Below are 71,127 nucleotides of genomic sequence, written 5' to 3' on the forward strand. Positions count from 1 at the left end.
ATTTAAGAAAGTAAAAAAATATTTTTAAATATTGATTTAATTAGGATAAAATAAACACGTCCTTACTTTTTCTTTTTTTTTGGGTATAGGAAAAGTTTTTTTTTTTCTCGCTCTCTCTTTTCTGCTGATCAGGTAAAGGAAAAGTTAGTGCTACAAGTTTGTATGTCCGCTACCTATGTTACTACGTTCATATGAGCTCATTAGCAACTTTTATTTAGTACGACCGAGCTGAGGGTAAATTCAATAATATCAGAGATTCCAAATAGTTAGTCAGGTTTTGCAAGTATCGCTTTGGTGTAGTTCTTACCCAGCTCTCAGAACCATACCAAACCGTGCCCACCCCACAATGAGCAACATAAAGACCGAACATGGTTAGCTTCTTTACCTTTAGATTTTTATTAGGCATGGTTTGATTCCACTTTGGACCAAATAGAACTGTTTAGGTTTTTTGGACCCGAGCCGCTAACCGAACCACTGACATTAACAAGTCATAGTGAAAAAAGCAAGACGAGACAAAAGGAAGACACAACATGAAAACATGAGAGCCACTCGCCCAATAGATATCCCGTGGACTAATGGGACATCTGATGAATAGAATCCACAGCCAAAAATTCTCATCTGATTCTTCTCTTTTCCCTGTCTGAACTGATCAGAAAAAATCCATTGGCAAAACAACAAAGGCCTGCACATACTGATAAAGGCAGATGGGGACTGGGCGATCTCGGGTTAAATTAGTGTTCCGGGAACAAAGCTCCTCCATAGTTTATCTGCGGTGCAGTTGGCCGTCTCATGGTCAAAACCGTAAAGTGAGAATGTCATTGAAGGGGAGCACAAGCCGACGGAAATGAATGAAGCCAATGGAATGAGGTGCGAAGCTAAACCGGAATCTGATAGCTTCTTGTTCTACTAACAAAGAGGAATATTGCACATGCTCAAGAATACACAAAAGAATGGGAGCGAGATTCAAAACCAAATATCCTCAAGGAAGATTTCATCATATGTAAACCAATCACCTATATTCTGCATTCAAGTCGAACATATAGTACAGGGTACAGGCCAAAAACGAGGTTGCACAATCTCTATTTTGTTCGAGAGAAACTGAACATGCATTTTCCATGAGGAAGACGAGCCTGGAATGATGAATCTATTGCTAGCCTGAAATTGAAAGAAAGGGTAAAGAATTCAGACACAACAGAGGAAAGGGAACAGCGTTTACCCACAACTCCCTTTCCTTTTCACCACCACAAAGAAATGCACAAAGAAATTGCTGAACGAGGCAAATTCAGTGGCTCCTTTTGCATCCTCCCACGACACAGAACGCAACAGCATCAGATCAGAATCGAAATGGCATATACTCCAATGATTTTTCTATCCTATATTGATCATTCATGCAACTACCTCACAAGCAAATGACAGCAAATCAAGTAAACTAGCAATGTGGTTCACTTCACGGCAGAGAATGCTATATCAAGAATATATCTTCCCAATTTACATCACCTACTACAGAGGCGTTCACATGTCTGACTAATATCAGAATTCCTGCATTGCACCAGAATGATTCACTTACTTCAATAGCATATCATCAAGCAGTAACAACAAATCTCAACAGCACTGCTACAAATTGGACCTGTTTTCTTGGGTAACCTACAGATTTAACCCAACAAACCAAAAGGAAACGACCTGTCTCCCTCTCCCTCAGTGTTGCTACCTACTACACCCTCCATCTACCATGTCCTCCTCTTACCATATAATGCAATGAACAGTCTGCAGCTTACGAGATCAGCAGTGCCAACTCCGAATCAAGAAGGCAATAGTCATCATAAACTAGAACTGGATGTTCAACCAAAAACGTAGATACGGGACCAAGTTCTTTGATCTAACCTTAGGGAATAACTAAACAAAATTTAAAAAAAAAAACAAAGAGAGGAAAAAGAAAGCCTTATACTTTCCAAGCATTAACATTGACATCCAAAATACACAGAATGCTAAGGAATTCATTCATCCACAGAACAAAACGAAACACCTTCGATTTTGTTCTGATCATCTACTGCTTCCTCTATTTACCATGTCCTTATACCTCGTGATGGAATCGATCCTCTGCAGCTTCAGCTGCTGCTTGAACCTGTTGATGAAGTCATCCGCCTTTGCATCAACTTCCCCTTCCCCCTCTTCCTCATCATCATCACTGACTTTAGCCTTCCCTTCCCTCGCGCTAAAAGGTCTGACTCTCTCTACAATGTCGTCCTCCTCAAAGTGTGCGAACGCAGATTTTGCGCTTGCAGACTTCTTCATCTTCTTGGCTAGCTTTGTGGGAATCTCCCCTGATGCTGGCTTCATATCGGATTCGGTCCTCAAAACCTGCAACCAGAAAGAGTATCGAGATTATGTTTCAGAAAGAGATGAGTGTTCATTTCTGGGTCCAAAAGTTTCTCAATTTTTCCAGAAATAAAAGGGTGGGTTAGAGAGTTGTGGGGGGGGGGGGGGGAGGAGATCGGGAGATTTAGATCTCCATTTCTTAGTAAAATTGGGAGAAATCTCCAACTTTTTTAGCAGTGACGAAGTCATTGTCCTCATTATTTTTGCAGGGGAAATGCAGACAACAGAACAGAGGAAAATTGGAGACCTGATTGCCCTTCAACTGGCCGTAAATCTCATCGAAAGAGCTACGCTCTTCAAACTGGTCGTGCCCTTCAAGCTCTTCTCCTTCCTCTGGCTCTTCTTCCGCCTCCTTGCCGGCTCCAGCTCTGAACCCTTGCTCCCGAGCTTCTTCTTCCTCGCGGGCATCCTCGAAGCTCAAGTGGGTTCTCCTAGCGAGGGGCTTCTCGAGGCTGCGGTTGCGGTTGCGGTCACTGGTCGGAGGGGAAGGAGCGGCGGGCTCCGGAGACGAGTTGCCGGAGTAAAGGCTGAAGGACCTGAGCCGCTGCAGCACAATGGAAGGAGATCTGGCAAAGAAGGGCTTGGGCTTCTCCTCACCGTTCTCGTGCACCGTTTCTTGCAGGGGAGCAGAGCCGTAGCTGTCGTCGGCGTAATGGGTCTCCGTCGGCGGGGATCTGGGGGAGTAAAAGTTGATAGACTTGAGCCTCTGCAAGACAGATGGAGATCTCTGGAGATTCAGAGGGATTTCTTGCTCCTGCTGGGGGTTCTCTTCCTCAGGGTGATTGGGCTTGTTGAGGCTCGAGGTTAGGGCAATGGTGGCGATCATGAGGTTGAGGAAGACGAAGAGGACGGTGGGGGTGAACCAACTGTTCATGGTCGCCCATACTGAAGGGACTAAGCTCACCGACTCTTCAAGCATGGCTTCTAGATATCTCTGTCTTCTTCCTGAGTGAGCTGGAGAAAAGAGAGGCAGAGTAGCAGAGCAGTGTTGGAAGGGAAGAGGAAACAGTGGAAGTGTTTGGTCGGTAAATAATATAATATTTAATTTTAGAGTTAATTGTCATTTTAATTCCTCTAATTTTTTTGCCATATTCCATCTTACCTACCTCGATCTATCACCTTCCGCCAAATCCATTGATGGAACCGTAATGCCCTCCGATGTGGAATCCGACATTGTTAATGATGGAGTTTTTAACGCCAAAAAAAGAAAAAGAAAAAGGGGCCAAAGTCTCACATGTCATTAAAATGGGAATTTTTCATCCTCAGTCCCTTAAAGAGCATCTCTCTTCCTCTTATATTCCTGTCGTTTAAGAGGTACAAAGGCAAAACATAGTTATTTTGTTAACTTCTCCAAATGATATGTTTTGTTTTTCGCATAAAAAACTCCATTCGTTCAGTCATGTAGGATTCTACGTTGGACGAGCGTCATTGTTCCATCAATAGATTTGATGATCAGATCGTTTTGATTGAATTGATGGCAACAAAATTAGAGGTACTAAAATGAGGGCTCGACGATTTTATGAGGACCAAAATGACAGTTAACTCGTAATTTTACCAAATCGATTAAAAATACTTACTACATTCGCACGAAACTTTTCAACCAAAATACTAAAAAAGTCACCACAAATAACTTTGTTTGATAATGGAGTGGAACTTCACTCCGTTCCAACTATAAATAATAATATTTATTTAGTATTATAATGATTGTGTTGTTGAATTATAAGAAAAAATGAAAAAAAAATAATGAATAGTAGAGAGAAAGTAATGATTGTATTTTGAATTATGAAAAAAATAATGAATACTTGAAAAGATCTAGTATTAAAAATTAAATTAAATTGTTAAAAAATTGAAGAAAACAGAAAAAGTAATAATTATATTGTTAAATTGAAAATAAATGAAGTTAAGTGGAGTAGAGTTAAAAAAAACTCTAAAACCAAATATAAGGTATTGGGATCAGACTAATTATAGTTTCAATATTTTAAATTGCGAAAGTTAGTATTTACAAGTACCTATAAAATGCTAAACATTTCAGTCATATTACTAAATATTTGGAAATTTTAGTACTTGGATTACTGATTTGGTGTTAAAATTGGACCGATATCAGTACTTTTAATTTTCAATATTAGTATCTTTTTCATATTTTCAAAACCCTATATTTGAATTGGAATACTCTAAATATTTGAAACTTGAGTACTTCGAGGGCTAATGTAGTGTTAATATTGAATACATTTAAGTGCTTTTAGTTGTTCAACTGGTATCTTCTTATCCTTTCAAAATACTAGAACTTTAAACTAAATTTTTTGAAAATTGCACTACTTTGAATACTATTTGTACTGGTATTAGGTCGAATTTATTTTTTAGTTATTAAGGTTAGTATTTACGTGTACTTACAGAATACTAAATGTGGAACTTGAAAGATGCAGTACTTCAAGTACTAATAAGTACGTATTTACAAAACGTTTGAACCAACATGTAAGTATTTGGAAATTGCAATGCATCAAATAATAATTAAGCATTAACATTAAACAGATTTTAGGATTTTTAGTTGTTAAAGTTAGTATATACTTATAAAATGCAAAAACGTTTGAATTAAAATACTAAACATTTAGAATTTGCAATATTTTAAATACTAAAAAGTACTAAACAATTAAACTAATATATCTGTGTAGTTAAAAGAAAATTGAAACATGCGCTTTGTCTGATATTTTGAGGTTAAAGAGTTACTGTAAGGAGGGGATTAATGTATGCTTACAGAACAGTTTTTTTTTTACATATTTTGATGAAATAAGATTCATTGGTCCTCAAAAATATATGTATATATATCTAAGTAGTTATACACTGGCTAAAGCTAATGTTAATTGTTAATATATGGCCGAGCCACTCTAACTAGAAGAAGGTTTAGAAATATAATTTTCTCTAGAATGGAGAACAACAAATAATTCTTATATGGCAAAAACTATGATTCTATGTACTTTTATTAGCTTGTGCAAGATCACGTACATGCTCCAACTAATGTTCTATTGTGTCGGCGCTCTTTTATCATCTTTTTCTTTTCTTTTTTAAAGGCAACAAATATATTCCTTTGTTAAAGGCATCGTGTCTCCTAATTTTTTGATTAAGTGTCATTTAGATTATTTTTTTTAAATTGAATTAAAAACTCTCGGTTCAATAGGGGCCGAGAGGGTTTAATTGTTTTTCCCCCCTTATCGGTAGAGGGTTTAATTGTTAATTGGCTGAAAATTGTTTAATTTCATTGACTTGGGCTTGGGTCTTTAGGGATTAAACTCAAGAATTGATTAATTGGTTCATGTGGCCTAAATGAAATTTAAATCTGAAGTGCTCTAGATCTCGGGCACATAGGAATTAGAAGTCAAATTGGTTTAATAAAATTAAATGAAATTTAAAGAATTGAATGGTCGAGTCTGTCATGTTGAATTGCGTTTTGGCCGAAATGATTTTTGTTGTTTAAGTGTCAAACCATGTGTTTGCTTGATCAATTAAAGTCCAATTCGGTTAATATCGTACACTCAGCTCTTAAATCATGGGAATCGGCCCAATCAGCAATTAATCATCTACTTACAAGAAAATCTTAGGCTTAATTGAGGAAAGGTCCAATTGATCCTGTGAGATTAGGGCTCATAGAGTTGGGGGTTAATATTGATTAAATCTTCACTTGGTTAAAATTGAAATCAATTGGTTTAAATTGTCCAATTTAAATGAAAATTGGTTAATCGAGACTAAAATAGGTTAATTAATTCAATTTGACATTTAATTCGATTGTAATCGATTGTAATCTTGCAAGTAAATGTGGACCGAGGCTTTCACATGCCCAATCTTATGAATGTACAAGACTCAATTTAACAATACAATTATTATCTTTTTATCTTTTTCTTTAATTTAATTGTAAATCCTCTTGCATACTTTTTTTAATCAATTTTTATAATCAACTTTTAATAATAAATCATCTATCTACTTTCATATTTATACATACATATTAATTTTTTAATTTTCATCCACTTTTATATTTATATATACAAACATATATATTCTTACACATTAATATATTTGTCAATATTTGCAATCATTACATAAAATTAAATTGAGTTGGATCATTATCCAACTCGAAAACCAAATGCAAACATTACAACACTACATAGGTAAATCGACAAGTTGGGATCAATTTAAACAGTTTTTGTTCCCCTTAAATAAGAAAATTCATGCTAGACTAATGTTAGTTGTATGCCTTAGAGCCGATGCATGTAATTGGATAATTGCTATTTAATGGCAAAATATTTATTTTGTTATTCATAAATTATTTATGTTAATAGAGTAAGTCCATAAGATACTTGGCAGATACTTCATTCACAAAGAGTTGAGAATACGAGCGACGGAGTATTCTGGTACATGTTTTTTTAAACCGTTCGCATCGTAGAAATGTTAGCTGGGCACTATCATTCCGGATAGACCGTCACATTTGTCTGTATCAATGATTAATATGAAGATATTGATGAAAATTGAATAACGAGTCTCATGCTATTCGATATTTAATATCTAGACAGACATACGGACGCCCTAGAGTGACGAGTTGAGTTCCACGCATCAAGCTACAACAGTCTTAACAGCTAATTCTAAGTCCGAAGGGGTAGAAGGGAGCATGTCCTTGAAACTTTTCATTCCAATCGAGCAACAGGAAAGCTTGCTCTAGGCTGCCCAGTGCCCGGGAAAGTTTTCGGTGCTTGTAACCGGCCTTGGCTACATGACAGTCTCCCTCCCCCTGACATGTGTCTTCCACTAAGAAGAATGGGGTCCATTTAAATTAATTTATCACATTATGTCCTAGGGTTATCACAAAATTCTAATTTTGTAATAAACTCCATTGAAACAAAGTGATAACAACTTAAAATGAATGAATTATCACATATAGTGTTGTAGTTATCTCGTGAAAAAAGTTTAGAGATAAGCCCAATTTCACAAGAGATAGTAAGATCAATTTGTACTACGTTATCACATATTATTCTATAGTTATTATCATGTTATGATTATGTAATAAGTCTAGTTCAAGAAGTGATAACACCCTATTTGAATTTTATTACCACACATTGTACTGTAGTTATCGTGATAAACATATTTTGCTATAATCGCATAGTAAAAGGTGATAACTAGTCTTCAGTCTCTCTCTTCCATTTTTAGTGAAAGAGACGTGTCGCCCAGGGAAAAAAAAAGTCATGTAACCAGCTTTGGTTACATGACAAGGAGGCAAAAGTTTCTCCAAGCGCCCAGCTTTTTCCAACGCTCAGTGGCATGAAGCTCTGGATGGGCATTGCCATACTTGGGCTAATTGGGTCACAGGCAAACTGTCTAGGTTCTGTCATTTAAGTTGAAACATATTAGCGTATGAGGGAAACAAGCTGCTTGAATAGTTCCGAGGGAACACAATGTTGGACAGGCAGACAGAATTTTACAAACACTTAGGGCATGTTTGGTTCACAAGTTTAAATAGGGAACGAAATAACTATTCCGTACGTAATAAGTTTTCCGTCATTTGGTTCAACGGAATACGGAATAACTATTCCGACTCGGAAGACTTACCCGGTTTATATGCGGAATACGGGTGCCCCCAGCACGGTCCGGATTGGGATTTCTAGATCCAGAAATGGACGCGATAGGACAAAAATACCCTTATCTTCTTTCACTAATTACAATCGCATGCCATCCCATTAAATACTTGCAGAGTGCTCGACATTTCCCTTTCGGAAGAACATCTGAAACCCTAGCAGAGCTCCAGCTGCATTTTGTCATCTATTCCTCTCGTTTTTTCTGTCGATTCGTCCGTCTCGTAGAGGAAAAGGGTTGCGGTGTTGATCTCCGCCACTCCACTGCCGGTAGGATTAAGTCGGAGGAGAGACGGAAGCTCGCGGACCTCCTTGAGCCGAAGAAGCAGCAGGGCCTTTGCAACAACGTCAGCCGCCCGCCACGTACCTCCAAAGAACTGTTCCTTTCCTCTGTGAGATTCTTCTTCATCGTTGTCTTCGTCTAGTAAAAATCCCATTTTCCTTTACAAATTCTTAATCTTTTGATTGACTGAATCGTTTTTTTTTTCCTCCATTAGCATCAATCATCCTTTGCTAAGCTTATCTCTCTCTCTCTCTCTCTCGAATTGAAACCACCCCCCTTCCTTTATCTTGTTCGTTTTCTGCAAGCAACAGCGAGCCACCCTTACTGTTCTTCTTATGCTTTTAATAATTGAAATAATTTTATTAAATGTCTATTCATTGTTAATTATTTAATTAGTAAATAAATTATAATGTACGATAATTTTTAATTGTAATAGAATATGTTTTTATTAAGATAATTTTTTATTAATTCTTTAGATAATTATGGTTATTAAATTATTAAAATAATTAATTTTATTAAAAAGCACAATTTTCATTAATTTAATTTAAAATTTTATTTTAAAAATATTTACTTTTAAATTATTTAAAATGTTTATTTTTTATTAATTATAAAAATTGACATTAAAGTTATCTATTTATCGTATAAAACCCATTAGATTTAGCATGAAAGACATTTATGTCTTTTTACCCCATTTCTGTTCTTTTCATTTCTTATTCAAGCCAATCAAACATCAGAATTATAATTCTTAGTTTTGATATTCTCTCCAACCAAACAAAAAAATTTCATCAGAATTTCTATTTTATTCCCTATCTATTTAATTCCAGCGACCCAAAAGTAGCCTTAGTAGACAAGTTGACAATGGGTTTTCTATAGGGAAAATTACAGTAGTGGTCCTATATGTTTATCATTTTATGATGTTGAGTCCTACAAGTTTAACTTTGAGAAATCCAGTCCTAAAACTTTTGTAAATGGGCAGTGTTGGTCCTCTCTGTCACGGCCCGTCACTTAGTTGTCGACATGGAGCAAATGCCATGAGATCCAGGACATCCATGGGTATGGGGAGCTTTGGGTTTTTTAGTTATGGGTTTCGGAGCTTCGGGTTTTCCGTTGGACTAGGGTTTTCGGATAAAATAAGGCCACATATACAATAAACGGCCACCTGGAATGAATTTCACGGCGTTTGCTCCATGTCGGCGACTCAGTGACGGGCTGTGATAGAAAGGACCAACGTTGCCTCATTTGTAACTTTTTAGGACTTAATTTTTCAAAGTTAAACTTTTAGGACTCAATGTGAAAAAATGACAAACATATATGACTACTACTGTAATTTTCCCGTTTTCTATATGTTAACAATTGAAATCAAAGAGTCTGTTCTATCTTTGGCCTTCCAGTGGAATATATGTAAGGATTTGATCAATATAGGTATGAGTATCGTTGATTGATAAGGTAAAAGGGTCTCTCTGTAGAACCTTGTAAGAACAACTATCCCTTTTAACATTTACATGGGAAACTTATAGGACTTATTTGATTGCAGAGGATTCGTCAAGGAAAAATTGGAAGCTTTCCAACTTGGTCTGGAGGCAGCCTTTGTTATACTACAACTTCCGTCTTCTTTCGATTTCCTAAAGAAACAGAGGGAATATTTCATCCTTCATTGGAAAATACAGATTCTAAAGCATAATTTCCCACTTATTTCCTGCCTTTTTGGTATATACATCTAGACTTGGAAGATATTTAGAAAGTATCATTTGTAAAAAATTCTGAGACCACATACTTTTGAAATACAGTGGTACAGATGTTATTGGTTATATATTATGCAAAAGATGAAAATAGATAACGGAATGAAATTTGTATTAGAGTGTTTTTCATATGAATTAATATACTTGTTTAGATATGTTTGATTTCCACTTCCAAATTTACTATTACTAGTAAGCAATCACGTGCGTTGCACGTGAAATACGACTATGGAAGATGCATCACAATGATGAAAGATATTTTCAAGAATTGGCTAAGTTTAGACTTCAGAGAGGTCCAAAACCTTTACTCAGGGAATTTAAGGAGGGAAATATATAAGAACAGGACTAAGAAAATGAAACAGAGCTAAGAGAAGCCTCGATAGATTACCTGGAGCAAAACTTGAACAAATCTAAGAAACAAGTATTGATGGACATTACAACAACAAGCAGAAATAAGTTAACCAATAAAATACAAGATAATTCTCAATCCTTAGAGTAAAAGACAATGGCCCCCAGTATGAAATATGAAAACCCGCGTCTTATACATCCAAACTAAATTAAAAGAAAAATAGAGCCAAGTTAGACTGATCAACAATATCAACAGTCAGCATAGATCCCCCCCCCCCCCCCCCCCCCCCCCCCCCCCCCCCCCCCCAACAAAAAAAAACAAGTTATGACTTCAACAAAAAAAGTCAAAGTTAGTTTTCACCTTGATCTTGCTTCTCAATTATGCGACCAAGTTCCTATTTTGTTGGTGAAGGTCATGAATGATTCACCAAGGGATAACTACAACCAATCTCTGATCATTAGACATCACAATGTAGATTTTGCCTGCAAGAAAGTTCAGTTAGCCTTTTTTTTTTTTTGTTGATATATGATAAGAATTCATTTATGAGTGAAGAAAGTACACTGGGTAAACAAAGCATCTCATCGTAAATTATTGAAAGAAAAAAGAGAATAAAAAACATAAAAGCAAAAGGGATCTAATTAAGGACACAAATCGAATAAAGAATGGAAAACTCTGTGCATGGCAAAAGCCAAAGATCTAGATAAAATAAAGTTTTGAAACATAGAAGAGACCAAATTCTCAAAAACCTCAAAAGTCCTTTGATCCTTATCTGACCAGATTGGCCTAATGATGAAGAAAGAAATGGAACTCCACAACTTCTTGAGGCTACGCCTCGAAGTCAAAATCCTTCCTCAACATCCCAACCAGCCCAAATAAGCATTCCTTAAAGGTATTATGTTCCTCCAGGTAATTTTCACAGGAAAAAAAGAGGTCCTCTAATAAACCAGATTGTCATAAAAGGATTTAACAGAAAATTCACCGCTTTTTGCCAACTCCCACGGCATATGTACAGTTCCATCGGCTTTTTCATTTTTTTTTTCCGATAAGTTGTTCACTGATACCAAAACAATATGTACAACGTGAAAAATACACTAAGCATGTTCGTAAAAGTACTATCAGTGGAAAAAAATAGACTAATTTTTCATATGTTCGGATTCATAATAATAATATATTCATGTAAGTATGCCTATATAAAATAAATTAGGATCTGTTGTCTTCAAGGATAAACACAATATCTTCATTAATTTGCTAGTTATATAAAGCGTGACGATATTGCTCAGTGAAGTCCATATATGATTGAGAAGTAACCATAAGATAAACGGGTACAAAAGAATAATAATACCATAAAAGAAAAAACACACACAGTACCTTTACTTATTGTCTCCCCCAATTATACTAAGAAACATAATAAATTTAATTAACAGCCAAGAAATGGGTTTAGTTAAGTAAAATCATATCGCTCGACATCAGATAATATCATAAGTGATCCCTTTGAAAACCACTTACTTTCAAGTTCAGAATATGCCCAGCCATGCATCAGCAATCTCGAGGATGGACTTGCATTCGCCAGCATCTTACAATGGAATGAAATCTTCCATCCGCATCACCGTCAGCTCAACTTGCATCCTGCTGCACATTTAATCAACTTCATAATTACAAGCTTCTTCACTATGAAATAGTAAAAAAAAAAAGGGAAATTTAAGTAAAAGAACAAATTTGATATGAAGGAAAATTTTAAGAATAGGCTATCTTCAACGAAGTTACAATGTAAACCATTTGTTAATTGATTTGTTTGGGCATGCAAAGGCCAATATATTAAACGCAAGAAGATCATGATGTGACATATAAGCACTGGAAGAAAAGACCAGTTGGAAAGCTGATTAACAGAAAAAAATATAAAAAAGAGGCACATTCAACTTTTTTAATCATGCAACAATGATTATCTTTGAGGCTTTCATCACTTCTTTTTTTGTTATACATTTTCCTATCACATTCCCGAGTTGGCACTGTTATGTATCAAACAGCCCAGAACCCCATATGAAATCGGGAAAACACATGTCGTTATAGTTATGATCCTTGATTTTGTGGACCTTACTTTGTTGTCTGTCTTGAAATTCAAGCCTCCAATCTGTTAGAGAAACCTTTATAAAAAAAAAAAAAACAGTTCCAGAAACCAAATGTCAATTATAAATATATAAACAGATTTCATGGATTGAAAACTCATTTTAAATATAAAAAAAAAGACGAAAATTATAAGTTTCCTTTTATCTATTTCTACAGTTAAGGACTTACTCAAACAATAAATAGGATCACTCATCGGAAAAATTAATCAGGATCGAACATGAAAATGAAAAACAAGGATGTCGTAAAGAGGACATTTCTTATCCCAAAGATATCTCGTGTCAATGGCCTTAGTTGATGACATGTTCGATTGATGTAATCATGATTCACCTAGAAGTGCTTCGATGATTATTATATATATAATGGTGTATCCTTTCAATTAGAAAATTCGAGTCTAATAATTCAGTTTTAACACGCACATTTTATGGAGCATCTGGTACGTACAGTGATAAGGAATGGCCATCCCGCGAGTGAAACACAAACTCATGGGCTGGAATGGAGGGAAAAAAGCTTTAGTAAAAGTAGTGTGAAAACCGGTGTAAGCAAAGACAACAAAAAGAACTTACGTGAACAGAAATAGATCCAATGACAGAATAATGAAAGGCGAATTTCATCCAACGACTAACGTAAAGTCGAACTCTGTCCACCCAGGGAGCCAATGAACGCACTGTCATTAATAGCAAATGGAGCCAATGAACGCACTGTCATTAATAGCGAAGGCTGCCCATGCGCTAACATGCAAGGCAAAGGCAGGGCGGGACGAGGAAAAGTGCCGACGAAGGGAAGCATGCTTGGAGTAGCCAAAAACAGGGAAAAAGAAGAAGAAAAAGGCAGGGTTTAATTGAACATGGGAAGAACTGTAACGCCGTTCTACGAAAGAAATGGTATCATACCGGTAAGCAAGATACCTTATGAGCAGTGACCGGACGAAAGTGAGAAAGGACAGCAGGGAAAGGTGGAGCACAGTCAGAGACAGATTCAGAGTGGATCAAGTTTCGGAGGAAAAGAAAAGAAACATAACGGAGTGGGACATGCAGCAGAGAAGGGGAAAGGGTAAGGGTGGGAGAAGGGAGAACTGAGTGGGGTTGCGAGGGACTGTGCAGTTTTTTTTGGGCATTGAGGGGCCTGCCGTTGAGGTCAAAGAATGGTGAAATATATATATATATATATCTAATTGAAACCGAAAAGGCACGAATTGGATCTCCACATGTGAAAACAGGCAACTCAAAACACGCTATTGAGGTTCACATTTTTTATATAAAGGGATAGATAACTTGTAGAAGTAGTTAGTAATAATATCAGTTTTCATATATTTCAACCGTATGATAACCACGTTCGAAGACTCTGCCTCTTGTATTTGGAAATTACTATGCAGGTACGACTTCATGGAGAAAGATCTCAGGTCTCTAAAGTGTGTTCCCAAATTCTTATCGCTTCTTAACGAGTGAAAAGCAATGGATGCAGATCATCCATGTACATCATGGTCGTCCGAAAAAAAAATTATTATTTTATGTAACAGCGTGGTAAATGCATATTGAATTATTCTAAAGCTGCTTGATAATAAGTCAATGACATATATGAATAAATTCAACTTGAAAATATGTGATGTTTTAATCGAAAAATAAATGCAACCAATGCACGTGCTATTACACTAGTATTATAAAAGTTAGAAAACTGAAAAATTGCAAATCTATTTGGGAAAACTCAAAAAATCGAAAATTTTTCCTTGAGTGGTCTGTACATTTTCAAATACTATCCTGAGCCCACCTCAGTTATCCTTAAAACTAATAACAACACTTATACGCAAATTTTTTAATAGATAATTAATGTGTATAAACTGTTCTAAAAAATTTTATCTGAAGTGAATAACTTAAAGCTTGCACGCAAATGCCCGTTTGTGTAGTTATAATAAGTAAAAAGATAAAGTACAAAAATGAACTCACGTCTCCTGTACATAGAATATTTGGTACATTAAAGATGAAAAAAAATCACATAAATCAAGGAATTTTTTCAATTATTAAAAGAACTTATAGTTTTTCTAAAAACTTTAATGATATATTAATATGTGCATATAGTATGACATAAGTATCTAAAGTCCATTGGATATAACCCAGAACAAAATACATCTAATTAAAATTGAAAGGTCAATACCGAGGGATAAGGGTCAAAAAATTTAGCTCATGTGATCGATCACATCATTGTTCCTCAGCTTTTATATATTATAATTAGGTCTAGTCCTAGGTATAATTTATAAATAGATAGATTTTTGTTATATACATATACATATGGAGAAATTATTTAATTTCTCGAGATTGAGTTATATTAAAAATAAAGTTTCAATATTAATTTTTAAAACAATAATATTTATGTAAGATCCGTTTATTATTAATTTGCTACTTTAATATAAAACTAATAGTTATGATTGTATTAAAATTGAAATATTTAAATATATGAATTTCTTTTTTAAAAAGTTAATTATCTAAGCAATGGAGAAGACACTAAACCACAATCTGAGAGTTATCAATCAGAGCTCCCACAAGTTGCACCATACTCAACCACGAGTTGAGAGTGAGCAAATGGATCTCTCAAGTCTCGCGCTTCACCTTTTATATATTATAGATAGATTCGGGATTTCTATTATTTGATTATAAAATGCAACATCGGTTCAAATTAATTAAAGTTGTATACATTTTTTAGTATGAAATATATGCACCAGCATGTTGTTTTCCAATTGAAAGTATTGGATGCTTTTCATAAGTTAATTTTATATAACCTTAAATTATGCCTACAATTTTAATTTTTTTACAAATTTACCGGAATACAAGTTCATCAAAAAATAATGCTTGGTTATAATATTTTTTTTTAAAATATTTTAAAAAATAAATAGATTGACTATATCACAAACCCATGCATCGCATGGATAGTAGGTTAATTTGGAAGTATTCTATTTTTTTTTCCGGGATACCAGTCGTGTTACATTAATCAGTGTCTTGTCCATTTTATTATGAAGATTCTACCTAATTCAGCAAAAAAAAAATGAAAATAGGATTTTATTATTATTATTATTTTAATGTCCCATTGATGGGCTTAGATATGTTCAGCATCGCCTCTAAGGCCGTGGAGGATTGGGAAAGGGAGGTCTTCTATATGCTATGTAATGGAAAGGGAAATCTTTTGGATACAAGAATGAAGAAATTTGCCTGGACTTCATATCTTTAATACATCTGGAGGGAGAAAAACTCGAGTTTTCAGAGCAAAGAGACGACTCAGAAGCTAGAATAGTAGGTCAGATTGTTGTAAGTGTTTGTGCGAGGATTTCTCTCTTGCCAAACTTTTCTTTGAAGGCTGTTAATTGTCCTTTTTTGTTTCTTTTAGATTGAGAGATCTCTTGTAAATATTGAGAGGAGTTTATTTCGTTGTTATTCGAATTCTGTACATGGTTTTTTGGGTTGAATAAAAAAAAGCAGCCCTTATAAAAAAATTATCAAAAAAAAAGAGAAGATGTTTAACCATAAGCTGAGAGTTATCAATTAGGGCTCTCACGACTCGCACCATACTCAATCATAAATTGAGAATTAGCAAATAGAACTCTTACGCTTCGCGTTTCAGCTTTTATAATATTATATATAGATTCAGTATTTCTATTTTTTAGTATGAAATGCACCATCCATTCGAATTAATTAATGTTGTATACAACTTGAGTGGGAAATATACCATGTTGAGTGTGAAGTATACCGTTTTGAGTATCAAACCATGATGGGTACGCCTCGGTAGTATATACCATCTTTTTTTTCTTTTTCTTTTTTTTTTTCCTTTTGTTAAGTTATTAAGCAATACTTAAGCTTTAAGTTTTTCGTAATAAAATCCAAGGTACTTAATTTAGGACGGTGATTTTGTAATTGGACTTGAACTAAAGGGAGAAAGTCTTGTATGTAATGGCCTTACCACTAGTGCCAATGTCACAATCAAATAAGGATTTGCCATTTTGATTTTTTAATATATAAAACAAAAATAAAAAAAACCCATTGTTGATAATAATAATTCAAATTTGACAAAAATAATATTTTTTTATCTGACTTGTGATATAATTGTACGTAACATATCTGTTATACACTAGACCTTCTCAATAAACAGACTACGCTCTGGCCTAGAGTTGCACTGTGAAAATAAAGTAATAAACCATAAAATCTAAAGGGAAAAGTCTACTGTAGGCCCATTTAGTGCTGGGCCTAAATCAGTTCAGGCCCAACTTCTTCTTTCGCCAACTTGCCAATTTCATCTCAAGAGCATCTCATCTCAACGGCACAATATTCAAATTAAGAAGTAAAGTTGTTAGTGGAAATTATGATATCAGTAAATCAACCAAATTTGGAAGGAAACTATTTTTTCAATTAGATTAGATTAGAATAAGAAATATATATATATATATATATATATGTATGTATGTATAATCAAGGAACCCAAAGAAACTTAATGAACTAGATTAGTTTAGGTTCAATTGAGTTTTCAGATAGCAGAGTTCACATCGAAAAAAGAAACCGAAACGAACTCAGATAGTCTTGATCATCATCATCATCATCATCATCATGCTTACCATTTTCTTTTTCTCACTTCATTCACTTTTCATTCTTGTCACTCTGCTTGCTTTAATGAAGGAAGTGACGGCTGTGATTTGGCACCTGATGAAGCTAGAGCATACAGTTGAGAGTCCTTTCTCACCCCCACACGATCAGTTCCACCTGCCCGAAATCTTAGGGGCATCCACACTCCATTACTGACGTTGAGTAATGAGGACCACCAGCCCATTCGTAGGTTTCTCCAGTTGCCCGCCTCATTGTCGGGCATACTAGCAGACATCCTTGCTGCTTTTCAAGTCCTGCCCTGGTACGGTCTCACGTTTGCCGACTGGATCATCACTTCCGCCCGCCACATGGCCAACCTTCGTGGAGCCATCAATTGAGGGGCGTCCCAGTATGCAATCTCACGGCTCCTTGAATGTGTGAAAGAAGGCCGTCAAAACCTGGCGAGCCCCGATCTTGATTCCTGCCCGATCTGCCTGGATGCCATGGCTGGCTGCAACCTCCAACGTCTGTTGGAGATGCCTTGCAAGCATGTCCTCCACAGCCCGTGCATCGTTCGATGGTTGGAACCGAGCAACTCTTGCCCGCTCTGCCACTTCAGACGGGAGGATAACAACATATGATCGATCACCCTCTTAGTTCTAGAACATCATCAATCCATCGTGACTGTTTGAGTGAATGGCAGTCTTCTTCTTTTTTTCCCTTTATTGGATTGGAATTCATGCTGCAAAGTCAATTCTCATTAAATGAATGGACATCTTTACTTTCGATCTTTTCATATTAATTGGAAGCCGCACATTCCGTGATAAAAGATATTACGTTTTCCTCGACTCCTCCCGTGCGTCTCCATGTTTTCCATAGCTGCCTGCGCCTTTCAGTTCACTGCAGGTTCCTCTGAGATGCAGAAGACGGTTTGCCTTCAGTCGCCATCCCTCTGATCTTAATTAGTTTGCCATCAATTCGGCTCCACCACAGCCACAGGTTTCATCATCTTTAACTCCATCTTACTGTCGTAACTTCCATATTTAATTTCCATAGCTGCGCCTTTCACCGCAGTTGCCATCAGAATTTGACTAGAATTCAATAGAGAGATCGTGATAATTTGGATATATTTTTTTTTTTTGCCTGAACTCCGTTGTCAAACAGACTAATAGTATAATTGACTTGTCGCTAATGAATTTTAGCTTTCCGTCTTGATATTTTTGCTTTCAGCGGACAATTTGAATTGGAAGCCCGATGTTAGATAAAATAAAATGCCTGGATGAATATAAAACTGTTTTACAATTTAGATCATTTATATGTTGAATCCTGGACATGAATTGAGAGCTTGGACTTTAATCTGAAGCTGAATTAAAACAATCTGGTCTGGTTTTTTTTTATCAGTATTATTCCTACTGGCTGGAAGATCCAATAATTTTGGTTAATTCAGAAATTCACTGCACCTATTATTCTTTTCAGGTTATGGACATGACATGGTTATTGGTTGCCCGAAGTCTTTAGCGTATTTGGAATTCTACCTGTAAGACATTGTAAGAGATGAACGCTTTACCATCCTTTCCTTTCCTAATTTTCCCTTTTCTCCCTGATCTTATTTATTCTTTGCTACTCTTATTTGCTGAGCATTATTATCAATGGATGGATAATAAACAGAATCGATGATTTAGAACATAATTTGCGGACGTGGTTGCAATATATTCATGGTTTTCAGAATCATGATTCGAATCGTAGAATCGTACGATTCTACGATTCAAGGGGAGTCATCCGATTCCGATTCGGGTAGGTGAGTCGGAAAATGCATAATCGGAACTGAATCGGGCTTTGAATCGCGGAATCGGGCCGATTCTGCGATTTCGGATCCAACCCAGACACTGGCAAAGCCCAGGCCTCATTCGGGCAGTCAATGGGAGTCGGGCCGAAGCCCAGCCCATTTTCCCTGAGCCCAGCAGTTTCTTCCCCCGCCCTCCCCCCCCTTTCCCCGTTCTTCTCTGGATCCCCTTTCTCCCCGAGTCGCGAAATTGAGTGCCCTAACCCTAACACATCTCCGGTTCCAAGTTTCTCAGCCCAAGCTCACATCTCCGGTTCCGAGTTTCTCTCCGACTTCCGAGCCATCTCCGGTTCCAAGTTTCAGTCCGACTTTCGCTTCCGAAGTTTCGACTTCCGACTTCCGAGTTTCAGTCTGAGCTTCACCGCATCGGTTTTCTGCAACACCGCCGTCGAAATCCTAATTCTACTGTTTCGGCTGATTTGGAATTAGATCTTCCCATAACCGTCTTCCCTCTCGTCTTCTGCTCTGCTGTTTGTCCTCTTCGATTCTACATTCGGTTAGTTTTCTCTGCTTAAGCTTCGCTTCCTGCGGAAGGATGCATACGCTACTCCGTTTTCGTTTTTTCTGGGACAAGTCGGTCCTCTGTTTTCCAGTTTTTGGAAGACCGGGTGTGTATGCAGATTCGGCATATAATTATCTGTATTTATGTGTATGTGTGGCTCTGCTTGCCGAAACGAGTTGGTGGATTGTTTGTCTATGCGTTCTCGAATTTGAACTTAATTCATGGTTGAAGCTTTAATCAATTCGTGAATCGATAAAATTGAAATTGCTGAAATTGAAATTGAATCTGTGAGTTACTGAGGGTTGAATTTGTGAATTATTGCCCAGCGTTCAGCATTTTTTACGCAGAAAGTATTGAACATGATTTTTTTTTTACGCAGAAAGTATGCTACATATATATATATGCTATTTTTTTAATTACAGGTAGAATCTTACGATTCACGATTCGAATCGCGATTCACGATTCTACGACCCTCGACCGATTCTACCTAGAATCGCGATTCTGAAAACCTTGAATATATTAATTCTCTAGAAGTTTCATTTAAAGAAGTACCGATTGATATTGACCGCTGGCATGTTTCCTGTTCTTTCATGGAAGTTTTATGGCAACGTTACAAGGAAACATTCTGGCAACTTGTGGGGATCAATTTTATGGACTGGTGACGGTTGACTGCTATTTTATATATAACTTGGTGCTGCTCTTTTTATCTAGGTTTGTGCATAGGGACATGAAACTGAAAATAATAATAATAACAACAATGATGATGATGATTTTATTATTATTCAGTAAGTTTTTCATAACTCAAAACAAATGAGATAATTGTTGGGACAAAAATCATTATTTAATAATGTTTAAGTTTAAAGAACCTCTCCTTAATATGTCATTGAACTCGTAGTTATTGTTTTAAGTTTTATATTCACAATATTCACGTTTGAATTTCCTACTTTATCGATAATGTTAATTTGGCATTCTATGTAAACAGCTTGCATAAAAAGATTATTGAAAAGTTATGTCTAGAATTAAAAACGAAATCCATTACATAACATGTTCAAAATCATAATTTCAATAATCACAAAATTTGGTAATGACTACATTTAGATTTAAGATTGATAAAAATCAGAAAATTCAATATATCACCGATCTATATATAATATATAAAGTCTAAGACAATCACCGGAGGCCGCCAGCTAAGCACATTTGGCAAAATGATCAGTCCACTAATATGCAACCGAAAAAGTCATGGCGGGATGTATATGAAACAAGATGCAAACGTTAGGCCTTTTATGTAATTTTAAAACCATTGGATATGGCCAAATTATGGGATATCGGGTGTGCAATTTACCCTAATTTTAAAAAAATTAATTAACATCCTAAATATGGATTTTATATTTTATATAACTTTCCTGCTATCGTTATTGTAGGGTGAACATTTGGTCATTAAAGCACAAGCAAATTACGCCAATCTATCACAATTCAAGTCCAAGACTCTATTCAGCAAAACCGTGTTTCGTTTCCATCTTGCTTTCAGGGTAGGCCTTTTCATTTTGATGATTCCTGTCAATTCTTTGGAACGTTTTGCAATAGTTAACTGAAAAATAGATCATTCTTCAAGTGAAATTATTATTATTATTATTATTATTATTATTTTTTAAGAAATGCAAAGGTCCTTACTTGAAGTCATTTAATACAAATATGTGAAGCCCAGTTCCTTACATACCCCCACACGACAGCATAGGAATAATTTGTGGTAATTTATTTAACTATATTGTTAGACTGAAAATGTGAATGCAGCAGCGCACCTGAGCCGAAGACTCCTTAGACTGGACAAGAAAGTCCCTTATGTGATTCTTAAATGTGGAGAGGTCATTCCTCGATTCAAAGAGCCCATTCACAGATTGAGTAACCTGAAATTCCATTCAAAATTAGTCCACGTCCATTCGAAAAGGCCTTCGTGATGTTCACCAACCTCTGCTCTGCTGGGCTCAAGTTGGGGAATGACGTTCCCAACAGCTTGATGGTGTACTCACTGACAAACATCGCATTATTTGGATATGGATGAGGAACAGTGGACGAGGAGGAATCCCCCAGAGGCTCTGTCAAAGCACCTCTTTCCACAAGGCAAAATAGGTGTTGCAGCACTAAAACATGTAATTTGAACCCAGATTTATGGAACGTATCCGTTAAAACCGCAAAGATTTCCTGCTCTATCGTCAAATAATATGTCCGGTAGAACTGATTACAAAACTCTGAAGTCAGGCCAAACAACAAGAAGTGTCATAAGCATCCCACATAGCACAAGTTCATCAAGTACGTTACTATTGCTATAAGAACTATTTGCTACGAGAACTTCCCAGTAGATAGTAACATATGCTAATATAAAACCTTAGTAATGTCTCCCTTAAAGGCATGCCCAAAAATCTTTCCTGACAATCACATTTATAGATGCCCTTAGTATAACCACAAAACATGCTGTTGCAAGTTCATGGAAGGATTTAGCAACTCCATCGGAAAAGGATATCTATGGTACACGAAAAAGAAAGGGATAGCATATGGTGCACTACAAACTCCACTTACAACACTAGAATATATGCGAGATACCTGAAAGTTCTTTAGGATCGCCAGCAGCAAGTTGAGCCCTGTTTCGGCAATATTTTGCTCTGTATGCCGGAAAGCCCAAATAATGGAATCCATAACAAGCTTGATTTGCTGAAACGAGAAAACAGACTCAGAGGACGAGCCAAAGTATGTATACAACTAATAGAGGTCAGACTCAGATGAAATGAGAAACCAAGACAGGTTAAGCTCTCTAGTAAAGACAGACCTGACTTGACAATCCAATCAGAGCAGGGAAACAGTGAGCAGCAATGGCTCGGAGTAAAGAGAAGAACTTCAGCCGGTGCTCAGGGTGATCTTCGAAGTTCTTTGTGATCATCTGCCATAGACGAGAGGTCAATCAAACTACTTCCCGGAAGAAAATAGAGTGATAAATCCAGTAGTGTAACACAATGTCCTAGGGGGTTCACCGGTTGCATAGAGTCACCAATTTTGGGGGAGGGGAAGGAAGGAATACAGATACCTTCTCAAATTACCACATTTTTTTTTCCCCTTTTTTGGGGGTAAGACTATGACACATAAGGTGTGCACAATATTTGGAGTAGAATTTTTTTACTTGCCATCGAAGAGCTCTAAATAATCTCTTTTAATTCATCTAACACAACATAAATCCAGTGAATTATTGGTCAGTTTGACGGGGCCTTCGTAAAATATATGAGATATGAAGATAAAGCAGTATTACCTTCAAGGTGCACTGAAATACTGCTCCAAATATGAGAGGCACATCCTCTATCATCACAGCCTTATACCTATAATATCGCCAAAGGGAAAGAAGTCAAAAGTTGGAACTCACAAATTCGAAGAGCTGAAGCGCCACGATACGCAGATCTATAAATGCAAAGCATCACCACAGTAAAACCCGTCTAACCATTTGTTTGCAATTTCTTACTTCATCTAAGATTTCAGAAAACTAATTGAAACATCAAACGCAACGTAAACACGCAAACTAAATTTATCATCCCAAGCATTTAAAGAAAATTAGCATCCAGTGGTTCAGCAAAGAAAACATGAGAGAACTTCCTATTCTCTCGCATCCGGCACATTCCTCAAATAGTCACCAAGAATAAGATCCATCATCGGGGGCACAAACTGTTGTTCCAATTTGCCGCTTCGTCCAAAGATGTCTCAATAAGCTTCAGAGTCTCCCTCTTAACAGATCTGCTCCCAAGCGGGGAGGGAAAAAAGAAAAAGGAAATCAACTTGCATGGCTCAAAAGGTTGGATCTGGAAGAGAAGAAACAAACGTTGCCTTAAAAGTTTTACAAAGGATGAATTGGAGATAAATTGGCCTCCGCCAGCAATGGTAGTCGATATGAGCTCGCTGTACATTCTGTTGCATCAAATATATACATATATATATATATATATATATATCAGGTATCAATATGCAAAGGCAGCATCAGGCAAGTCTTCTCCCACAGATTTGATTTCACTCAGAATAACCAGCTTGATACCTATACAAGTTAAGCGTGTCCAAGAAGATCAACGAAATTTGAGATAAGAAGTACGTCCCAAGCGAACTGGCCACACTGGTATTAGTCTGCAAGAATTTTGACCTCGTGACAAGACAAACTAATGGACTAGGACCTCAAAAGGGAATCCAGTAGATATTCGTGAACGTGGGAGGGATTAGCGGACTAGATATTCAACACGTACCTACCTCTTCAGCTAGCTAGCTAGCTAATTTACTTATATCCAATTCGTACTTTGCATTAACCAACCCTTCACCTAACTACCTAACCGCTCTAATTACTCTCGTACATGACTTTTGGGAGTCTATATATTACATGTGCAGGTTTGATGCTAATACACACAGGATAAGGTGAAGTTGCCAGCAAACCCCTCAGCCCCAGTAGAGCAGTGTACTGAGCAGCGAGCACTACTACTACTTCCCCCCATCACTTAACCCACCACCCAATAATATATTCCATCAATCTCTCCTCTCTCTCACTGATCATAATCGATCAAACATGCAGCCGGATACAACGTCGATGATCCAGCCGCACCTGCAACAGCAGCAGGAACAACTTCCACACGTTGCGGTGTTAGCTTTCCCCTTCTCCTCCCACGCTGCCTCCCTCCTCGCCGTCATCCGCCATCTCGCCTCTGCACCCCCAGCCTCCACTGCCGTCTTCTCCTTCTTCAGCACCCACAAGTCCAACCGCTCCCTCTTCCCCACCCCCCCGCCGCCCACCACCAGTACAATTACAACTACAGCTACAACTACCACTACAACCTCATCCTCATCTTCCTCGGCCTTCAACATGATCAAGGCTTATGACGTCACGGACGGGGTGCCTGAGGGCTATGTGCTCCAGGGGAAGCCCGAGGAGGACATCGGCCTCTTCATGAGGGCTGCCCCCGAGGGCTTCCGTAAGGCGATGGAGGCTGCAGTCGCTGACTCCGGGAGGAGGATCACCTGTGTGGTGGCCGACGCCTTTTTCTGGTTCGCCGAGGAGATAGCTGCAGAGCAGCGGGTGCCCTGGGTTGCCTTCTGGATCGGTGGACCCTGCTCCCTCGCCGCCCATATCTACACTGACCTCCTCAGGAGCAAACTCCATGTCACCTACGGTACTTATTACCTACCTACATTAACTGAACATCCAATTACTTGTTGACAGATCATGAACTAATCTTAAAAATCATTAATTCTTTTTCATCATCAACGTAACTTTAACTTGTGTATATATATTTATATATATGTAACGTGGTGATGACTGATGCGGGACTGCATATCATGCCATGGTATCGTACGTGTGTTGGGCTTTGATGATTAACTACACAACAGGAATAGCGGGGCTCGGGGACGAGAGGCTTAATGACTTCATCCCTGGTATGTCAAATAAGATGCGACTCAAGGACCTCCCCGAAGGAGTCCTCTTCGGCGATTTGGACTCCCCTTTCTCCCACATGCTCCTCCGCATGGGCCGATCATTACCACGAGCAACAGCCGTTGCTCTCAAATCTTTTGAGGAGCTGGACCTTTCCCTTACCCAACATCTCAAGTCCCACCACATCCCCACCTTGCTCAGCATCGGGCCTTTGAACCAGCTGCAGGGGGCTCATAATTTAGTAGCAGGAGCACCCAGAGTCTCCGATGAGTACAGGTGCCTCCTGTGGCTTGACAGTCAGAAGCCGGCACCTGCTTCCGTCGCCTACATCGGCTTTGGGACAGTGAAAGTCCCTCCTAGGAGCGAGCTCGTGGCAATAGCAGAAGCCCTGGAGGCCAGCGGGGTGCCCTTCATATGGTCCCTCAAGGAGGAGGTCTGGGACCACGGCCTACCGGACGGATTCATAGGAAGGACGAGGAAGCAGGGGATGGTGGTTCCCTGGGCCCCACAGGTGGACATCCTGTCCCATGGAGCAGTCGGGGCTTTCGTGATGCATTGCGGGTGGAGCTCATTGCTGGAGGGCATAGCAGGAGGGGTGCCGATGATCTGCAGGCCCTTCTTTGCGGATCAAGGGCTGAATGGGAGGTTGATCGCGGATGTGCTGGGGATCGGTCTGATGGTCGAGGGGGGAGCCATAACCAAGGAGGGCCTGGTGAGAAGCCTGGGTATGATCCTGAATGGGGACGAGGGGAAACGGATGAGGGAGAACGTCAGGCACCTCCGACTACAGGCTGGGAAGGCACTAAGCCCAACGGGCAGCTCCACTGGCAACTTCAACAAGCTGCTGCAGATCATTACAACAGGAGCTCCTCCTTGTTGACATTGAGACCAAGAAAAAGGAAACTTCCATTACGCCTCAAAAACTGAACGGACTCTGAGACCGTCCCAAGTTATCACCTGCCCGTGCTGTGCCATGGCAATCTGACTGTTCTCTTCCGTACCGGATATAAACATCAGTTGTTACAGTTTCCTCATTCCCATCTCTTTCCGCGTTCTATATATAAGCGACGTGGCAGCATATCGATCGATGACGCACTTGTCACATTTTTATTTGTTGAAACTCGAAAGGTCAAGTAGTAAGAAGCTTGATTCATCCCACGCGGCATGTTTCCAAGCTTCGTCTTAGCTTTTATATATTATGTATGCATACATAGCATAACTGGTCAACCAAACTTGTCCCAATTTTTGATATTTTCCAGCACGGTTCGTTTGCTAATTGCGCTCTTCGGCGCATGCGTACTTGTGGCTCCTTTTATTCGTGTCTAGGCTGATCGTGAGCACATTATTACTCCAACGCAAAACACACAAATGCCTGCAAGGTTCCTCAATGTCTTGGCTGACAAGTCAATCAAGTTCGCAAAAAACGATCACTACCGTGCCACCGGGGAGAAACCTTGTCAAGGAGGAAAGTTATTATTATGAGGAAAGGAGTCGGTAATCGTAGCGAGTTAAGTGCTCATTATAGGAAGGCTTGTCCACTCCGACCTACTCCGGCCAAACCCCACTTAAGACGGGGAGTTTTGAATGCGAAAGGATTGTTATGAAAGTTTCAAAAATAAATTCAAGGGCTTCTCCAGAAACATTTCAAATGACAAGGTCTTTTGAAACTCCCTCCAAGTCAATAGCCGTATTTTCTGGCTGGCATATGCTGGCAATAATCAAGGACCAGTTCCTGAAACGGCAATGTACAAGAGAACACCTTCATTGACGTGGAAATGAACCAGATCATAAGCTTATATATATTAGATAGAATTACAAAGAATTCCACCACCAATCTACTGGTTACTCTCCAATAAGACGAGCTAAAACTAAAACATCTATTTTCCTCAATGAATTTCCCCAATCGGGACCAATCGAATTCATTTACGGAGAGAGAGGGGGGGAGACGCTAAGCCCATATAGCGAGCAAGGCCATTAGACCGGCCCCCAGGAAGAGCATCACATAAGATACAACTTGGAGCCTAAAGTTGCAGCTCATCCTCTTGCTTAGGAAGTCGGCTGCGATGAGATCCACAAGAGCCATGTACACCAAGATGCCCGCCGAGAGGCAGTCGAGGATGCCCTCTGTCACGAGGGCTCGGGGGCTGTTCGGGTTGTAGAAGGAGGCGACGGCGGTCCCCACCCCGATCCCAGCTGGGGTCGTGAGGGCAAAGAAGCAGGCCATGATCATGGCCGAGGAGGTCTTGAACTGGGCCTGGGAGATGCAGCCACCAAGGGCGAAGCCCTCGAAGAACTGGTGAAAGGAGAGGGCTGCAATCAGGGGCCGGATCGTGCATGGGCTCTCAGACACCCCTAGGGACAGCCCAATGATCACCGAATGAGACACGATACCGAGCTCCAAGATCTGCCAGAAAGAAGGGAGTTTGGTTATGGAATTATAAAGTAGTACAAAGGGGTGATAAGTAACCAAAGTACACTTCAGAAGACAACATTTTCCCCGTATAAGCTTAAACTCGATCATCTTCAAAAGAGTTGAAGGAGAAAGGAATTTGAATGCACTTGTTAAACGACGACAGAAAAACTGGCCATGTTATCTAGGAGCAGAGAGAACGCATGTATTTGATAACAAATGGTACGTATTCAAACAAACATTATGCAGGTCAATAGCACCAGATCAATCATGCCGATTGCACCGTGGAGGATCTGATCGATATAAGATTTCACCCCGGAAAAGTGAAGGATCTAAGATCCATATTATCTTTCAATTTGCAAACCTCCTAAAAAACTGATCATAGGTACCAATAGCCAAGTAGAAAACCAAACCGACCCTAATCCACATAATATCACTGAACACAACTTGGTCCCCAACAAAATTCTCAAACCAGTATCAGCTCTATATGCCACATCTCCTATGATTTAAGAACCGCCAAGTAACTCTGCGAGAACAAACAAGGGTGTGATCTCATCACACCCCACCAATAAGAGGGGTCCAACTTCCTCAAAAATTGTTGGCCAGCCTTCAACTATTCCAGCAACCAAAAACAGATCAGATCTTACTACCTTTACAAAGAATGTCAAGCAAGCATAGCTAACTTAAAAATCACAAGATTATTAATCCATGACGTATCATATTCAGACCTTGTAGGTGGCTTCTTTACCTCCCAAAGCTGCACAACAAAAGCGAGCATGGTGTTGAAAGTGGACTTTCAAGCGGTAGTGATAGCGGACCATGTGCCTTTCATTTCCGATTGAACGACCCCCCAATTTCCAACATATTACTTACTTTCATGTCAAATGATGAACTTTTAAGGGAGGAGATTGCCCAGTCAAAATAGTAAGTTCTTGGAAAGTCATGACCCGCGTTCTTGCCATAATGAACTTCCAGGGAACCACAGTGATCAAAATGTAGGGAACCCAGTGATCATTCACATCCTAATCTTTTCCAAAAAGCGGTTATAACTTCTCCCATAAACCTCATCCTACCATATATTTCACATCATTTTTCTCAGTTTCGACCCAGGTGAAGCTGAGACTACTAGTCAAATTGTCCAATCCCTCATAGTAAAAGAACACAAAACACAAACAAGAACATAGAGGATGATATCAAACATCAAGAAACCGAATTAAAGGTTTTACCTGAGAAACAACGACATGGCGAAGCCCACCATCCCCACCACCATCTCTGAACCCATGAGAATGTCCATGCCCGTGGCCATGATCATGCCCATGAGAGTGTGGAGGCTCCCTCACGTTCCCTTCACAGGCCTCCTGGCCATGGGAGTGGTTATGCCTGTGGTGAGCTGCGTGTGCATGCATCCCGACGATGTGCATGCCACCACCTTCTTCCTCTCCAAACAACTTCCCATTCCACTCTTTTCCATCTACAGGTAATATGCCCGACTCAAGACCTGGGTTCACTGCCCCGACACGTCCTTGCTCCTCAGTCGAATGAGTCAACCCCTGCTTACATTTTCAGCAAAATAGGCAAAGATTGGATTCAGTTCTAATGCATCCCAACAATGAACAGATTACATCAAAGACGATGCCGTTCAGTAGGCTTTTCAGTGCTTTTAATTATGAGTCTTCATAACTATCAAATTGTTTTAGTAGTGAATCCAGTAATACAATTGGAACTCATTGTTCACTAAGTTCCATGATTATGGATAAGAATGAACATTTTCCTACATACAAATCCTGAAAACTCTAGTGCACTGTAATTCAACCCATTTTTTTTCAAGACTAGATTATCTTTCCAGTTTTCTAGATGAAGCAGAGGCCAAAGATACGTATTTCCCTAAACTGGATAATGGACCATTGAGACCATCTTTATCTTTCCTCTGAAAGTAGCAGGAAGATAAAACATTTCAACTCTTCAGATCTGAATTCAACCTAAAAATTAGACAAAATATTCGCAAAATCTCCACCGGACAAAAAAGAAAATACCTGCTTCCTCTCGTAATACTGAGTCCCCACGAAATCGACTAGCAGGGTCACCAGAGCGGCCACCATCGCAAAGAAACCAGCAAATGGGAATTTGGTCCATGGGTACTCAGGCAGGCATGGATCTGACAGAGCCTTAGTCCCTCCCGACAACATATGGACAAACCCGGTAGCAAGGATTACTCCAGCCGCAAATGCCTTGGCCGCAATGAAGAGACTCCCATCAGTTTGCAGGAATTTCTTGCGCTTCCCAACAAGCGGGATTGCGATCCCAATCATGCCCGCCACCAAGATCGAGGCCATTGCGACGAACTTAAGAGTGAAGGCCTCGCTGTCATTGCGACATGATGCCTCGAGCTCAGAAGATTTGCAGTCGGTGTTGGAGACTGAATTGGACACCGAGCGGACAAAGGACTCTGCTAGTTCGAAAGGACACGAGTTAGAGCCCATGAGCCCAATCCATGCGGTAGATGAAATGTTTCGCAGCTTTCATGCTTGGGTTATTTTCAGCCATTGAAGTCAGAAATCCTTAAGCAAGTTCAGTGATTTCCCAAGATTGTAAATGAAGTATTAAGTTTTGGTCAGCTGAAACGTACAGGGAAGTAGGAAAAAGAAAAAGAAAGGGCAAGTCATTACACTTCGATGAATGTAAAGAAATTTCAAGAAACACCCAGAAATCAAACAGCAGAGTTTATACTGAATGAAACAATTCCGATTTGAACAGAAACAAACTGAAAATGAGAATTGATCCAAGACGTGGTATCAAGTATCAAATTCTTGAATGAGCTGACGATTCAAGACGACCCGAGAGACCAAAAAGAGAGAAAAATGTCCATTTTAGCGGGCCACAGACAGCAGAGTCATCTAAAGATGGACCCACCTGACACGATTCGATCGAGGAATAACATCTCGAAGAGGTCCTGACCAAACAAAACCAGAAACACGCCCAGCCAGTCAATACAAAAAACAAAAGCAAAATCCAGTACCCAACAACAAAAAACGCAGGAAAAGTACCCAGAATTCGAACGGAAACCGAACCTCGATTAAGAACATGGGAAAGAAATGTCTCCTTCAGGCACACTCCCAAATTCAATTCAACCCCAGAACAAATATAATCATACGAATCAAGAACCTTCGAACGGTGGCGGGTACAAAAGCAGAAGATGAACGAGGAGGTGGAGAAGGAAAAAGAAGATGAGGGGAAAATGGAGTGTGAGAAGGTGGAAGGGAGGAGAACAGGGCGGTGGTTTGTATAGGGAGGAGGTGTCGACATGATTAGGGGATTGGGAGGGCATCAGGGGAAGGACGAGGCCATGGGATGAGACTTTTGGGGAAGAAGGTGTCGACATCCTTATGTAATGTCGTCGATTACATCACACACGACCCAGCCGCTGCTGGGGCTGCCGCAGGATTCGGTTGGATTCCATTTGTTTCCATAGTTTTCTTACCAAATTAAATTGAAAAATGATATAAACAATCATTAATTTATCTCTCTTTTGTTTTATTTAAATCCGGTTTGTTGTCGTCTCTTTCTTTATTGGGATTTAATATTCATGAATTTCGTGCCCCTGCAGCCGACTTCCCATTTTGATCGAGTTTTACACAATTATGGGAACATGAATGATTGACAAGGTTCAAGGGTTGGCGATTGATTAGATGCAATTCAAGTTATCAACCGATGCCAGCGACGGCACACCGGGAGGAAGATTCCCCCGTGCTACCGTATACTATTGCTGTATATTCGATGGTGAATTCACAACTTGCAGTTATTATCTTGATATATGTCTATATCTATTTCCCATATGATTACCAAGCGTCTTATGCGTTATAACCATTGTCATGTGGTGCTGTCTCTATCTTTCTTTATATATGATTTTGACGTACTTTGTGTTATTTTGTAGTGTCTGTCTGCGAGGTATTGTATTGTTGGGTTATATTTGTATTATTAATTAATATTGACATTTTAATAGATAAACCAGTGTTATCAGAACCGGACCGGATGATGAACCGGAAGGGGTACGGGGTCATGGGTTTATGGGTCCAACCGGGGGTTCGATGGGTCGGACCGCTCGTTTATTTAAAATAAAATAAATATTCATATTATTAAAAAAATTATGATAATTAAGATAAAAGTATGATGATTTTAAAGAAATATAATAATAGTATAAGAAAGTATCTATATTTAATATTTCTTACTTCAAAATAAATATTTTATTTTAATAAGTACTTAAAAGTAGAGTTAAAAGAACAAAAAAGTGGTGGTGGTTTGGTTGGTAGTATGCTAATATGAAAAGCAAGAGGTCATGAGTTCAAATCCTTACACAACCAACCAATTTTTACATTAAATAGGAAACCCATAAAAACCCATAGAACCGGCCGGTTTAATGAAATTTTGCTTAAAATCGGCCGGTTCAATGGGTCCGGCGGTTCAAAGCTGCCATTTCGGTTTTTAGGCGAACCGGACCGGACTTGGTGCCGGTTCCCGGTCCGACCGATCGAACCGGCCGGTCCGGTCCGGTTCTGATAACAATGAGATAAACTGATTATCTTAAAAAAATTGTTATTGACCAATTCCGCCAACAATTTGTCCTTTTTCTTTTGGTAGACTAGAAAAGAAATTGTCACCCATCTTCCTTGAAGGAGGTGGGCAATAAATCTCTTAGCACATATTTGGACTCTTGTGGGTAATTTGCAAAAGTTAAGTAAGTGGGCCTATTGGATTAGAAGGGAAGGGAGCTCTCCTTTTTTCTGTTGCTGTGTAATGCATGCAATCCATGAGTGCTGGATGTCGACACTCTCAATCTGTGGTACCATGCAACTCCTAGTCTCCACTCTACCCGACATGGATTGGACGCAGTCGAACTTACCCATCTTTCGGTTGCTCGGCTATACGTATATTTTGGACTAAAACATATACGGATATAGGGCTATAAAGGACGATATCTAAATAATATTACTTCTATATCTAATTTAGACTAAGCTTAATTTAATATTACTAAAAAAAACTTTACTTTAATTAATTTATCTAAATATGTTTGCCCTCAATCTAGAAATTTTTTTATATTTAAAAATAAAAAAAAAATTAATAAAGAAGCTTTATTTGGATTATTTTGTGTATGTATTTTGGCCTCAATCTGGAAAATTTCATTTATAAAAAATTAATTTTTAAGTGATATGTTAATTATACAATCTATAAACGAATTAAAAATTATATGTACAATGTTCAGTATATTACTAGACTGTTGCAATGCAAATCTCATATGATTTAAAATTTATGTTGAAAATTTTACTATAGCAAATAAAATTTAAATTATATATATATATAATTAATTATTTTTGTGCATACAATGATGACATAATTGTACTTTGGATCTGTTGGGAATTGATGTATGCCCTAGAGGCAATCTATAATCAGTTCTGTAATATGATATCTATTTCATTATATTACGAGGCATATCTGTTATTGTGTAGATTGCGCTAAATATGATTTTACACAATAATGTCCTTGGAATAGTATGTTCAATAGGCATCAAGTGTGACTTGATTGTGAGATCCTATAATTACCGAACATTATTCCTAAATGTCCATAGTCAAAGTATTATCGTTAATTAGGACAACGATAATACGGTTAGACTAGTGTGGGTGTTGATTGATGACCAAGTCTCACAGGTCATGGATATGGAGATATCAAAGCACACCACATGTATACATTAAGAGTAATGTGTATTGGACTGATCCGCCATGAGATTGCTACATGGGTTGTTACGTGACTGTCATTAGCATATCTCAAAGTGACTATAGTGTAATGGTCCTTTGACTTGAGGTCACCATGGATTCCTACATGTAATGTCGTATATTTTGATACTGTCAAACGCCACCGTAACAGGCTGGTTATAAAGATAGTTATTGGGTATGCCACAAAGCATGGAAAAGAATGTGAGTGACCAAGATAGGATTTGTCCCTCCTACGAAACGGGAGTGATATCTCATGGCCACTTGGTGGTTAAGTCTAAAAGTGTATGCATACCCAAATGAGTCGATATAACGATATCGAGCTCATTTGTTATGATAGACTTACCCGGTAAACCAAGAAAGAGAGATATTGAGCCATACAAGGATGTCATCGACCATGCCTTGGGCTCAATAGAGATATAGAGGACAATGGATTATATTACACAGTAACATAGGTCACAAGGTTCGTCGAGAAATTGACTTTCAGATTACTTGAGTAACAGTGATGCATTGCTAGATGCCGCTCACTGTTTATAATATTGAAATAGAGATTTCGATATTATTATCAACGTAATTGGGAACCTACAGGGTCACACACTACGACTAAATTGACGAGATATTTTGAAATAATAAAAACGTCTAATTGAGATTAGATGATTTATGGTGCGACCGATTAATCGGATATTTAATGTGATTAAATTTGTCGATTAATTAGACTCGATTTATTAGATTAAATGGACCAAAATTGATGCACGATTAATACGGTGACACATGGCTTTTATGTTAATAGACATGTGTATGGACACATGTCATGTGAGGAGCAATTTAATGCTAATCCCACATCGGTGGGAACTTCAATTTTGTTCCCCCCATATTGCTTATATAAAGGGGATAGTGTGCATGTAATGATATATATAATGTGTGTGTGAATGTATGCATGTATGTGTGTATATGCATATACTTTTATATATATAAAAGCACACACATATAATTATATGTGCAGAGACATATATGTGTGCATGCATATATGTGTATGCATATAAAGTATAAATAATTTGAATTGAATTGTTCAATTCAAATTAGGTCCATTAGTCTAAAAATTTCGGGTGTTGCATCGGTATTTCTTTCGAGTATTGGTCGCTAGCACCGCCGATCTCGAAAACTCGTCGACAAAGTCGGTGTGGATACCAGTAGAGGCGTCACGCGTGGGACGCTCGGTCGACAACTTTAAATATTCCAGGTACGCTTTTATTTACTCTTATTCTTCTAGTAGGTCTTGGAATTAGTTTCACGGGTAGGAAATTTTGAATTTCTGTTCCTTTTCACTTCCGTTGACCCCGTGGAACTAGCAATTGGTATCAGAGCCTAGCTAGTTAGAATCTGAGTAGATAATAGCATAAAATTTGATTTTATGCTTGGTACTGGTATGATTATGTTTGATATTTGCGGTGCATGACTGTTAGACATGGACAATGTCCTAGTTGTGTTAGTATAATAGTTATACGTGTGGACTATTATGTAATGGTTACATAATAATGTATGGTGAGATCGATTAAATGTTAATAAGATTCCTCAAAATATTAAGTCCATATCCTTCCACTGTGTAACGCTCGTCAAGACCAAGATCGATGAGTGCGTAGACCTTGCTCTCGCAGGATGCCCTCATCTATCCTAGTAAGACGTGGTGTTTACCAGTGGGCCGGACTTAACTGAGCAAGCCTAATAGGATTAGGAGTTCAGAGGCATGTAGTTGGGCATCGATCTATAAGATAGATTCGAATAAGGAGTTATTCACCCAACTAATCAAGAGTTGCATGTGATGCAATTGGGAAAGTGAGTTCCCTACCTAAATAGCCAGTTCTGGGTGAATCAGCCCTCGCTGACTCAGAGCTTGGTGAGATATGGATCTTGAGCTACTATGAGAATGATATTCTCTGAATCAATGGTGAGGGTCATTGATTTGATATAAATAGTGGGAGCAATATTTAATAAAGTCCTCATTAAATATTGTTGTGTCGTAATACTTATTTTGCATATTTCTGTGGTAGTTACCATGGCAGAGAGCACTTCTAGTATTTTCTGTTTGCGATCTGTCCTTGATAAGGACAAACTGTCAGGGAATAATTTCCTTGGTTGGTATCGAAACTTGAGAATTGTTCTCACCCAAGAAAAGAAACTATACGTCTTAGAGCAACCTCTTCTTGCGCCACCACCTGACGATGCCCCCCAAGCTGAGAAAGATGCTTATAGTAAGCATCATGATGATGCCGTAAACGTCGGATGTCTCATGTTAGTCACCATGGACTCGGAGCTTCAGAAGCAACACGAGAACATGAAAGCGCACGATATGATCGTGCATCTCAGGCAGCTCTATCAAGAGCAGGCCCGACATGAGAGATTCGAGATCTCTAAAGCACTTTTTCAAGCAAGGTTGACTGAGGGTAGCCCAGTGGGTCTTCATGTACTCAAGATGATTGGGTACGTCGAGACTCTGGGAAGACTGGGATTTCCTCTGGGTCAAGAGTTGGCCACAGATTTAGTCCTACAGTCGCTGCCCAGCAGTTATAGTCAGTTCATCATGAGCTATAATATGAATGACTACAATAAACCATTGCCTGAACTGCTTAACATGTTGAGAACAGCTGAGCATGATATCAGCAAGGGGACGTCCGTTCTAATGGTCCAGGGGACCAAAAGAAAGGGCAAGGGCAAGAGTAAAGGCAAGAAGGCTAAAGGTGCATCCAAGTTTGACTTGGGTGCGTTGAAACCTAAAGCCAAGGTGGCGAAGAATGATTACTGCTTCCATTGTGGCAACACTGGACATTGGAAGCGGAATTGTAAGGTATACCTAGAGGAGTTGAAGAAGAAGAAGGGAAGTGAGACTTCCACTTCAGGTATCCATGTTATAGAGATCAATGTATCTACTACTTCTACATCTTGGGTATTAGATACCGGGTGTGGTGCTCATATTTGTGGAAATATGCAGGACCTAAAGAACAGTAGATCGTTGGCAAAGGGCGAGGTGGACCTACGAGTTGGAAATGGAGCAAGAGTTGCTACATTAACTGTAGGGACTTATCACCTAGTTTTGCCTACTGGGCTTGTATTAGATCTTAACGACTGTTATTATGTACCTGCTATTAGTAGAAACATAATATCTGTTTCTTGTTTGGACAAGAAGGGATTTTGTTTCACTATCAAGAACAAGTGTTGTTCTATGTACATGAATGATGTATATTATGGCAGTGCACATTTAAGTAATGGTCTGTATGTTCTTGATCTAGATACGCCTATTTATAATGTGGAAACCAAACGGCTCAAATCTAATGATTCGAACCCGACTTACCTCTGGCATTGTCGTTTAGGCCATATTAGCGAGAATCGCATCTCTAGACTCCATAAGGATGGATTACTGGACTCGTTTGATTTAGAATCGATCGAGACATACGAACCTTGCTTAATGGGGAAAATGACTAAGGCCCCTTTTACCGGAAAAGGTGAGCGAGATAGTGATCATCTGGCTCTCATACATACTGATGTATGTGGACCAGTGAACAAGCTTGCTAGAGGTGGGTATCTCTACTTCATTACATTTACTGATGATTTCAGTAGATTTGGATATGTGTATTTGATGAAACACAAATCTGAATCCTTTGAAAAGTTCAAAGAATTTAAGAATGAAGTGGAGAATCAGTTGGGTAAGAGCATTAAAGTTCTTCGATCAGATTGAGGAGGTGAATATTTGAGCTATGAGTTTGCTGACTATCTTAAACAGTGTGGGATTTTATCTCAACTGACTCCACTTGGAACACCACAGTGGAATGGTGTAGCTGAGAGGAGGAATCGAACTTTATTAGATATGGTTCGATCTTTGATGAGTCATGCAAACTTACCTGACTCCTTCTGGGGATATGCTCTACAGACAGCTGCTCTCATATTAAACAATGCTCCGTCGAAATCAGTTGAAAGGACACCATATGAGATGTGGTATGGGAAACGTCCCAAGATGTTTTTTTCTAAAATTATGGGGTTGCGAAGCTTATGTGAAGAGATTGTCTTCGGATAAGTTTGGCCCTAAATCGGACAAATGTTACTTTGTGGGGTATCCTAAGGAAACTCGAGGATACTATTTCTATAATCCCATCGAGGGCAAAGTGTTTGTCGCTCGAATTGCGGTATTCCTTGAGAAAGAGTTTCTCTCCAAAGGAACTAGTGGGAGGAAATTAGAACTTGGGGAAGTTTTACCACAAAATGACATTGACCAATCGACGGGCGATGTTGCAGAACAAGTACCACAAGTTGTTGTGGCACAATCTTCTACGCAGGTGACACAGGAGCCTCGTAGGTCTAGTAGGATACGTCATGAGCCTGAGAGATATGGATTTCTCGTGACTCAAGACAATGACGTATTGCTCATAGATAATGATGAGCCTACAACCTATGCGGAAGCCGTAATAGGCCCTGACTCTGAGAAATGGCTGGAGGCCATGAGATCTGAGATGGAGTCCATGTACATTAACCAAGTATGGACTTTGGTTGATCCACCTGAAGGGGCAAAACCCATTGGGTGTTAGTGGGTCTTCAAGAAGAAGACTGATATGGACGGTAATGTGATTACCTTTAAGGGCCAACTTGTGGCAAAAGGTTTCAAACAAGTTCATGGTATTGACTATGACGAAACTTTTTCCCCGGTGGCTATGCTTAAATCCATAAGGATCTTGCTTGCAATTGCAGCTTATTATGATTATGAGATCTGGCAAATGGATGTCAAAACTGCTTTCCTGAACGGGAAGCTCCTCGAGGATGTGTATATGACACAACCTGAGGGTTTTGTCGATCCACATAGTGCCGGAAAGGTTTGTAAGCTACAACGGTCTATTTATGGGCTGAAGCAAGCTTCTAGGAGCTGGAATCTTCGTTTTGATGATACAATCAAAGAGTTTGGTTTCATTAAGAATGAAGATGAACCCTGTGTTTACAAGAAGGTTAGTGGGAGCATAGTAATCTTCCTGGTGTTATATGTAGATGACATACTTCTGATAGGGAATGACATTCCTTCCCTACAGTCTGTAAAGACTTGGTTGGGAAGGTGTTTCTCTATGAAGGACTTAGGCGAAGCTACCTACGTGCTAGGTATCAGGATCTATAGAGATAGATCCAGGAGACTGCTTGGCTTAAGTCAGAGTGCATACATAGATAAAGTGCTTCGGCGCTTTAGCATGCAGGATTCTAAGAAAGGGTCGCTGCCTATGTTACATGGCATAAGCCTTTCGAAGGCTCAGTGTCCTTCTACTCGAGAGGAGAGGGACCGCATGAATAGGATTCCATATACGTCGGCTATTGGATCCATCATGTATGCTATGTTATGCACTCGATCCGATGTCTCGTATGCTTTGAGTATGACGAGTCGATACCAATCAGATCCAGGTGAGAGACACTGGATCGCAGTAAAGAACATCCTTAAGTACTTACGAAGGACTAAGGAGATGTTTTTGGTATACGGAGGCGAAGAAGAGCTCGTTGTAAGAGGTTACACCGATGCTAGCTAGCTTCCAGACCGATAAGGATGACAGTAGATCGCAGTCAGGGTATGTGTTCTGCCTGAATGGAGGTGCTGTGAGTTGGAAGAGTTCCAAACAGGAGATAGTAGCTGACTCTACCACAGAGGCCGAGTATATTGCTGCCTCTAACGCTGCAAAAGAGGCCGTTTGGATCAAGAAGTTCGTGACAGAACTTGCTGTGGTTCCTAGCATCGTAGACCCAGTGGATCTCTATTGTGACAACAATGGAGCCATTGCGCAAGCTAAGGAACCCAGGTCTCACCAGCGATCCAAACATATACTCAGGCGCTTCCATCTCATTCGTGAGATCATCGACAGAGGAGATGTGAAGATATGCAGAATACCAACAGATGAGAATCTCGCAGATCCACTTACGAAGCCTCTTGTGCAGCGCAAGCACGAGGCTCACACTAGATCTATTGGCATTAGACAGATGCCAGATTGGCTCTAGTGCAAGTGGGAGATTGTTGGGAATTGATGTATGCCCTAGAGGCAATCTATAATCAGTTCTGTAATATGATATCTATTTCATTATATTACGAGGCATATCTGTTATTGTGTAGATTGTGCTAAATATGATTTTACACAATAATGTCCTTGGAATAGTATGTTCAATAGGCATCAAGTGTGACTTGATTGTGAGATCCTATAATTACCGAATATTATTCCTAAATGTCCATAGTCAAAGTATTATCGTTAATTAGGACAACGATAATACGGTTAGACTAGTGTGGGTGTTGATTGATGACCAAGTCTCACAGGTCATGGATATGGAGATATCAAAGCACACCACATGTATACATTAAGAGTAATGTGTATTGGACTGATCCGCCATGAGATTGCTACATGGGTTGTTACGTGACTGTCATTAGCATATCTCAAAGTGACTATAGTGTAATGGTCCTTTGACTTGAGGTCACCATGGATTCCTACATATAATGTCGTATATTTTGATACTGTCAAACGCCACCGTAACAGGCTGGTTATAAAGATAGTTATTGGGTATGCCACAAAGCATGGAAAAGAATGTGAGTGACCAAGATAGGATTTGTCCCTCTTACGAAACGGGAGTGATATCTCATGGCCACTTGGTGGTTAAGTCTAAAAGTGTATGCATACCCAAATGAGTCGATATAACGATATCGAGCTCATTTGTTCTGATAGACTTACCCGGTAAACCAAGAAAGAGAGATATTGAGCCATACAAGGATGTCATCGACCATGCCTTGGGCTCAATAGAGATATAGAGGACAATTGATTATATTACACAGTAATATAGGTCACAAGGTTCGTCGAGAAATTGACTTTCCGATTACTTGAGTAACAGTGATGCATTGCTAGATGCCGCTCACTGTTTATAATATTGAAATAGAGATTTCGATATTATTATCAACGTAATTGGGAACCTACAGGGTCACACACTACGACTAAATTGACGAGATATTTTGAAATAATAAAAACGTCTAATTGAGATTAGATGATTTATGGTGCGACCGATTAATCGGATATTTAATGAGATTAAATTTGTCGATTAATTAGACTCGATTTATTAGATTAAATGGACCAAAATTGATGCACGATTAATACGGTGACACATGGCTTTTATGTTAATAGACATGTGTATGGACACATGTCATGTGAGGAGCAATTTAATGCTAATCCCACATCGGTGGGAACTTCAATTTTGTTCCCCCCATATTGCTTATGTAAAGGGGATAGTGTGCATGTACTGATATATATAATGTGTGTGTGAATGTATGCATGTATGTGTATATATGCATATACTTTTATATATATAAAAGCACACACATATAATTATATGTGCAGAGACATATATGTGTGCGTGCATATATGTGTATGCATATAAAGTATAAATAATTTGAATTGAATTGTTCAATTCAAATTAGGTCCATTAGTCTAAAAATTTCGGGTGTTGCATCGGTATTTCTTTCGAGTATTGGTCGCTAGCACCGCCGATCTCGAAAACTCGTCGATAAAGTCGGTGTGGATACCAGTAGAGGCGTCACGCGTGGGACGCTCGGTCGACAACTTTAAATATTCCAGGTACGCTTTTATTTACTCTTATTCTTCTAGTAGGTCTTGGAATTAGTTTCACGGGTAGGAAATTTTGAATTTCTGTTCCTTTTCGCTTCCGTTGACCCCGTGGAACTAGCAGGATCTGCATAATTTATGAATATTATTTTATTCAAAATGAAGCAATAATTAGTTATGGAAAATATAAAAATTCTCCACCGAGAAAAAAAAAGTAATTATAATCTTACAATCAAAATAAAAAAGTCCAACAAATCTATGTTATGGAAAATCACCCGTGCAATGTACGAGTAAAAAAGTCTAGTAATGTAAAGTAGAATTGATACATTAATTATGCATTAAATGTAATAAAATATAAATAATTAAGTTTATTTTCTATAGAAAATTAATCAACTTAAATTTTATCATTTACAAAATGATTTGTAATAAAAAAATTCTTGAAATTTTTATTCATCGAATATATATATATATATATATATATATGCTTTTGCTATATCATTTGACATTCTAAAATATTTTAGAGAGTCATATATAGATTTTTGCTCTTATTAATATTACAATAATTTAAATATATATAATTTTTACATTAGTAATCAAAATAATGAAGAGACTCATATATGTTATTATTTTAAAAAAATTCCTTTATTTTAATTTTTAGCTATAGAAAATTTGAAAATCGATAATTTCAGTAGTTAATTTACTTATAAAAATATATATGAATATCTACCGTGTTTTCCATTATAATTTCATGTAGGTATATGTAAATTTATAAAAGGCATTATACCATACACCACAATATTTTAACTTTTTTACCGTATTACTATATATCATAATAATTTCACCGCATAGGACGATATTTTAAAAAAATATCACCTCACAATACAATGCTAACCTTCCATCAATGGGTGGACGGAAAGCAGACCTGGCCTGATTTTTTGGGTTTCTCCTACACACGTGGTCAAATGTTGGACCCATTCGCATCTCCCCACTCTAAATTGCTTTCCCGCTTCTTTGCTTCCGTGTCGTTTCCCCACTTTGCTCTTCTCCCCATTTTCCCTCTTTTCCCAAATTCATCTATATAAACCCTGGATGAATTTGGAGAAGCTTCACCTTCAGGATGATGAGCAGCAAAAAGCAGGAGCAACGGTAGAGTGCGAGAGCTTCACCTTCATGAGTTGCTTCGACTTTACCTGCTCCTCCCTCCACTTCTTTCCCAACCGTGAAGGTGGAGCTAGCGACTCAGAGTGTACATGGAGACATAGGTGGACTGCGGTGAGGCCAAACTCAACTATGATAAGGACGAGGACGGTAGCAGAGGTGGAAAATCAAAGGAGTTACAACTCCGTATATCATTCCCCTCCATTCCTCCATTCCTGAATATCTACTCATCTTCGCTTCAGAGCCATGATATCTAGGAAGTGGAATCCTACGCTGGTAACAAATGGGCAATTTTTTTGGGGTTGAGCTCTAGCTGCTCTGCGCGAATAGACGGTAGGGGTCTTCGGGGAAGAAGGGGAGAGGGGGGTTTTCTGGTTCTGCTTATTGGGGAAGGAGCAGTGGTAAATGCAGAGCAAAGTTCAGGACCGTGTATAGGTTGTTGAATGTGGCAGTGTCGAGCCTGAAGGTATCGTCGAAGATGTGTCAATGACTCGAGAATAGGACTCTCGTTCCCTCCATGAGAACACCGGTTCCGCCATCAATAGACCGCCAGAGATCGATTCATGCAAGGGCGCAATGAAGACCAAAAGACTACAAATGGTGATCGAGTCATGCTATTCCTTTTCAAGTTCAAAGCGATGCAATTCCAAACATTTCTGGCATCCTGGTTGAAAAATCAGCTAGCTCTTGCTAAGGGAAAGGCTCTGGGTGAATTGTCGAGGGCCGGGGAGATGGTAATGGGTCCCACATATGACCACGTGTGCAGGAGAAACCCAAAAATCGAGCCACGTCTGCTTCTCTTCCACACTTTGACGGGAAGTCAATGTTGTGCTATGCGGTGAAAATTTTTCAAAATATAATTCTATGTGGTGAAATGATCATTATATATGCCATGCGGTGAAAAATATCAAAATATCGTGATTATGGTGTAATTTTCTCTCTATAAATATAACTAAAATGTAAACATCGTCAGAAAGAGGTTAATTTCGTAATAATCTTTTTATGTATATTTATTTATTTATCTGTGAAATATATTAAAAAATTAAATTAAATAATTTATGTGTAATCGTTTCAATTATGCCAGCATGTTTCATTTTCAATTGAAAGTATTGGGTGCCAAATTTTGCTTTCCATATGTTAATTTTGTATAACCTTATATTATGCGTACAAATTTAATTTTTTACAAAATTACCAGAATTCAATTTATAAAAAAAAACGCTTTGATCATAATATAAAATATTTTTTAAAAATTGAATAGATTGACTATTCCACAAACCTGTGCATGGCACAGATAGTAGGCTAGTTTGGAAATATTCTTTTTTTTTCTTTTTGGATAAGTGCATTCAATTGTGTTACTTTTTTTGTGTGTGTAAACCCTCGTATTCAAAAATTTAATTGGGCACTGTCTAATCCAGTTGAGTCGAGTGGACCTTTTAAGAGGTAAAGCTCTTCCAGCGTGAATTTTCTACATTCGACTCAAACCCAAGACTTTACTTAAGCGAAATAAGTACCGAATCACTTGAATCAGTCCACATTTGTTATGTTATATTTCTTTAATTAGTGTATTGTCTTCATTTTCTTATGAAAATTCCAACTCGGGAAGTTTTTTTTTTGTGTCCGATTAATGGCATATTGAGAACTAAATTTGTAATTATTTATAAATTCACACGATGAATATTCACTAAAATAAGAAAAAAACTATTAAGCAATAATTTTGATTCAAGTCTTATGCATGAAGAAAACTCATGATCGAGTGTTACCCCTTAGTGACCCGATTCGTTTCGAACTTGCATTAATAAGGCGCCACGGGACTTGTGAATTGAAATTGCATTCAACTCTTGCATTTGCAATTGCTACCGCAGGCATCAACAATGAAAAACAACCCCATAAAAAGAAAAAAATAAAAAAGAAAAAGGCGAAAAGTTCAAGGGCCCATCTTGTGTTGGGCTGAAACAAGTTCTGGCCCAGCTATTTCTTTGGGCCGGCCTGCCAGTTCATTCATTGGCACGTCGGATGTGGATTGGCCCTGAAAGCAGTGGAGGAAGTACTGAACGGTAAGATTCAATTCAAATTAGGAAATAAAATCTTCTTACGATTCAGTAAATCAAATCGAATTACAATTAGGAAATTGATAAGCAAGTCAGATTAAGGAATCTTCTTCTTATTCTTCTTCTTGTAAATTATGATCAGTAAATCAACCAATTTAGGAAACTACGTTGTATTAGAATAGGAAATTGCTTCTCCTATATAATATATATAATTACAGAACCTAAAGAAACCGAACGAACTCAGACAGTCTTCATCATCAATATCAACGTGCTTACCATTTTCTCTTTCTCACTTCAGTTCACTTTTCGTTTTTGTCACTCTGCTTTAATGGAAGAGGTGATCACGTATGTGGATTGGCAAATAATCGAACTCGAGGGTACACCTCTGAGTCCTTTCGCATGCCCTCACGATCACAGGGGCATCATCATTTGCTACCGGCGGACCAGTCAATTTACAGTCCGAAATATCCAGGGCTAACGTTGAGGAGCACCAGCCTATACGTAGGTTTCTCCTGTTACCGATGGAGCTCCTTCATCGTCCTCACTGTTGTTGCGTGTACTAGCAAACATCCTAGCTGCTTTTGAAGTCCCACCCTCGTACCGTCTCACGTTTGCCGACAAGATCATCACTTACGCCTGGCACATGGCCAGCTTTTGCGGGGGCAAGGGTCTATTTTCTCTGAAAGCTAATCTAGAAAAGGAATTCTTCACCGTGAGGCGGCCAACAAGTAATATAGATCATGATGAGGGTGCTTTCTTTAATATGGGGGAGCAGCATGAGCCCATCGGTCGAGGGGCGTCCCTGTATGCGATCTCACGGCTCCTTGAATGTGCAAAAGAAGGCTGTCACGACCTGGCGAGTCCCAATCTTGATTCCTGCCCGATCTGCCTAGGTGTTATGGCTGGCTGCAAACGCCAACGTCTGTTGGAGATGCCTTGCAATCACGTCTTCCACAGCCCGTGCATTGTCCGATGGTTGGAAACGAGCAACTCTTGCCCACTCTATCGCTTCAGACTGGAGGACAACAACATATGATGAGATACACCCTCTTAGGCTTAGCTTAGTTCGAGAACATCATCGATTGATCGTGATAGTTTGAATGTCTTTTTTTTTCCCTTCTTTTTCATTATTGGAATTTTATGCTGTAAAATCAATTCTCATTGAATGGACATCTTTGCTTTCGATCGATCTTATATATTGGAAGCGTACTTTCCGTGATAAAAGAGATTACGTTTTCCTTAACTCCTCCCGCAAGTATAAAGACACTGGAGAGGTAATCCGCTGCAAGGCGAGCCAGTTCGAGTTCATGGTTGTCGTCTGACTGCGGCCGGGAGGCATTGCTCTCACTGCACGACAATTGAGCAACCAAAACACACATTAGACTGAAATAGTCGCTGCCAACTTACCAACTCACCAACTCTGTGCTCAGTATCTTCTTACGTTTTCCATCGAGCCGACAAACATCAACAAACACTACTGTAATCCCTAAAGTCAGAAATCATTACTTTCGCCAACAAAAATTATTTTGTGTACCCGATTCAGTCCGTGAGTATAACACAAGTCAGATGCTCTTGCAAAACAGCATACTCAAAACATCTCGAGCTCGCTCTCAACCTGAGCTGAGAAAAACTTAACTAATTGAACTGAAACATCCAAACATCTGCTCGAATTTCAACTACTGACAGCTTATTACGTGCTGAAGCAGAATGGAAGCTTGACATTTAGAATGGGAGGAATGCCAAGATATGGCAGAATAGAGCACAAAGGAAGGATAACTCACCGTGAAGCCTTGGAAGTAGGAGATTCGTCGCCTGAATGGAAAGAGATTTCTTCTCTAATGGTCGGACTTCAGATAGCATAGGAGGGCGACGAGACGCGCTCAAAAATGGCGGAAAGCTGTACATCAGTCCTCAATCCTTATAAGGTGTGTGCTGCCCCATGTGATACAGCTATCTTAAAAGTTCTATACATTTGCTTGGGTTCGCCGTGATTCATTATTTCCTCCAGTCGTTGTACTACGTTTTTTTTTATGGCAAAAAATAGGATTGCCATGTACATTTACTTATCAATCTTCTGAGATTTTTTTTGTTAACTCACCTCAATTAATGACGAAATCTCAATTACTTTTTTGTTAGCCTCACTTCAAATCCGATTTGATGCAAGTATCTTAACAGTTCTACATATTTGAATGGGTTCGCCCTGATTCATTCTTTTCACCAGTTGTTGTACTCTGTTTTTTTATGGTAGAAAGTGGGATCCCCATGTACATTTACGGATCAATCTTCCGAGATTTTTTTGTTAGCCTACTTCAATTAATGACGAAATCTTCATTACTTTTTTGTGAGCCTCACTTGAAATCCTATGTGATAAAGCTATCTTAACAATTCTATATATTTTCCTCGGGTTCGCCGTGATTCATTCTTTTTTCCAATCGTTGTACCCTTTTTTTTTATGGTGGAAAATAGGATGGCCATGTGCATTTACTGATCAATCTTTCGAGATTTTTTTGTTAGCGTACCTCAATTAATGACTAAATCTCCATTACTTTTTGGTTAGCCTCACTTCAAATCCGATGTGATCCAACTATCTTAACAGTTCTACATATTTGCTCGTGTTCGCCCTGACTCATTCTTTTCTCCAATCGTTGTACTTTGTTTTTTTTTTATGGCAGTTAATAGGATCGCCATGTACATTTACTGATCAATCTTCCTAGGTTTTTTTGTTAGCCTACCTCAATTAATGACAAAATCTCCATTAATTTTTTGTTAGCCTCACTTCAAATCCGATATAATACAACTATCTTAACAGTTCTATATATTTGCTTAGGTTCGCCTCGTTGTACTCTTTTTTTTTTGTGGCGGAAAATAGGATCGCCATGTACATTTACTGATCAATTTTCTGAGATTTCTTTGTTGGCCACCTCAACTAATGATGAAATCTCCACTACTTTTTTATTAGCCTCACTTCAAATTCGATGTGATACAAGTGTCTTAACAGTTTTATATATTTGCTCGGGTTCACTCTGATTCATTCTTTTCTCTAGTCGTTGTATTCTGTTATTTTATGGAGGAAAATAGGATCTCCATGTACATTTACCGATTCCGAGATTTTTTTTGTTAGCGTACCTCAATTAATGACGAATTCTCCATTTCTTTTTTGTTTGCGTCACTTCAAATCCGATGGGATACAACTATCTTAGTAGTTCTATATATTTGCTCGGGTTCGCCTTGATTCATTCTTTTCTCCAGTCGTTGCACTCTATTTTTTTATGGCGGAAAAGAGAATCGCCATGTACATTTATTGATCAATCTTCCAAGATTTTTTTGTTAGCCTATCTCAATTAATGACGAAATTTCCATTACTCTTTTGTTAGCCTCACTTCAAATCCAATTGGATACAACTATCTTAACAGGTCTGTATATTTTCTCGGATTCGCCTTGATTCATTCTTTTCTATCGTCGTTGTACTCTCTTTTTTTTATGGCAAAAAATAGGATCGCCATGTACATTTACTTTTCAATCTTCCGAGATTTTTTTGTTAGCGCACCTCAATTAATGACGAAATTTTCATTACTTTTTTGTTAGCCTCACTTCAAATCCGATGCAATACAACTATATTGACAGTTCTATATATTTGCCCGGGTTCGCTCTGATTCATTCTTTTCTCTAGTCGTTGTACTTTGTTTTTTTATGGCGAAAAATAAGATCGTCATGTACATTTATTGATCAATGTTTCATGATTTTTTTGTTAGCCTACCTCAATTAATGATGAAATCTCCGTTTCTTTCGCCAACAAAAAATTATTTTGTGTACTTAATTTAATCCGTGACGATAACACAAGTCAGATGCTACACTCAAAGAAGTTAGATGCTTGCTCACAGCCTGAGCTGGCAAAAATCTAAGCTAATTTTACTGAAACACCCAAACATATGCTCGAATTTCAACCTACTGATAGCTTGCTGCGTACTGAAGCAGCATGGAAGCTTGATATTTAGAAATTGGATGAATGTAGTAACAGAGGAGCTGAGCCACGACAGAATAGAGCACGAAGGAAGGATAACTCACCAAGAAGCCATGGAAGTAGGAGATTCATTGCCTGAATGTAGAGACATTTCTTCTCTGAAGTTTCGGACTCCGGAGAGGAGAGGAGAGGAAGGGAACGCATGTAAAAATGGTGGACAAAGCTCCAACAGTGGGTCTTTATATAGGGGCAAGTTAGAGAAGAAGGTCACCTTGTATGGTGTGTGTTGCCCCATGGTTTACCTGTGGTCATTCCATCATCAGATCCATCGAATTAAGAAAGATCTGTCGTGGAATATTTTTCATTGGCCAAAAATCTACGGTTCAGGGGTACTAGCAGAACACCTTAACATTATCCCCACGAGTGAAATTTGCAATTTCTTGCCAGGGGAGTAAAAATAAAAAGTCTCTTTAGTTAGACACGTGTCAAAACCGAACACATGTTGTAATAAGGTAGGTCTCTCGTGACAAGACTCAACTCCATTCCACTCATCCCATTTCTAAATTTCAAGATGTGCCCTTCTCCCTCTCCCATCTCCTCTGCTCTCTCTCTCCTACAACACTGCTTTGTTCACTGCTTTGTTCACCTCCGTTTGCTTCTCCCCCATGCCACGGAGATCGACTCATTGAAGAGAGCAGCAGCCAAAAGCCAAGGCGATAGCCCATCATCCCTTCCCCCATTTCTTTTAGGAAAAGTACAAAAACCTCCATTGTAATTTGGAGTCGGGACAAATTGCATAATGTGCTTTTATTATGGACAATTAGCCCCTCTGTGGTGTACTCCATTAGCCATAGCGGTTACGACGTTATTTTTTTTCCATTTTTAGTCCTCAATCATTAGCCTTTTAATCATTTTAGTTATAAATCTTTTTTCTTTTATCATTTCTATTCTCAACTTTCCATTTTTTTCATTTTAGTCCTAAAAAGAAAATCGAAAAGGAAGGAGGGGTCGGGGCCGTCGATTGCCGGCTTCCTCCATGGGTATCGGTGACCTTAGAGGAGGGGTAGGTGGTTCTAGCCCCCGAATTGACCGAGGGCTTCGAGTCGGAGTTCCAGATCAATTCGTGGCTGGGGCTGCCAATTGGCTACCTCAGCCCCTCTACCGAGGTCGCCGGCGTTTTCTGTGGGTCCCGATAACCTCGGTGGAGGGGTTGAGGGATTCGATTGGTGGCCTTAACCAGCAAATCGATCGGGAACTTCGACTCGGAGTCCCCGGTAAATTCGAGGGTTGGGGCCATCAATCGGCGATCCTGACCCCTCCACCGAGATGGCCGATACCACGAACGATGCCAGTGACCTCAGTGGAAGAGTCGGGGTCGCCAATTAGTGGCCTCAGCCACGAATTGATCGAGAACTCTAACTCGGAGGCCCCGATCAATTCGGGGGCTGGAGCCGCCTACCCCTCCTCTGAGGTCACAGGTACCCACAGAGGACGCCGACAATTGGCGACCCCGACCCCTCCTTCCCTTTCGATTTTCTTTCTAGGACTAAAATGAAAAAATGGAAAATTTAGAATAGAAATGATAAAAGAAAAAATATTTAGAACCAAAATGATTAAAAGGTTAAAGATTGATGACAAAAATGGAAAAAAAAAACTAACGTCGTGATCCCCTATTGCTAACAGAGTATACCACGAGGGACTAATTGTCCATAACAATAGCATAGGTGCAATTTGTCTCTAACCCAAATCACAAGAGGGGTTTTTGTACTTTTCCCTTCCCCTTTCTCTCTCTCTCTCTCTCTCTCTCTCTCTCTCTCGCGTGCGCGCGCGCACAAAGATGTGCAATAGGGGCTTTAATCGAAGTCTATTGTGCCTCAAATCGAAGCCTTGCTGTTGGGACTCGAGGCACAGAAGGCTTCAATTGAAGCCCCTGTGCTTCGAATTGCAACCCTCAAAGGCTGTGATCAAAGCCCTGTCGTTGCACTTCGTAGCACAGGGGCTTCATTTGAAGCCCTTTGTGCCTCTAATCACAATAACGGGCTTCAATAAAAAAACCTTGTGCTTGAAATTACATCATCTTTGCCCATAAAAAATTTTAAAAAAAATTATAGAGGGTGGGTAATAGACGGATAGGAATTGGCCATGGAGGGGAGAAGAGAGACAAAGCTTGCAGCCATGGAGGAGAGAGAGGGGTTGGGGCAGTTTTTCAAAGAAAATAAAGTTGGGATCCCTTTAGAAGAAAAATAAAAATAAGAGAATGGAGTGGAGTTGTGTTCAACTCCTTTTGGTTTGATTGTTTAGTACTTTTTATCAAATTTTTAGTATTTTAGTTCAAGTATTTGGTAGCATATTAAAATACTCAACACTTGAACTAAATGTTAAATATTCTAAAAAATGTATTAAACAATTGAACTAATACTTCTATGTAGTTATAGATTGGCTAAAGCTAATGTTAATATATGCCCAAGCTACTCTGACCAGAAGAAGGTTTAGAAATATAACTTTATTTAGAATAGAGAACAGCAATTTATTCTTAAATGGCGAAAACTATGATTTTATAAACTTTTATTAGCTCCTGCAAGATCATATACTTTCATCTTCATTTTCCTTATTTTTAAATGCAATGAATATTTTTCTTTGTTAAAAGAACCGTGTTTCTTGCTTTTTTCTTTTTTATTTAAGTGTCAGCTAGAAATTTTTTTTTTCATGAAATTCAATTACAAATTCTCGGGTCAATATGGGCCGAGAGAATTCAATTGTTAATTGAATGAAAATTGTTTAACTTCACTGACTTAGGCTCGGGCATTTAGGGATTAAACTCAAGAATTGATTAATTGGTTCATGTTGCCTAAAATTAAATGAAATGTAAATATGTGAAGTGCTCTAGATCTCGGCCGCATAGGAATTAGCAGTCAAATTGGTTTATTGGCTCACTTGGCTTAAAGAATTGAAAATGGCCGAGTCTGTGATTTTGCATTGGGTTTTGACCGAATTGATTTTTGTTGTCTAGGTGTCAAATCATGTGGTTACTTGATCAATTGAAGTCCAAATCGGTTAATCGCATACAGTCGGCTCTTAAAGCATGGAAATCGGCCCAATCAGGAATTAATAATCTACTTACAAGAAAATCTTAGGTTTATTTGAGGGATGGTCCAAATGATCTTGTGGGACTAGGACTCTTAGAGTGATTGGGGGTTGATATTGATTAAGTCTTCGCTTGATTAAAATTGAAACCAATTGGGTAAAGTGTCCAATTTATATGAAAATTGGTTAATCGAGACTAAAATAGGTTAATTAATTCAATTTGGCATTTAATTCGATCGTAATGGGCTGTGATTGTAATCTTGAAAATAAACTCGGACCAACGTTTTCACAGGCCCAATCTTATGGATTTATAAGGCCTAAACATAGCTGGATATATATAGACGTGTTTTTGTTCCCCTTAAATAATAAAATTCGCGATGGAATAATGGTCACCCTAATTCGCAATTCTAATATGGTTGGGGAGATTTTGCAGGGATCTCAATACCCCAAGACCGCAGACATTGATCAATTAGAACTGACACATGTATAAACTTGAATGAACATGTTACAGATCTATGGAGATGACTAGCGGTGACATTGCCCTTGTCGACAATAATGCTCTTCGTTATGATCTGCCGGTCAAGAACAATATGGATGTATGTCGTTGGAGCCATGACAGCCTCTAAACTTGAACTCTCCCTGTTCATCGACGTGCCCATTGGCACGAGACAACCACTCCTTAAGAACGAGGAACCTCTTCCCGGCCTAGTTAATTTGCCTTCCGCATTGATCAGGTAAGTGTTTTCTCGGCTCATAAACAACTGCTCCCAGAATCGCCACAACATCACCACATCCACTGCAGCATGTGCATAGGCTTCACAGAGCATCACTTCCAAGTCAACTGCCCTCACGTGCTTCTTTACTGAGGATGTGTCGAGCCCAGTGTAGCATATCGGGAGGCCGAGGATGCCCAACTTGTCGAGGGCGGAGCAGACTATGCGCCCCACTGGGCTCTCGATGTGGCTCTGAATCCCGATTCCTCCAACTGGTGCGCCCTGCTCCTATAGACAGATGATCTGCTCATTGTACCTTTATGGAGAGGATTGCAACTCGGATCTGTCCTCGATGTGGCAGTCATTCACGAAGAGGAGGGGTGTAGGGTGCAGCTGGTGGACAGTCTTGCACATATATGACCTGATACCTTTCCCCAATCGGTCCTGGTAGAATGACCCGTGCAATATCTCGTTGTTCGCATCATAGTGCCAAAACATCCCCTTGGAGCGAGAAAAGGGGCCTGATAATCGGTTATGAACTGCCGCCAATAGGTCAGCATTGCTCCGGGCCCGGACCCATGACTGAACCATGCTCTCAACTTCCCAGAAGGTGCAGTGGCTTCGAACCTCGATGTTGTGGGCTATGCACAGATCTAACATATCATTAGCATCTCGATAGTTGAAGATCCCCCTCTGCGGTTCAGTGTAGTACCACTTGAGCTCATTCTCGAAGACCGCCTAGTTGAAATTCTTCATGAAGAAATCAACAAAGCCTTCGTTGTCGATATCTGTTCGTAACATGTACGTCCAATGGGGAAGCTATTCTTGGTCTGTTTTAACTATCACGGCACTGCCAAGCAAGCTACCGTGAGTACTAATCCAAGCATTAATCAACAATTTCATTATTTTTAATCAACAACGCCTGATTCAAGAGTATTAATTTCACCATTTTAGTTACAACCCTTTAGGACAGTGACATGTTACAGGTGAGTAAATCCATCTTAACAGCATTAACCGATCTAGACTCTCTAATCTATCACCTTACCCACTCGGTCATTCAAAACGATTGTTCATCACATCTCTTAGAGCAAGGAATTAAACATCATACACACATGAGTATTCGTAATAGAAAGGAAGGTGTGTACATTGGTCGTCTATGGAGGAATGTACCACAATAGGCGGATCTTTTGCCCACTAACTTTACCAAGGGAAGTAAAATTCCCTCGGCAATATGAAATTAGTACTGACAAATTTCTGAATCCACCGGAAATACATGCGCATGTGCTTCAATCGATTAAACCTCACAACAATAATATAAGGGTAAATTGCACCATACATCATGATTTTTTAGTTCTTTTCATCACACATAAAAAATTGAAATATTTTCATGACATGACACAAAATTTTCGATTTTTTACAACACACATCAAAATGTTAATTTTCCTTCTAAAAATTGATGGAACTGTCATGGCAAATTTTTTAGACCTAACATTGCCCAGCTGGACACGTGCGGGTCCCACAATCTTATTTCCCCTCTTCATCTGTCCTACCTTTTCCGCCCATCTCTACAAACACTTCCACTCCCAAAACACCCCTTTGTCTTTTCTTCTTCTCCGGCAAAGCAAACAAATGCGATCAAAACCCTAACTCCTCAATGAACACTGGAATGATAGACAAAACTACGAAGGAGAAAGCTCCCGATCGTTGAAGGGTATCGGTTCCTTGCATGAAGAGGTGCAATTGATGGTACATCTTGCGGCAAATAGAACGATCAATCACAGGTACTCTTAATATCCTTTTGCATGTCATTTTTCTGATTTCGAGTTGATGATGGAATAACAAAATCCTTTCTTTGGTTGCAGGAGGGACATAACTTGGAGAAAGTTGGTGGATTGTGGGATAAAAATAGGAACTTTCCGACACGGGGAGCGTTAGGTGTCCTGTCATTGGTATGTTGTTGTGCTTACAAGGTTTGGCTTGTTCATTAACTGCCATGGAGTTTGAGTATTTGCTTAAACAATGAGCTTGCATTGCAGGAGGTGTTTCCTATTGTGTGGTTCATTTTATGAGATCACCAATGCTTACTAATCGAGGAAAGCAAAATTAAACTTGCAAGAGCACAAGAGACAAGCAAAAGGAAGAATCGCATACCAGCTGAGGAAAAGGAAGGAAGCGCGCAGCTCAGGAGCACCTCTTCTATTGTCCAATTGTAATTGAGCTGAAAAAGGGGCAAGGAAGAACTCTAACTCCATTTTTATATTGGGGGAAAAGACTAGGGAGGGTGAATGAAACAACTGCAGAGATAGGTGAGAAAGACAGGACAGAGGAAGAGGGGAATTAAGGTTGTGGGAACCTGGGAAACATTTGCCCAAAATGGTGCCATGACAGCGTTCCATCAAATATTTTACGAAAAATTAACATTTTGATGTGTGCTGTAAAAATTCGAAAATTTCATATCATGTCATGAAAGTATTTGCATTTTTTATGTGCGGTTAAAAGAACTAAAAATCAATGATGTGTAGGTGCAATTTACCCTGGTTTATATTGGCTGCGTTTTATTGCAAATAAAATATTTCAAGGTATTTAAAATAAAAGATGTGAAGATATATAATTAGAAAACTACGTGACTGCATTACCTTACCGAATTTGAACATTCTGATTGGGTCACATCAGCCCGATTCAGTACCCGGTAAACATGCGCGGGCACAGTAGAAACGTCCTTCAGTCGAATGTTGTTCTTTTCCTTGGATTTCGTGCAGTGGCAGCTCCGGTGGAGAAAGAGACCTCCCCGCCGTCACATCCAAACACCACCACCCCCCACTCGACTTCATCACGACCTGCCTCCATCCTTGCGCCGCACTCACTACCTTCCATCCACAACGATGACAGAGAGCTCGTCGGGTTGTCCATCGAGCCGTACCGAAGTTCGACCAATATTCTTCCGGCAAGAGCTCCGCTACCAAGTCATACGCCGGCCATCTCGAACAGGCTCGCCTTGCCGTGGATTACGAGAAGCTCCAGTGTCTCCATATCTGGGCACCCCAACGAGATCAATGAAATCAGAATGGACATTGCATCCCTCCAATTTGCCCACGAAGTACTCAACCAACGACTCAACTGCTCAGTCTCCTCACTGACCACAAATGCGTGACTGCTACCGCCGTCTCGGCCTCATCGAACCTGGATCTGACTTTAGCGGAGACGAGCTGTCCAATAATCGTCCAACCAGCGTTGTGGAACAAAGCCGCTTTGAGATGACTGATCCGGAGAGGGTTTGGCCTCCGAAGACCTTTTCAGTCCGGTCCAGCAGCTATTCAAGGCCAATCAATCGGCTACAAACGGAGCTGGCTCGAGTCGGACGGCGAGTCAGCCCCGAGCAGCTACTGAACTTGAAGCTGGAAAGGTTAGCTCCCTTGCTTGAGCATCTGCGTTTACCAATTTTTCTGATTTCCAGTCTTGCTTGGACTGATTCATACAAGCAGGCATGTGCTTGGCCATTACTTAATTATGATGATATTATTTGCGGTTTCGGGGTTCAATTTGAGGATTCTGTGGCGTGTTATTGTTCTTGTAAACAATCACTAAAGGTGGAGAAGTGGATATTGTTTTTGTCACGAGAGATTGTATTCAAGGCATGAAATTGCCTTTCTTTAATAATCTAATTATGACTTTGCAATGCCTGAATCTGCCATAAACCCAATAAATCAAGCGGTCCAAATTTGTCAAAAAATTCAAATAGATGTTGTCTTGCTTGAAGATGTGGTCATTTAACCAAGCTTTGCCCCCTTGTACCCCAAAAAAGAAGAAAATAAATGAAAGACGTGACATTTAAAAATGCCGCCTGATCAAAGCAAATGGTATATATATTTATTCTATTTGAGACAAAGGAAGACAAGCATCAACATCTTAGGCCTGAGTCCTCCTCAGACATCAGCGGATGTGCTTGCTTTGTCCAATACATGAACTTCTGATGTTTTCCGTTGTCGGTCAACGAACCAGTTATATTGGTATTCAGCATATTATGATGGGGAACTTCTGAAAACTGAGGAACACTATACCTAAAGCAGAATCAGTAACATTCCTCCAGTCTTGGTGTTGTTAATTGCAATAGGTACCACATGAGCTTGTCTTTGTTCATAGCTTAAATAATCAGGAGGCACAGTCCAAGGATCATTTGTTTACTGCTTCAGCTCAGCTATTCACATATGATTGTCTATATGTGGTGATGTTGAACGATTGTCTGGTTATCAATAATGCCACGATGGTGCAGCAGCAGATGTATCTGCCTGGATCAAATACGGCGTACGTTCAGGGGATGTTCAAGACAGAACTGTGCAACAACCGGTAGGAGACCAGCGATTGCCCGTATAAAGACCATTGCCAGTTCGCCCACGGCATAGCAGAGCTGAGGCCAGTGATCAAGCACCCACTCTACAAGACAGAAGTCAGCAAGAATATCCTTGAATGGGGTTACTGCCCTTACGGCCAGTGCTGCCACTTCTGCCACCCCTGCACCGACCAGTAGATGATGCTTGCTGGGGCTTCACCACGTTGAGCCTACTCTGACTGACTCCTCCCATGTTCCTCTGGTCTGGTCTGGTGAGTTTCCCTACATCAAACTCTATATGGCATCAATTCTTTTTGTTAATGATTTCTGGGGGAACTTTGATAGTTAAGTCTGCTGCCCTGCTGTACATATATAGTGCATATATACCGTACATTGATGGAGGCGAAGTTATCATCAAGTATAAGGAATAATGACTCCTAGGCTAGTACGCCGAAGGGAACTACAATGAGGTGTTGTAGAAGACAATGCTGAAAACATTTTGGTAGATGATACGATGCATATATTGATTGTTTGGCTTTTGGCTGGTGCTCTCTCTCTCTCTCTCTCTATAGTATTACTTCCCTGGGACTGATATGGTGGATAATACTTACTGCGCATTGCCAAGAAGCTTTGATCTAGGATAGGAACTTCGTTGGAGGTTGGCTGTTGTCTAATTAACCTCGTGATTGGCTTCTTCAAGAACTATTAATTGCTTGTCGACCATCATGTACCGCTAATCACAATCTGTTAAAAAATTTGATTATCATCTGCAGAGACCAGATATATTACAAAAATTGGAATTTCTTTCCGTTTTCAAGCATAAAATTTCAATTTTTTCTTGAATTTGAGCCGGTGTGAGATTCACTCGGCATGTCTTGCTTCCTGTGAAGTATCATCTCATTGAGGCTAGGGCTTTTACTCGATTGACCTTCTTCAATATTGGGACTGTTTGTTTTATCGCCTGCAGATCTAAACTGATGGGTCATCACATGGCCAAAAGTTCATGCAACATAGAGTTGTTGAGATGTGAGAACGCTCAAGTGTTGGGGACGTATAAGGATGGATGGTAGTCATAGTTCATTTTGAATGAAAAATTAATGGACCATCTTGAATTATTTTTGAAAACTTATTTCGAGCTCATTTTGGTTCATCTAGAAAATAATTTCAGAATCGAATTAAACTCCATCTCTATGTTGTTTGTTTTGCACGTTAGAATCAGTTTTCGATTCCCTTGTCCGGAGGAATCGGTTCACAATGATCTTTTATTTGCTGTCATTCTTTGAGCTTTTTTTTTTTTTAACGGTAGCATGTTCTTTACTTGTTTAATGATTTGTTTTAGAAAGACATTAACCCAAAATATTGGTAAATCAAATTTTGTTAACTCTTGAATAATTCAAAGCGAGTCTGACTTTTTAAAGCATAGATAAAATATTTCAATACTTTCTTGGAATATTGGATCAAACTTTTGCCCTTATCTTCCTCGAGAACGTGAAATTATATAATAAATTTTAACATTCATTAATTCTCTTAAAAATTGTATATAAGTTATTTGAAAATATCATTTTTCCCGTCTCACGTCCCATTCTGTTTCATTTTGATATCGATTCCATTTTCATTTCTATATCCCGAAAATACACGGGCATTTGCAGATACCATTTTTTAAATTTATCTCAAAAATCATAACTTCTTTTTTTTTTTCTATAGTGATAGGTTTTGCACATAAAAAATGATTAATTATATCTTATAAAAAAATTCTATTAAAACTAAATATTATTTTTTTAGGTAGATTAGGGGGCAGAGCCCGAATACAAAAAAACTTAAAACTAAATATTTTTTTGTGGTATATATAGATGTAAAAATATAGAACAACTGGCCAACTACATGTGACGAAAAATGGAGAGAACTCTTTCAGAATTTTCGGTAAAATAAAAATTAGTACTGCATATACTATAGTATAGATTGAATTAAACTTCTTCTTCTTTTCCTTCTTTTTGGTTCATGAAAAATACTTAGATATTTTCTTTTGCTCTTTTTTTTCCCCTTCTATATATTTAGGCTATGAAAGATTTATCTTTGTCGTGCCCAGTAGTGAATAAAAATCATCGGAGAAGCACACAAGCTGCCATGTACAAAATGTTGGCCACAGACAAATTCCACGGACGATAACATATTTAATGATAACGCTAAAAAAAAAAGGAATAATTCTGAATCTCCTAATGACACCCTTCCGACAGGACATATTATCTGGTCCCACCAAAGCACCTTATTAATGGAAAGGCCAAAATGAGGAAGAGAAGAAAACCAATCTTTGCGAGAATGATGGTTCTTACTTCTATCAGTTTCACGGGGACTAATTATCGTCCATAGAAACCACAGAGATATTTTTGAGGTATTAGCAAATCTCATGCCCTTTGGATTCACTAACTCTGGATTCTATTCGGAATTGTTCCCATGATGTGGGAAAAATATCCGTGCCATCGGTTCAGCTAGTTCAACAGATCGAACTTATATGATGATAATTGATGTAACAGTACAATATTCGATTGAGGGCCACGGGAAAAACTCTCCTACACTGAATCCACGTGCTAGATCTGGATGTTGGGATTAGAAAGTTAGTAAATCACGAGATTTTTTTAACTTATTCACTGAGGCTAATTCTTGTTCAGATATGCATCATCTTAGACTTGATAACGAGATGCTTTTGCTGAATTTTCAACCCTTGCATGCAGACTAATGTCCATTCTTTAATTTACTATTAAATCACATTATATTCTTGTGGTTAGGGAACATAAGAGAAGGGCAAAATTCAGGAAATGAGAGTTCCCTCCATTTTGTAAGTAACAATGAAAAATATAGTGTAGTGCAGTGACACACGTTTTTACCTAAAAACTAAATAGTTTTAAATTTGATTTCCGTCAATAAAAGTACTTGTATCCCTTTATTTTACTTTTTCATTTGTTTGTACTAACATCACGGACTTTTAATGTATCAAAAAAAAAAAAAAAAGAGGGATGAGAGATGGGCTAGAGATTAATAGGAACTAGTCAAACTATTCTTGTGTTACACTCACTATTGAGAAAACTGGACATTACGGACCTCGACAATCAGGGAAAAGATTTCAAATAATTTTAAATCTATCTTTAGTAATAGTGAAGACTAATCTTTGTTAATAGTGAAGACTAATCTCACACCCAAAAAAAAAAAAGAACTGAAAACTAAGAGGTTATCTTTATACTTATGAGGACTCTTCTTTTTTTCTTTTTTCTTTTTTTTCTCTCTCTCTCTCTCTTTTTTGGGGGAACTGTGGAGACTCTTTTAGTTATTTTTCATCAATGGAATAAAGAGTTCATGTTATATATGATGATGAAGTCAGATGACAACCCAAAATTGATTTGCGATGACGAAGCAAATGGATTTGACATTGAAAATTATTATAAATCCTTCGAACTTTTTGATGTGCGCCTAAAGTACTCCTACAACTGATTTCACATATTATAATTTATACATGCCCATGAATATCGATAGAATTACCGTAGCTATTATATACCGTATAAGTTGCTAGGGTAATTTTAAGAAGAAGAAGAATAAGGAGGATTAAGCAAAACAACTTAAAAAAAAAAGATTATTACAATTTGTTAAAGAGTAATAGATTAGTGACTTGTAAATTTTTACAATTCTCATAAACACATCATTCTTTTTTATTTTTTCTTATAAGGGAGAATCACGGACTTTTATAAATACACCATCCATATTCAAGTGAAATTCTACGATATATCATTCAATTCTCATTGGATATTCTTTCGGGCAATTGAATCTTTCCTAACTCTAACGAAGGGAGAAAACGTATGGATTCCCATCCCCTGCCTCTCCTCTTGTTTACTTTTCCTCTCTATTGATGGTGTGGCTCTGAACAGATTTTAAAGGCTATAGGGCAACACGATTTTTTGCGTGCAGATTCTGAGTTATACTGCATATCGGTCGATGATCGTGGCTTATAGCCCCGCTTCATCTTCCCTTAAAAAGGTTCATCAGTTAATTTTTGCAGGAGGATGTGCAAGCGAATTATTTTTCAAGTTAAAAATGCGATCGGTACACGCGGTTGACCACATTTGATAAGAAAAAAGCATAAAATATAACAAATGAAATCGGTATGTGGCAAAAATCAGCTGCTTTCACATGGTATCGAAACAAATATTGATTTCTAGCCATATAGAACTTCTTTAAAATTTTATCTGTATCTTCTCATCCACATTATGTATCACTCGTGGTTCTATATAAAGTGTTGGTCCACCTGACAATAAATAATAGCACGTACATAGAATGGAGACTAATACGTAATGTAGATTTTTGACAAGCTGTATATACTCTGCTAGATTTTTGAGCAAGAAGAAAGGAAAAGGGCTTCTAAATTAACACGTCATCAGATTTTTCAATTTGAGAGAAATTATGCGTTCTTGTGGAGATCATTTTTTTATTTTTTCATGCGTACCTTAATATCCGAAAGTCCAATGGATTTCGACTAATTCAATTTAGAGTCGGATCGATTCACTAAGGAGTAAAACTCTTCATCAATTTTTTTTCAAAGACTCGAATCTCTAATTGTTTTTTCGTAAGAGAAATAAATGCGCGAGTACACAAATTTTATGTGTATTTTATTCTCATTAAGAAAAAGGTGACATGGCAAGGGAGGAGTTTTGCCATCCCAAGCACAAAATTGTCCACGTGGAGATAAGCTGCTTGTGAAAGAAAATCTGCCAGCAGAGATTCTCCCAGAAATTTAACCAGACCAAAAAAAATAAAATGGGAAAATTTTGTTGATTGAGGTTGAAGGAAGAGGCCTTCAGAAAATGGAAATAAAATTTGATCCATTCAAACACAATCTGGTTAGGTTCAATTCCTTCCATACAAATTTCTCAATCGGCTTCTTAACAGTGAAGCGGGGGCAGATATTGCCGAAGAAACACAATGAAGCGGCTGTCGTTTTCCGCCGTAGGAGCGCAGTCACCAGCCACCAACCATTTCCCACTCCCCACCAGATCTTGAAATATATGTTTTATATATATATATATGTATGTATGTATTCCTGGATTACTTCATTCTTGCACGAAGTTTTAGGAACGATGCAAGTATAGCCCTAAAGTATTGATATTTCATAGATTTGCCCCCCAGGCTTTCTCGTTTATCAGTTGATCTAATGAGCAAGGTTGTCAGAATCCCGATTCTACCTAGAATCGGTCGAGGGTCGTGGAATCATGAATCGTAGAATCGAATCGTGAATCGTAAGATTCTACCTATAATTAAAAAAAACAACATCTATATATATATATACACACACACACACCAAATCCTATGTCAGAAATAGTAGAAGTAAATATTAAATGATGAATCTTGTTGCTTCCTACTTCGTTCGTCAAAATCATATGGTACTTAGTCTTCACAAGAGAGCGCTCCCACTATAACAACCTCAGATGAAAATTGATATAGTACCGTAGTCACGGATCCTATAGGCGAAGTTGCTTTTTCTCCCTAACTTCTTCTTGGTCTATTCTTTCTTGGAATCATCTTTGCACCTAAAAAAGTTGAAAAAATTACAGCCTAAATCATCTCAAATCATACGGCAATCAGGAATCGATCGGAACCCAATTCGAAACAGTTCCAGAAACTTTTCAAGTCCCTATCACTTACAGTCAGGAGACAAGTTTCAAACTTTTCATAAAATAAGAGAACCGATGAGCAATACTGTTGCACAATGAGAGAGATGAGGGGGGAGAGAGAGGGGGCACATGTCTTTGGGTTGAAACTAGAATCGTAGAATCGATCTGATTCTACGATTCTGCGATTCAAATCGCAATTCAGTCACGATTCTACCTTCCGGATTCATGCCATGCAATCGGAATCGGTAACTACCCCTTGAATCATAGAATCGTAAGATTCTACAATTCGAATCACGATTCTAACAACCATGCTAATGAGGATAGAAATTCGCATATAATGAAAACGGGATTTGGCGAGAGAAAAGGCTTTCATTTGTTCGAATTGCATGGAATATTATAATCTTAAACAAATGGAAATTCACTTTCTTACTGCCCCTTTATCATCAAAAATAATTTAATGTAATCAATATAGTTGGTATAAACATTTATAAGGAAGAAAAAGTGGTATTATTATTATTATTTTTTTTTTGTACTTGTGCCATATATGTGTTCTGCCCTTGCCTTACTGTGCCTGAAGGTGGCAACTCTTATGTTCTGCCACCATCATTGCTAGTTATAAAAGAATATTAGTAAGTCACATATTAGTTTGAGAGATGACATAATGAAGCTAATAGAAGTATGCCGGTGAAATATATCTAGGCTAGCTAACAAGGTCAAGCTTGATCTAATTTATTTTAACCCATCCGATATGGGGTCCAATTCTGATATAGCCTCGGTAGGCTAGCTAAGCCTCCTCAGACCAAACCACCTTAGCCCTTATCCAGGTCGTTGGAGCCAAGCGATAATGATAGCAGCCTAAGTGAACGGCTTCCCAACTTCATTATATTAGAGAACTCACTTAGCATATTGGTGCAATAGATAAAGAGGATTGTGAGTCTACTATCATTTTTCAAAAATGATACACCGATGTTCTGACCGTAAGCAATTTATGGATCTCATGATCGACTTATCTAATTGATCGAAAGTAATGGCCATTGAATACAATGAAATCGAAAGAGACTCTTGTAAACGAACTCTCCACACGGGCGAGTAGATACTAGAGGAATTGCACAACTTAGGAATTAAAGATGAGGGGCGAGACTAGAATATTCAAGAATCAAGGGGCAAAAGCACATTAGCATTTTCACCAACTCAACAGAGATTACAAAAAAGATTATGATAAAAAAAAATTGGTTTTTTGGCAGTGAATATTGTTATTTGTGACAGTGTTGTGTGTTTTTTTTTTAATTATTTCCGTTTTTTATATTATATAAAGACATTGGACGACCACCAACCCACATCCCAACCCCCCCCCCCCCTTCATGGAATAGCCAGAAAGAACAGAGCACGAAACAAATCCATCCCCAGCCTCCCCCATTTCCCTCTGTTCCTCAGATTCCCTCCACTTCTCGTTCCGGGGAGGAAGAAGGGCACATCCGCCATTGTTGCAGAGGGAGCCTACCTCCAGTTTCACCAATGGAGCGTGCTCGGAGGATAGCCAACCGGGCCACGATCCTGAGGCGCATCGTCTCTGGGTCCAAGCAGTACCGCCACCATGAATCTCCCGCCATCTACGCCCCATCGAGATACGTCTCTTCCCTCAGCCCCTACACCTCCTCCTCCTCATCCGTCCTCAGCCGCTCGAGATCCGAGCTCTTCCAGCAGACCCGACCCATTTCCGTGGAGGCCCTGAAGCCCAGCGACACGTTCCCCCGCCGCCACAACTCTGCCACCCCGCAGGAGCAGTCCAAGATGGCCCAGTCCTGCGGGTTCGACACCCTTGACTCCCTGATCGATGCCACCGTCCCGAAATCGATCCGAATCGACTCCATGAAGTTCTCCAAGTTCGACGAGGGGCTCACCGAGGGGCAAATGCTGGAGCACATGAAGAGATTGGCCTCCATGAACAAGGTCTACAAGTCCTTCATCGGGATGGGCTATTACGGCACCTTCACGCCGCCGGTGATCCTGAGGAACATCATGGAGAACCCTGCTTGGTACACTCAGTACACTCCCTATCAGGCCGAGATCTCTCAGGGCAGATTGGAGAGCCTGCTCAATTTCCAGACCGTGATCACTGATCTCACCGGCCTGCCGATGTCCAACGCGTCCCTCCTCGACGAGGGTACTGCTGCGGCTGAGGCCATGGCCATGTGCAACAACATACTGAAGGGGAAGAAGAAGACATTCATCATCGCCAACAACTGCCACCCGCAGACCATCGACATCTGCAAGACCCGAGCTGACGGGTTCGACCTTAAGGTTGTCACTGCTGACCTCAAGGACATCGACTACAGTTCAGGGGATGTCTGCGGGGTCCTCGTGCAATATCCCGGGACAGAGGGCGAGGTCCTGGACTACGCTGAGTTCGTTAAGAATGCCCACGCCCATGGCGTTAAGGTTGTCATGGCGAGCGACCTGTTGGCACTCACTATGCTGAAGCCGCCGGGTGAACTGGGAGCCGATATTGTCGTGGGGTCTGCGCAGAGGTTCGGAGTCCCTATGGGTTACGGTGGGCCCCACGCAGCCTTTCTTGCCACCTCCCAGGAATACAAGAGGCTGATGCCTGGGAGGATCATTGGACTGAGTGTGGATTCCACGGGGAAGACTGCCCTGCGTATGGCGATGCAGACGAGGGAGCAGCACATCCGGAGGGACAAGGCAACCAGCAACATTTGCACTGCTCAGGTATATGATTTGTTTTCTCTATTTTTTCGTGATTGCTTTGAGCTGTGGATTTAGGTATGTTATTTCGAAAATGAGATCTCTTGGTGGAGTAAATGTATGCCTGTATTAGAGTATTGGATAGTCTTCGCTATCACATGAAAGCGATGGCATCTGGACATATCTTGAGTATTCACTGGTAGTCAACACCTGACCTTTATTTTTGCTATTCCTAGTTTAGTTGGAAATGCTTGTACTATGGTCTCCGGGCTGCTGACTTGTTATTTTTATTCCGAGCTCAGCTATAAATGCTTTTATTCATTGATTGTTACGTATGGTCTGTTTGTGGCAATGATATGCTTTTTCTTGTAAAGCTCAAAGAATACGGTAACAAGTGGCAAGTCGGTACTTCAAAAGTGTGTGCTTTGATGGAATCATGAAAATTATGTCCCTTTTTGGTTGTAGACATTGAAATAAATGGCTTTTGATGTAAAGCTTTAACAAGCAAACAGAAAATCAGAATGCTGATCGAATTTAAGAGGTGCCTATGCAGGCTATATGGATCTGATGATAGCAGGCAAATGCTCTGAGCTTATCGATACAGAACATCTTTTATGAGTGTCTCACATGTTGATGGTATTTATTGCATCCAGGCATTGCTTGCCAATATGGCTGCAATGTATGCTGTCTACCACGGGCCTGAAGGCCTCAAGACTATTGCGCAACGTGTCCATGGGCTTGCTGGGGCCTTCGCTCTGGGGTTAAAGAAGCTCGGGACTGTGGAAGTTCAGGGCCTCCCTTTCTTTGATACCGTGAAGGTCAAGTGCGCTGATGCACATGCGATAGCTGATGCTGCTTCCAAGAATGAGATGAACTTAAGAATTGTTGACAAGAACACCGTAAGCTACTATTCCTTTCTCTTCTGGCTCTTCATATGATGAGATATGAGTTTCCTGTCATGATATGAAAAAGGATATTTGGTTGCTCTCAGATTACTGTTTCCTTTGACGAGACTACTACCTTGGATGATGTCAACAAACTCTTCAAAGTGTTCGCTGGTGGAAAATCCGTGAGTATCAATGGCTTTCTCTTTGCTTTTCTTAAGCTTTGAACCCTCTCATCAATTAACCTTTTTCCAGAAAGGCTAAAACTTTGATGGCTCCTCAAAAATTACGCAGGTGCCATTTACTGCCACATCTCTTGCACCAGAGGTTGAACCGGTTATCCCATCTGGTCTCGTGAGGGAGACTCCTTTCCTGACCCATCCGATCTTTAACACGTATTACCTTCTTTCAAGCTGACTCTTAAATCGAACGCTTTAGCCTAGTCCATCAGTTGATTGGTTTAAAATGGATGGACTGAGGTCGACACGTCACAGGTCTGATTCCGACCTGCCCAATTTGATGCGGTTTTATGGGCTCCATGGAGAACCCATGCTTACCTGATTCCATGGGCCTGTGGTTGGGGTTCTCTCCTTAAGAGTACCTAGTCGATAGAGAAGAAATCAAACACTTTGGATAATCAATATTTGGTCCATCTGACAGTTGAATATATGTTTAAATCTAATAGGTACCATACCGAGCATGAGCTGCTCAGGTACATCCACCTGCTCCAGTCCAAGGATCTCTCTCTGTGCCACAGTATGATTCCATTGGGATCTTGTACGATGAAACTGAATGCAACCACAGAGATGCTGCCTGTGACGTTCCCTGGGTTCACTGACATTCACCCTTTTGCCCCTACGGAGCAGGCTGCAGGTTATCAGGTAGCATTTTATTACTCTCCTTTTGTTTGAAAAGTTCAGGGACAATATATGTCTTTTGATGTAGGAAAATGAATCTATAAGAATTTGTGTTATTGATTTCCAGGAAATGTTTGAGGATTTGGGCAATCTTTTGTGCACGATTACTGGTTTTGACTCCTTCTCTCTGCAACCTAATGCTGGGGCCGCTGGAGAGTATGCGGGGCTCATGGTTATCCGTGCATATCATATGGTACGTTAATGACATTTCTACATATCATTCCATTCTTATGAAGCATTTGAATGGTTTCTGAGGCTGTCTTGCTTGTCCTTCATCATATGGTTCATTTCTGAAGTTCAATTTTACTGGAGTCAATGTTCATTACAGGAATAAAGAGAATCATCTTAGTTACATGGTTATTATTAGCCTGATCCCATACATTGACAGCAAATTAGCTTTGGTTGATCAAGAATTTGCAGTTTTAAAACTTCCCTCCACCAACAATAAATTTCTCTGTTTCTTTCTTTGGCCATTCTCATTACTTTGTGTAATAGTCTTCTGGCCAAACACCTGCAGGGTAGAGGAGACCACCACCGGAATGTGTGCATTATTCCAGTCTCTGCCCATGGGACAAATCCTGCAAGTGCTGCTATGTGTGGGATGAAGATTGTTGCAGTCGGGACTGATTCAAAGGGTAACATCAACATTGAGGAGCTGAGGAAAGCTGCTGAGGCTCACAGGGACAACCTCTCCGCTCTTATGGTCAGTTCCCCCTTCCGCTCTTGGAAGCGTTCATAAAATTATGGAAGTGTGGGGTACGTAATTTCTGTCAATAAGTTCCTTTCTGTACTCTGTTTTTTTAATTTAAAAATTTTCAGGTTACTTATCCATCAACTCATGGAGTGTACGAGGAAGCTATTGATGAAATATGCAAGATAATTCATGACAATGGAGGGCAAGTGTACATGGATGGCGCTAACATGAATGCACAGGTTTTATTTTATTTAATTTTTGTCGCCCCCCTTAAAAATTTGTAATAGGTTCAAACAATCCATGTCATCCTTCGGTGTTAAAAAAACCTTTACCATTATGTCTAGAGAAACCAATTTCATAACAATAGGCCCTAAAAGTATTTACCTTTGGTGTTTGATTTTCCCTCTCATAATGCTTCCATGAAATTGTTCTCATTGCCTGCAGGAAACTCCTTTTGTATGTGTCTGCTTCTATCTTATGTATTTAATTATCTCTTTATAGTTTGGTCAAATGTCTGATAAAATTTATGATAATTGCAGGTGGGATTGACAAGCCCAGGATTTATTGGAGCTGATGTTTGTCATCTCAACCTCCACAAGACCTTCTGCATCCCGCATGGAGGTGGGGGACCTGGAATGGGCCCAATTGGTGTGAAGAAACACTTGGCACCTTTCTTACCTTCTCACCCTGTGGTACGTGATATGTTCTTGTATATTTCTGCGACTTAAATAATATCACTTAAGTCATTTTGTGCAGTATGTCGTAAGTTTTGAATTCATATGCTTGGTGATGAATTTTGACACATTCACTCCAGAATGAGTTCTGAAAACTGCTCATAACTGGTTCTTTAAATGGAACTTACTTGACAGGAGAATTGGAAACAGTTCTCCTCTAAATAAGTAATTGTCTTAAAGAAAAACTCAGATGACATATGAAAAACATTAAATTGGTGTTTTATTACCCCTTATTTTTCTCAGATATCAAAAGATTGGTTGGTGAAAACATTTGAAAACATTATTTTGATATCTTTGAATAATTTTTTAACTTGTTTGATGCAGTAAGGCCACTTAATGAGCTTTGCCACAATTTTGATAAACAGCTTTGAAAAAAATGTTTATGAAATAAATTCCGTGTATTCTCTTTCCATAATCAAAAAGCTACTGTCAAATCCGTTGCCGTGTTCTTATCTAAAAAAATTTCTCTCTTTTTTTTTGGTTGAAATTTCACTCCTCTCTGTTCTTCCTGAAGGTACCAACCGGTGGTATCCCTGCCCCCGACAAAGCTCATCCATTGGGAACAATCGCGGCTGCTCCTTGGGGCTCGGCTCTTATCCTTCCGATTTCCTACACTTACATAGCAATGATGGGCTCAAAGGGACTCACTGATGCATCGAAGATCGCTATTCTGAACGCGAACTACATGGCAAAACGCTTGGAGGTCCCCCACTGCCCACTCTCTTCATCTGTTTACTTATTATTCTGGTTTGTGTTTCTCTTCTTTAAAGAAAAAGCATTGTTCCCATTCCTTGTATATATTGCTTTATTGTGCAGAATCACTACCCAATATTGTTCCGTGGAGTTAATGGAACGGTTGCACATGAATTTATTGTGGACCTTAGAGGCTTTAAGGTAGTTGAATTTCTACTTTTCTGTTTCCTTTTTGTAAAAAATACAATAAGATGTCATAATCTTTCAATTGCTTCAGAAGATTGTCTTTTTAAATCAAAGAAAGAAAACATATCATTTCCATAGCTGATCCCAAACTATTTTTCTGTCAGAATACTGCTGGAATTGAACCGGAAGATGTTGCCAAACGTCTAATGGACTATGGCTTCCATGGCCCGACTATGTCATGGCCCGTGCCTGGGACTCTCATGATTGAGCCCACTGAAAGTGAAAGCAAGGTATTACTGGGAATATCTGCATATTTACATAAGTACTTTTCGGTTCTTGTCTTCTGAGTTCTGACACAATAGTTCCAACCAACTATTTGTTTCACAGGCTGAGTTGGACCGGTTCTGTGATGCCCTGATCTCCATTAGAGAAGAAATCGCACAAATCGAAAAGGGGAAGGCTGATATCCACACCAATGTCCTTAAGGTGGACACCTCGCAACTTTCCGTCTCTCAACTCTTATAGGAACTTTTTTCAGGCAATAGAAGTATTTTCAGAAGCTATTCTTTGGTCACTTTTGGTGCTTTGTGGAGGACTGCACTTTTACTCACTGGCTGCTCTCCCTGAAAGATGGAAACATTTTCATTACTACAAGATTTTCATATATATGTGTGTCATGAAGAAATTATCAGTCTATTTTTTTTTTTAAATAATTTTCAGGGGGCTCCTCACCCTCCTTCGCTGCTCATGGGAGATGTGTGGACGAAGCCATACTCTCGGGAATATGCAGCTTTCCCTGCTTCATGGCTCCGCACTGCAAAATTCTGGCCAACAACTGGTGAGTGGAATTTTTGTTTTACAGGTGTATTCAATGCATATAGATGTTTCGATATAACCATACTGTTTGGGAATTTGCCTTCATCTTGCAATATTATTTTCTATCTCATACTGATCGACCCTCAAATGAATTTATAACTGTAATCCAGTTTTTGAAAGTGGTGCGCACATTTTCCGAAGTGCGAGTTGAACACAGTGTTGAGAAAGCAAACTCAGAAGTACAATTTTTTAAAAAATTAAACAGATCTAGATGCTACCATAGTTGGTAATGGGATCACGGTCTGTTAAGATAGTTCTGTCTAGCCCAATAGATTGCGAAGTTGGAGTGGTACGGTTTTCTTGACATGCTGCATTATGCGTGATCAAATATGACGATTTTATCAACTCTCATTGCATGTCTACAAATATTTGCCGGCACAATCTGGACTATTTATTTTGTGGGGTTATTTCTTCAGGTCGTGTCGACAATGTGTACGGAGACCGCAACCTCATCTGCACTCTCCTCCCCGTATCTCAGATGGCCGAGGAGGCAGCTGCTGCTACCGCCTAAGAGGTTTCCGATCCCACCGAGTGAAAAGGGGAAAAAAAAAAAAAGGAAAATTCCTGGAAAAGAGAATGGGAAAAATCTTCTAAATTCTTAATTAACATCAGAACAGTTCCCTCTCCCTGCCATTCTTGTATATAATCTGCTACTCCTTCACGTCATCTGGTGGAATATTCATCAATCTTCTTTGATACAATGCATAGCTCCAATTCTCCAATGCTTTTAATAATTTGATTAATAAAAAAGAAAAATGTTGCAAAATTGCAACTCAAGAAAGCTATTCCATATGTTGTTATTCTCTGATCTGTCTTCGTACTTCAGAACGGTGCAGCATTCTGCAGCAACCCAAGACGGCAATATTATTATTGGGTCGGATGGATATTCCGAGTCTCCGTTCTGATACAGTTTATCATTGAATTTGGTTTCATTTTAATGATTCTCGAATAATAGATTTTATAAGAGTAGAAGTTTTTATTTCAATGGAATTGAACTCGAGAGAATTATATGTGGATATGAGACAGGTCCTTGTGAGCAGGCTGGTCCGATGTGGAAAAGCCAAGACCGATGTGAGGATCATTATGCTGAGGATTGATTGTTGAAATTTTCCAGGGAACATGAGAATGGAATTAGACAACAGAACATACGTCGGGTAATCCACAAAGTATCGGTAATCCACGAGTACCAAACTTGAAAATGAACTGTACCGCTTATGTCTGATGCGCGAGAATTCTCGGGGGAATGAACCTTGATCATCAAGCAACAAAGTTCAACTTTGACTTTACATCTTTTCTCGATGCGAATCGATAGTATTCAGAAGTTTAATAGCTCTAAGTAATTTAGGTTCGAGCAAAGGGGTAAAGCTCTACAAATGGTAGATTTTAATTTTTATCTAATTTAAATACTCGAATCCAAGACTTTACTCAATAAAAAAAGCTGTTGAACCCCCATCAACCGGTCCAAGTTGGTCGTATTCTTACATCTTTGAATGAATGAATGAATAAATAGACTAACAACGTGAAATCTGCTCAAATAAATTATCACGGGAATCCCGTCTTCAGTACTGCACATCGCAAGTAGATGTGCCATCTATCCCTTCTTTCCTGCTCCGGTAGCCACACTTTGGTCCCAATTTGTAAGATATCCCAAAAAAATTTAGGTCACATTTGGTAGGTCGGACAAAGGGTGAGAAAGGAATTTTGTAATCTTAAAGCCATATTTGGTGACAACCAACGGGTGCGTTAAAGGTAGGTTAGCATTTTTTTTATTGAAAAGACAAAAATGCCCTTACCGTTGTTTTAAATTTTAAAAATATTGCTATAAGAGGAATTTCCATTTACGGACGGGAATATAGAACGTGACTGACAGTTCACTAAAACAC

The 71,127-nt window shown here is 39.2% G+C and overlaps 5 protein-coding genes, 2 long non-coding RNA genes and 1 pseudogene across 15 annotated transcripts; 4 read left to right on the plus strand and 4 right to left on the minus strand.

The window, feature by feature from the left end:
* Positions 1-1,544: 1,544 nt before the first annotated feature.
* LOC116193030 (pathogen-associated molecular patterns-induced protein A70) lies at positions 1,545-3,389 on the minus strand. Its single transcript, XM_031521759.1, has 2 exons — positions 2,624-3,389; positions 1,545-2,358 (listed from the first exon to the last, which is right to left on the minus strand). The coding sequence occupies exons 1-2, from the start codon at positions 3,293-3,295 to the stop codon at positions 2,041-2,043; spliced, it is 990 nt and encodes a 329-aa protein (XP_031377619.1). The 5' UTR covers positions 3,296-3,389; the 3' UTR covers positions 1,545-2,040.
* Positions 3,390-17,066: 13,677 nt separating this feature from the next.
* LOC116193158 lies at positions 17,067-18,725 on the plus strand. Its single transcript, XR_004154211.1, has 2 exons — positions 17,067-18,038; positions 18,516-18,725. It is a non-coding gene; the product is annotated as an uncharacterized LOC116193158 (long non-coding RNA).
* Positions 18,726-19,038: 313 nt separating this feature from the next.
* Positions 19,039-26,103, plus strand: LOC116193155 (anthocyanidin 3-O-glucosyltransferase 2-like). Of its 2 annotated transcripts, XM_031521940.1 has the most exons (3): positions 19,039-19,378; positions 23,792-24,567; positions 24,785-26,103. In XM_031521940.1, the coding sequence occupies exons 2-3, from the start codon at positions 23,967-23,969 to the stop codon at positions 25,705-25,707; spliced, it is 1,524 nt and encodes a 507-aa protein (XP_031377800.1). In that variant the 5' UTR covers positions 19,039-19,378; positions 23,792-23,966; the 3' UTR covers positions 25,708-26,103. The 2 variants fall into 2 exon arrangements, with proteins under 2 accessions (XP_031377800.1, XP_031377799.1); XM_031521939.1 differs by lacking the exon at positions 19,039-19,378 and having other exon boundaries at positions 23,704-24,567.
* On the minus strand, positions 21,220-23,348 carry LOC116193157 (protein EXPORTIN 1A-like). Of its 4 annotated transcripts, none has more exons than XM_031521945.1 (4): positions 22,680-23,348; positions 22,206-22,316; positions 21,983-22,090; positions 21,220-21,630 (listed from the first exon to the last, which is right to left on the minus strand). In XM_031521945.1, exons 1-4 carry the CDS (start codon positions 22,731-22,733, stop codon positions 21,595-21,597), a joined length of 309 nt encoding a protein of 102 aa, XP_031377805.1. In that variant the 5' UTR covers positions 22,734-23,348; the 3' UTR covers positions 21,220-21,594. The 4 variants fall into 4 exon arrangements, with proteins under 4 accessions (XP_031377805.1, XP_031377804.1, XP_031377806.1 ...); XM_031521944.1 differs by having other exon boundaries at positions 21,220-21,807; XM_031521946.1 differs by having other exon boundaries at positions 21,220-21,410; positions 22,680-22,820.
* Positions 26,104-26,562: 459 nt separating the features above from the next.
* LOC116193156 (zinc transporter 4, chloroplastic-like) lies at positions 26,563-30,524 on the minus strand. 2 transcript variants are annotated; one of them, XM_031521942.1, is made up of 5 exons: positions 30,306-30,501; positions 30,148-30,187; positions 29,271-29,683; positions 28,464-28,787; positions 26,563-27,231 (listed from the first exon to the last, which is right to left on the minus strand). In XM_031521942.1, the coding sequence occupies exons 1-5, from the start codon at positions 30,318-30,320 to the stop codon at positions 26,776-26,778; spliced, it is 1,248 nt and encodes a 415-aa protein (XP_031377802.1). In that variant the 5' UTR covers positions 30,321-30,501; the 3' UTR covers positions 26,563-26,775. The 2 variants fall into 2 exon arrangements, with proteins under 2 accessions (XP_031377802.1, XP_031377801.1); XM_031521941.1 differs by lacking the exon at positions 30,148-30,187 and having other exon boundaries at positions 30,306-30,524.
* A 20,844-nt stretch (positions 30,525-51,368) lies between these two features.
* Positions 51,369-52,633, minus strand: LOC116203850 (annotated as a pseudogene).
* Positions 52,634-53,164: 531 nt separating this feature from the next.
* Positions 53,165-57,112, plus strand: LOC116193225. 4 transcript variants are annotated; one of them, XR_004154221.1, is made up of 5 exons: positions 53,165-53,357; positions 53,439-53,525; positions 53,613-54,979; positions 55,850-56,175; positions 56,871-57,112. It is a non-coding gene; the product is annotated as an uncharacterized LOC116193225 (long non-coding RNA). The 4 variants fall into 4 exon arrangements; XR_004154219.1 differs by lacking the exon at positions 56,871-57,112 and having other exon boundaries at positions 53,613-53,882; positions 54,336-54,979; positions 55,850-56,458; XR_004154220.1 differs by lacking the exon at positions 56,871-57,112 and having other exon boundaries at positions 55,847-56,458.
* Positions 57,113-62,893: 5,781 nt separating this feature from the next.
* On the plus strand, positions 62,894-70,021 carry LOC116199708 (glycine dehydrogenase (decarboxylating), mitochondrial). Its single transcript, XM_031530173.1, has 15 exons — positions 62,894-64,284; positions 64,914-65,159; positions 65,252-65,329; positions 65,439-65,539; positions 65,830-66,025; positions 66,129-66,254; positions 66,579-66,764; positions 66,881-66,994; positions 67,295-67,447; positions 68,004-68,192; positions 68,306-68,383; positions 68,533-68,658; positions 68,756-68,854; positions 69,089-69,206; positions 69,661-70,021. Exons 1-15 carry the CDS (start codon positions 63,073-63,075, stop codon positions 69,753-69,755), a joined length of 3,117 nt encoding a protein of 1,038 aa, XP_031386033.1. The 5' UTR covers positions 62,894-63,072; the 3' UTR covers positions 69,756-70,021.
* Positions 70,022-71,127: the final 1,106 nt, after the last annotated feature.

Source organism: Punica granatum, chromosome 1 (assembly GCF_007655135.1).
Source record: "Punica granatum isolate Tunisia-2019 chromosome 1, ASM765513v2, whole genome shotgun sequence".
In the NCBI taxonomy this organism is placed as follows: Eukaryota; Viridiplantae; Streptophyta; class Magnoliopsida; order Myrtales; family Lythraceae; genus Punica; species Punica granatum.

Bases quoted from the DNA above. Each gene is read 5' to 3' on its own strand.
- LOC116193030 (XM_031521759.1), bottom strand. From the start codon at position 3,295: ATGCTTGAAGAGTCGGTGAGCTTAGTCCCTTCAGTATGGGCGACCATG. The intron at 2,359-2,623 runs GTCTCCAATTTT...TTCTGGTTGCAG, and splicing joins GCCAGTTGAAGGGCAATCAG to GTTTTGAGGACCGAATCCGA.
- LOC116193157 (XM_031521943.1), bottom strand. From the start codon at position 22,733: ATGATAGAGGATGTGCCTCTCATATTTGGAGCAGTATTTCAGTGCACC. The intron at 22,317-22,679 runs GTAATACTGCTT...CGTCTATGGCAG, and splicing joins TATTTCAGTGCACCTTGAAG to ATGATCACAAAGAACTTCGA. The intron at 22,091-22,205 runs GTCTGTCTTTAC...TTCTCGTTTCAG, and splicing joins TGATTGGATTGTCAAGTCAG to CAAATCAAGCTTGTTATGGA.
- LOC116193155 (XM_031521940.1), top strand. From the start codon at position 23,967: ATGCAGCCGGATACAACGTCGATGATCCAGCCGCACCTGCAACAGCAG. The intron at 24,568-24,784 runs GTACTTATTACC...ACTACACAACAG, and splicing joins CAAACTCCATGTCACCTACG to GAATAGCGGGGCTCGGGGAC.
- LOC116193156 (XM_031521942.1), bottom strand. The intron at 28,788-29,270 runs GTATTTTCTTTT...AAATGTAAGCAG, and splicing joins AGTATTACGAGAGGAAGCAG to GGGTTGACTCATTCGACTGA. The intron at 27,232-28,463 runs GTAAAACCTTTA...TCTTTCTGGCAG, and splicing joins GCCATGTCGTTGTTTCTCAG to ATCTTGGAGCTCGGTATCGT.
- LOC116199708 (XM_031530173.1), top strand. From the start codon at position 63,073: ATGGAGCGTGCTCGGAGGATAGCCAACCGGGCCACGATCCTGAGGCGC. The intron at 65,540-65,829 runs GTATTACCTTCT...TAAATCTAATAG, and splicing joins ACCCATCCGATCTTTAACAC to GTACCATACCGAGCATGAGC. The intron at 66,026-66,128 runs GTAGCATTTTAT...ATTGATTTCCAG, and splicing joins AGCAGGCTGCAGGTTATCAG to GAAATGTTTGAGGATTTGGG.